Source organism: Patiria miniata, unplaced genomic scaffold, assembly GCF_015706575.1.
Source record: "Patiria miniata isolate m_02_andy unplaced genomic scaffold, ASM1570657v1 HiC_scaffold_13, whole genome shotgun sequence".
NCBI lineage: Eukaryota > Metazoa > Echinodermata > Asteroidea > Valvatida > Asterinidae > Patiria > Patiria miniata.
Window position 1 is genome coordinate 4,285,255 of NW_024037051.1, and position 71,835 is coordinate 4,357,089.

At 40.6% G+C, this 71,835-nt stretch overlaps 6 protein-coding genes across 9 annotated transcripts in view; 4 read left to right on the forward strand and 2 right to left on the reverse strand.

Annotated features, from left to right (window-relative positions):
• Nucleotides 1-1,542: 1,542 nt before the first annotated feature.
• On the reverse strand, nucleotides 1,543-25,589 carry LOC119720381 (5'-3' exonuclease PLD3-like). Of its 2 annotated transcripts, none has more exons than XM_038190044.1 (9): nucleotides 25,449-25,589; nucleotides 19,744-19,954; nucleotides 16,444-16,624; nucleotides 14,750-15,007; nucleotides 12,054-12,254; nucleotides 10,151-10,290; nucleotides 8,127-8,289; nucleotides 6,655-6,754; nucleotides 1,543-2,627 (listed from the first exon to the last, which is right to left on the reverse strand). In XM_038190044.1, exons 2-9 carry the CDS (start codon nucleotides 19,935-19,937, stop codon nucleotides 2,449-2,451), a joined length of 1,416 nt encoding a protein of 471 aa, XP_038045972.1. In that variant the 5' UTR covers nucleotides 19,938-19,954; nucleotides 25,449-25,589; the 3' UTR covers nucleotides 1,543-2,448. The 2 variants fall into 2 exon arrangements, with proteins under 2 accessions (XP_038045972.1, XP_038045980.1); XM_038190052.1 differs by lacking the exon at nucleotides 1,543-2,627 and adding an exon at nucleotides 3,801-5,629.
• A 299-nt stretch (nucleotides 25,590-25,888) lies between these two features.
• On the forward strand, nucleotides 25,889-48,789 carry LOC119720396 (cathepsin L-like). Its single transcript, XM_038190064.1, has 11 exons — nucleotides 25,889-26,165; nucleotides 30,346-30,456; nucleotides 31,529-31,618; nucleotides 38,375-38,456; nucleotides 39,462-39,575; nucleotides 41,083-41,331; nucleotides 41,699-41,779; nucleotides 43,024-43,143; nucleotides 44,247-44,402; nucleotides 46,209-46,282; nucleotides 47,199-48,789. Exons 1-11 carry the CDS (start codon nucleotides 25,956-25,958, stop codon nucleotides 47,271-47,273), a joined length of 1,362 nt encoding a protein of 453 aa, XP_038045992.1. The 5' UTR covers nucleotides 25,889-25,955; the 3' UTR covers nucleotides 47,274-48,789.
• Nucleotides 48,790-52,104: 3,315 nt separating this feature from the next.
• Nucleotides 52,105-52,681, forward strand: LOC119720406 (snaclec 3-like). Its single transcript, XM_038190073.1, has one exon. It carries the CDS (start codon nucleotides 52,148-52,150, stop codon nucleotides 52,667-52,669), a length of 522 nt encoding a protein of 173 aa, XP_038046001.1. The 5' UTR covers nucleotides 52,105-52,147; the 3' UTR covers nucleotides 52,670-52,681.
• Nucleotides 52,682-53,277: 596 nt separating this feature from the next.
• On the forward strand, nucleotides 53,278-54,224 carry LOC119720416 (lectin-like). Its single transcript, XM_038190085.1, has one exon. It carries the CDS (start codon nucleotides 53,296-53,298, stop codon nucleotides 53,791-53,793), a length of 498 nt encoding a protein of 165 aa, XP_038046013.1. The 5' UTR covers nucleotides 53,278-53,295; the 3' UTR covers nucleotides 53,794-54,224.
• An 8,478-nt stretch (nucleotides 54,225-62,702) lies between these two features.
• LOC119720427 (ladderlectin-like) lies at nucleotides 62,703-64,260 on the forward strand. Its single transcript, XM_038190094.1, has one exon. The coding sequence runs from the start codon at nucleotides 62,891-62,893 to the stop codon at nucleotides 63,392-63,394; it is 504 nt and encodes a 167-aa protein (XP_038046022.1). The 5' UTR covers nucleotides 62,703-62,890; the 3' UTR covers nucleotides 63,395-64,260.
• Nucleotides 64,261-68,325: 4,065 nt separating this feature from the next.
• The window catches only part of LOC119720437, a 15,101-nt gene continuing 11,591 nt past the window's right edge, over nucleotides 68,326-71,835 (reverse strand). For all 3 annotated transcript variants that reach the window (XM_038190118.1, XM_038190110.1, XM_038190103.1), the window contains exons 9-11: nucleotides 71,261-71,391; nucleotides 70,782-70,944; nucleotides 68,326-69,753 (exon numbers count right to left, since the gene is read on the reverse strand). In XM_038190118.1, coding sequence (XP_038046046.1) covers nucleotides 69,370-69,753; nucleotides 70,782-70,944; nucleotides 71,261-71,391 — 678 coding nt within the window. In that variant the 3' untranslated portion in view covers nucleotides 68,326-69,369. The remainder of the gene's footprint in view (nucleotides 69,754-70,781; nucleotides 70,945-71,260; nucleotides 71,392-71,835) is intronic.

Here is a 71,835-nt window from a genome sequence, read left to right on the forward strand (position 1 = left end):
AAATTCACATTGTTAACTTTTTTAGGGCAACCAGGATCCCAGAAAATGCAAACAAATCCCCTATATCTATTTGTACTGCTTAAATCAATTACAATGAAGTTGAAGCCTTTTCAATCCATGCGCCATTTCTTGAGACCAATTATAGAGTTTGAATTGACCTTATAACCATGTGTGTGGAGTTATGGCTTTTCGTGTAGATACATGTATTGAAAACAGTCGCTACTGTATACACTACAATGTATAATCCTGCTTCTTTCTTAAAGGGAATGTACATCATTGGCTTTTGCTGTAATTTTCAGAGATTAACTATTTGAGGGGTTAGTATAGTAGATCAAATATTGTTTAACTGACATATTTGAAGTTATGTTTTCGAAAATGCTTGAAAAACCAAGAAAAACAAAACTGTTTAAGTAGTCTGGTTCCCTGACTCCACTAAAGATAAAATGGATCAATTTATAGATGTCTGAAAATTGTAAGAAAAGGGAACCAGTCTAGCTGGCCTGCACCCGTTCATGAACATGTAAACCAATAGCAAACAAAATTTGGACTGAAAAAATTGTAAATTTGGAGCAGTAGTTGAAAAATAGTTAGGTTTTTCCAACGGTGGTCGGCCGACCACCGTTGGAAATGTATACAAAAATACCATTTTCTTGAAAATGACTCGACACCAGGTGCCATAATTTTACAGGACGCTTTAGACTGTCATTGACCAACATCCTAGTAAGGTATTTAGTAAAAACTTGGTAGTTTTATTTTTCGATGTTTGCAAATGTTGTATATTCCCTTTAAGGCACCTTATGAAATAAACGCACCTTATGGAGGCCAATGCAATTTGTTATTTTTGTAATATATATACTAAACAGACAAATAGTACACGGAATATTACAAACTACAGTAATTGCATGCTATTATGCAATCTTCTGTGTCCTACATGTATTTCAGGACAAAAAAAAAATTGTAAATTATAAAGTTTTAAAGTAACTCACTTTTTACACAGACTTGGCAAACAGAAAACGATATTTTAAATTGGCAAAGACGTTTAAACAACATAAAAACTACTCTATGTGGCGTTAGCTTCTATACTTGGCAAACATGTGCATGGCACTTTCGTACAAATTCATGTGTAATGTAAACATAAAATAATGTGAATTTCTCGTTACACGCTTTTTGCACTTGGAAGACAAGTAATAATGTTAGTTTGTACATAATCAAACATGAAATATGTGATAGATTAAAAATAAAGTCATGGAGTTTAGCAGTGACACGATAAATTTCTTGGACTCCAGTAACTCATATAATATAGTCCCATTAGCCTTATATTCACAGTAATAAAATAAATCTCTAAAAATTCCCTCCAAATCCTCCAAATTTCTCAGATAAGGCCAACCCCCCAACCCCCGGCAGTAACCTCTCTGGATCCCCCTTGGTCTCTTCCCTCATACTCCTGGGTGGAGAGAGGCAGTTGTCTTGCCCAAGGACATAAGCACCATGTTCCCCGGGCTTGAACCCATGTACCATGGCACATGAGTCAAACACGCCAATAAAATAAAATTAACTTTTATCAGTTTCCTAAATCTAATCTCGGGTTTCGGTTTACCTCTTACAGTTAAGATCATCAATGTAACTGTGACCATACACATTGGAATAATTTTAAAATTGTATATAAAAACAGGTTTTACACTTCACTAAAAGTACTTTATCAATCAGCTCATAACTCAAGAAATTACTCAACAACTTGATTGAACTACTGATCAAATATTATTCAGTACAAACAAATGTTATTACAAAGCCCTGTATAAAACCCCAAGGAAGTTTATATTCAAATTTCATTTTATTCAAAAGTACCCTATGGAAACCTATTTGTCTAAAATGATTGCATTGTGGCATATTAGTTTAATACCCTGAAGATTCAACTTTCATATTGCATAAATGTGACATGTTCTGTCAAAAAGAGACTGGTTAGAAACTGGTTGCAAACAGTTGTTTTTTATACATTGTTAAAAACTACGGATGTTCCTTTTACAATGAAAATTCAAATTTTTAAAAACAAACTTTCCTTGGCAATATTATAGGCCCTACTCATTTGGTTAAGACAGAGGAGATGCCTTTCAAAGTTTCAGGCTACGCATTTCCTGACCTGATACACCTCTACAAATCATCCAAAAAATAACATGCAGGGGCAAACTTACTGACTGAACTTTAAAAGTATATTTGAAACATTGCAAAAAAACTGTGAACAAAAAAATACCTGCAGTCAACATAACTTGGGTTTTTTGGGGGGTGGGGTGGGTGTTTCGTTTTCGGGGTTTTTTTTCGGTGGGGGGGGGGGGGGGGGTTATCTTCATTTCAATCTCTGCCCAGAAGTTTCCAATTTTGACAAAACATCACATATACCCTACGTACTTCCTCCTGCAACCCTGTGTTATTGAGTCCACCTTTCATCTGTGGTCAAACGACAAATGAAGCATAGTCTGAGTTCCAGTCCCTCTCAAACACGTCAGCCAGTTGCTGCCTGAAAGCACTCTGGTTATTCCGTCCCATGCCCTCTGATGATGGCGATGTCTGATTGATAATAGCACCCACTCCTCCAGTATCCGTGAAGTAATCTTCACTCCAGTTTGACGTACCTGAATTCAGAACGGACACCAACACTCACTGGATGAATGTCACACACAAATAAAGTCTGTTGCGCGCCAATACAGCCGGCGTTCATTTGCCGTGTCAGTGGCATGAAACAACTGAGAATATTTCTATCCTCCCTGTATGGGATGCCAGTCCATCGCAGGTTATTCCCCAGCGAATGCCAGTCACCATTTATACTCCAGGGTGGCGAAAGGCAAGCAGGTGTGAATTGGCTTGCCCATGGACACAACATATACACATGGCCAGCAGCTGGATTCAAACCCCTGACCCTTTGATCACAAGCCACCAACCTAAACCACTACGCCAAACATGGAATCCGCAGCACGATCAACTACAGAACCCTACCGGATAAAGTTATACAATCATGGCAAACTTAAAATCTTTATGTGTCTACAGTCTGTTCCAAAGTTATTGAAATGGAAGCCTGTTGCACAATTGTTATAGATTTGATATATGTATATGATAATCATATTAATAACTTTATCAAAAACTAACTCAGCAATGGTGGGTCCTTGAGGTGGTTTTCAAAAGTAAGAAAATCATGCAGAAAAAATAGCACATGCCTGCAGCTACCCCCCCCCCCCAGCTAAATACCCCCCCCCCCCACCCCACCCATTAAGCCAAACCTGGATCTGTCCCGGAACATAATTTCAGGAAAGGGCTAGTATTGTTCACTTTTCTTTCTCCTCTCTTACAAGGAAGAGCACATGACATATGTCCAGTGGCGTAAATCTGTGCCGGCGAGTGGGGGGATGGGGGATGACCAAAATAAAAAAAATTGCCTTGGAATTTGAAATGGGGGGGGGGGGACACACCACATGACACTAGGGGGCGCTCTTCAGGATATAGATGCATATCAATCTGTATACTTGCACTTACATCAAAACTGCGCATTTAAAAGCTTTTGAGTTTGAGTCCAGGATCCCCAGGATCGTCCAGTACACTGATACGGGGGAGGAACGCCTAGGACCTCCATACAGTGAAGAAGGCCTGGAACAAGCCAGGGCAGGAATAGTCACCAAAGTTAACGAGACCTCATGCTGTATCAGAATGACCAGTGAAGATCATGAAAGACAAGACCACACACGTGTATGACGTCGCCTTCATTGCTGGAATGACCATGGACAAATAAAGCACTCTAGGAAGGACACTTAAGCTCCAGCTTATTACACCTTCTCATGAACCCTTAGAGGTTTTATTGTTTATACTGCATAATTTATATAAGTTATTCAAGTGTTTGCACCTTAGAAGTTTCTAAAGTTTTGTAGAAGTATAAAGTTTTAAAAGTTATATGTTATGAGAGTTTTCCAGCTTCAAATTTTTTTGTTTATACCTTTTAAAAGTTTAATATTGTTAAGGACAAATATTGTGCACCTTATAAGACGCAAACTGTATTGCTTTTAGAGTTTTGTAAGTTTAATCGGTCAAGGGACTGACCGAAACTTAAGGCTCGGCTGTGTAGCGCAATAGCAGTTTGATCAGTGGTAGCCAGGGGCTAGCATAGTTGTTAAATAGACAAGAACCTATAGATGTCAGCCAGGGCTGATGCACATAATGCGCCTTAGCGCACTCAGCGATGCAGTTCCTCATTAGACACAGTTCTTCAAGAGTCACGGTTCAGTTCCGTTACAAATAGTGCATCGTGTTTACTGACAGTCCCTTGCCCGTGCAGTTTAGTTGTGGTAGGTAGCTGTGCACGTAAGTGAAGCGACTAACCGGGAGAAGTTATCAGGGTACCGGTGTTACTTCAGTCAGTTGATGAGGGGAATATGTAGTGAGGCCTTAGTGGTGAGTAAACATTAAGGTAGTGGGAAAGATTAAGAACCTGTAGCGGGAACTGGCACCTGTTTAGGAAACTCGCACCTGTGAAGAGGGAGGCACCTGGGAAGGTGACAAACACCTGTTAAGGCCTAGATGATTTACAGTCCGCCTGAGTAGATAATAACAAATGAATGTCAACCTACAGAGACGAGTCCCTTGTGTGATTTAAAAGTGCCCCATTGTCCTCCCCTACCCTGTTCCCGCGTGTGCTTGCACGAGTGCTGCAGACAGAGCCACCCGCAAATACAATTGTTCCCGTGCTGTGCCTGGCGGTAGAATGCCACAAAACAGGGGGAAGTCCCAACGCCTTCTCAGGATGACTCAGGGTTGCTGTCGGTACAACCGCCACAATATTATTACTCAACCTCGGAAATTAAAGTTCAGTTTGTTTGCAAATACAGTAGCCGCTCCTTAGAGTTTATACCGTATTGTGGGGAAAAAAATTAGTACAGGAGACATCTTTATTGTCCACAATATTCTCCAATTGCGGAAAATGCTACGTGTGACGCTATGCCGTCATATTTTCATGTGTAGCTAGTTCGGGCGATGCTCATGCATGCGTATTACACCCGTGCGACAGTTCCATGATTGCTTCGTAAAGCGCATGCGTAGTATAAAACCCATGCGAAAGTGTACTACGCATGCGTATTTACCCTGTGTATGAATACGTGCGCACTAGCTTTGTTTACAGCAAAAATGGCATCTGGCACGTGACGGTGAATGGACCAATCGGCTTTCAATCATGAATATGTATGAGGTATAGTAATACATCTTGATACCCTGGGCATGATTGAGTGATTTTTGCAAAAGGTACATCCAGTGGCTATTGAAAATAACTAATTAATATTTATTTATCTAGTACTATGGTATAACAATAAACATGTATCATTTGCATACCAGATACAACTTGATGTGGGCTGAATGATTTCGAAACTTATGGCACATTACCTAAACCACCTGTTATTGGGCACTATTCAGTTTTATATAATTTATATAACATATGTGGCATAGTCCGAGTTCCAATCCCGCTCAAACACGTCAGCCACTTGCTGCCTGAAGTTATTCTGGGCACTCTCCATCCCTGCAGCAGAGGACGACGTTTGATTTATGATGGCACCTACTCCACCATCAGCTACAAAGTAATCCTCACTCCAGTTTGATGTACCTGGAATTGAGAATCAAGTACATTTCGAATTGCAGGCCATCCAGTGGAGCCAAGTTCATACAGTGGAAATTCCCTTGAAGAACTACATGTACATGTATCCACTGATAACCAGATACTGTACAAAATGTTTTTCCTGTGATTATTTTGTTTTTACTCTGTAAAAATGGCAAATACTTCCCCGTAACTTATATTGAATCAGAATACAATTGTTGAAAAAAAAACCTGAGGGTAACACGCATTACCATTTACATTTCCTATTGGTCGAGAACCTGTCACATGAGTGGCTTAAAACGGTTGATAAAATACCAACTGGTTTCAAATACTTTTTAAATGAAATTTTGACTCCTATGAAATCTTACTATTTTAAATCCTATTACTCTTTTATTGGTTGAACTCCCACACGTGACCAGATGCTCTCCTAATTATCTTCTATTAAGCATGTGCAATACTACCAATGAGTCCGTATTTCTTAGTCCTAAATTCACACTACACCCACACCGCTGTGTTCTGTGCCACTCGAGCACTATGCACCAGGCGCGCACCGATCTCCATATAAGGAGATTTTCAGTACTACTCGTGCGAGGCATATACCATAAACATAGCTAGGGGTGTTTCACAAAATAGGAAGTAAACTGCTGAACAAAATCGTGGGAAATTTATAAATGTTGATTTGTGTTTTGACTGTTTGACCAAAAGGTATTTATGAATGGGAATAAATATGTGCTTGGCCGGTATTAAACAAATGTTTAAAGCTAGCTCAGGGCCTAGACGTGGATAATGACCCTCACCGCCCAGGCCCTGAGCTGGTTTTAAACCTACTTGTTTGAACTGGCCAAGCACATATTTATTCCCTTAGTATATGCTGCATCAAACTGAGCTCCACTGGTTCATTTCAAATAGAAGAGAGCTGCACCAAACATGTACAATTTATATTTTAAGGTAAAAATATGTTATTGGGTCTATTAAAGAAAACTAGACTAAAGCACCTGATTTTCTTCAACCCATATATTGCCTGTTTGACCTACCTATATAGGCTTGCTTGTCCGTGACCATGTACTTGTTGTGGTTCACTCTTGCATAGGGGATTTTGGCCTGGGCTGGGGTTGCCGGTACTACAAAGACTTTCTGTAAAAAGAAAAGTGCATGTATAATAGTTTTGACTGCTGTGATGTGGTCCATGGTGTTTTGTATACCTGAGGGGGCAAATGGAACCCGAGGTGAAGCCGAGTGTAACATTCACCCCGATGGTGTACAAAAGCTGTGGAATACACAAAAACTGACAACTGTTTTGAAATACCATGGTTTCATTGTAATTGAGTTTATAAAAGGTCATCAATATAAGATACTTTTTTTTATTTTCGGTTTTGACACCCCGCTTGACTATTAACACTGAATTTTATTTGTAGATGTTTTTTTGATGTGCAGTCAATTACATAGGCTTTAAAATGCTGTGCCACTGCCTTGCCAGACTCACCTGAATTGAGCTCTGCAGTAGCTCGGCTATAGGGTGGCAGTTGCTCTATAAGATGAGCTTAATTACTCAAACTAAATGCATCGAGAGTAGCATGCCATTGTTAAAATATTTTCAAGCAGTTCAACGCACTTTCCATGCCATCCAATATCTGCACCACATTCGCTCCTCATGATGCAGATGTGAGGTTACTTTGAGCATGAGTGCATTCCTAAAATGTTTGCCCAAATTTGAATTGAATTGAGTTTGGCACAGCAATGGCACAGTGTTTAGAACAGTGCTGTGCCACTGCCGTTTGGAATTACGATAGCACGGCAGACCTTGTTGAGCCAAAGGATATAGTGCTGAGCTAAATGGTTCTAAATGCCGTGCTGTTTCCGTGCCGCATTTCAAAAAGTCAAATTAATTGAGTTTGGCACAGCAGTAGCACGGCATTTAGAAAATGGCCTTAGTTGAGTCCATCGCAAGTCCTCACAAGTCCCCACATGTCCTCCACTCTTAATTCAAGTCACGAGCTATTTCAACGCATTCATAATGTTTCTGTTCACCCCATTACTTGTGACTGGACTTGTGAGAGGACTTTTGATTTACATGTACTATGTGACGGACCTGTGGTGGTCTCGACTACAGCTGTTGATGTATGCATGCCTGTGTTGTCACAAATCTTTCATGCCATCAATACAAATCATAAGCATAATGTAAAGGTAAAGTAAAGTCCGTCACGAGACAACGTGGCCCATCAGGCCGGCGTTTATCTCCAGTTTCAGTAGCATGAAACGACTGAGAATATTTCTACTCCCCCTGGATGGGATGCTAGTCCATCGCAGGTTACTCCCCAGGTAATCGTGGGACCCATTTATACTCCTGGGTTGAGAGAGGCAAGTGGGAATGAAGTGGCTTGTCCAACGACAGTAACTGGATTCGAACCCCTGACCCTCTGATCTTGACTCAGGAACCCTAACCACTATAGGGCACACTCCCCACATAAGCATTATGCAGCAAGATACAACTTTGTCAGGCTCTTACCACTTCAATATCCATCTTGCCAGTGTTGTTGAGCACAGCCAGCGATTGTAGAAATCCAAACATCTCCTTGTTGGTGTGCTCCCATGAGCTTGCAAGAAGCCGCACTGATATACCACGATCCCATGCTGCGCTGCGAAGCTTATCATCTATAAGCGGCCAAAATCTGTATCACAAATACAAAACACAGCAGTTTTGAGATATAAAAGTAAAAACATGTAACAAATGTAAGCATCACAATTTATTTCATGAAATCCAAAAAAAATTAATTGACAGTAAGGGTATGATGTTTAAATGTTTAAACAAAGAAAAAAACAGAATCCATTCACAAATTTTTATATGGTAAAGTTTAAAAATTGGATCTTATAGTCTCAAGATCTGCCTTCCAGTTTCATTTAACACAGAATTGTTTACAAAGCATGTTGGTACTTGCATGTAAATAACGTCCCAATTTCAAACATTTTACATGAAAGGAATTTTCAATAGTGAAGATTTCAGTTTGTTATAGTACCATAGAGCTATATTAAATTACTAGAGCACTAACTCATCATTCTTGCGCGCGGAGAAGCTTTGAAGCCGCTCTGGACGCAGACATTTTGAATTTATGTGCGTGTTTGTAGAACAAAATCAAAATAGATGGATTGAATTTTAAAAGTGTAGTCTAAATGCAACGCGCAAGTAGAAGATACGCAAACAACTTAAGCGCGTCATGACGGTTTAAAAAACTCACGGCGAAAAGCATCTGCAGCAGAGGGAGGCGCACACATTGCGCTGTTTGCGTAGAGCAAAATGAAACGCTCATTTGCTGATCGTGCGTTTCGGTTTTGGGCGTATCGGCTTCGATGACGCACCGGTATGGAATACAAGCGCAAAATGGCCAGTTTTCCATAGGTTTGTGCACAAACATGGATGCGCCCATCAGGCATTACTTTGTACATCGAGTTAGCGCTCTAGTAATTTAATATAGCTCTATGAATAGTACATACACAATGGAATTAATTTCTTCTTCTGTGGTGACGAGAGGAGTTTTTGGCATTTCAGACAATTGAGTTCTGTCTGTCCAAGAATGAAAAATGCCATGGAGAGCATGCAGGTTGACCCTAGCTGACAGAAATTATACTTGAATACAGTAAATCCCAACACCATGTATAGGATACATGTAGATCTACAATGTCATGACTAGGCTTATCCAGTTAAGGGCAATAATTGGGTTCTATGAAAGAAAATATAGCATTATGATATACATGTTGAAAATACTGCAAATTGGCGACTACAATCAAATGAAACATTTTGACCTCAACTGCCATTCAATCGAACATGCAGATAACAATGGGTAAATTCTCCACACAGGAGTCTGTGACTAGACTAGTCAGTGTTTGGTACCAAGACATTCACACGAAAACTGAAAGACTTGCATGCTCTATTGCCCAAGACTGATTCCAACATGACACTAACCACTATACCGGTCCAAATTTTACAACCTCCTCTTAATTAACTTGTGCCTCCTCACTTGTATTCTACAACAAAATCCACAGTTTTTGCCCTGCTCATAACCATCAAGTTTATCAATGCTGAATGGCCAACAGAATAATGCCATGACAGCAATTATTATCAGAGTTCAATTCAAAATGGAGTGATCTTTGCACCCCTCTTTATTCTGGGTCATTCAACAAATGTCATTAACACCTAACCCTGTCAGAAGCAAGTGCACTACAGGTGTACAAGTCTGTGAGATTGAGCCATCAACATCAGTGCATTAACAGCCAGTTCAAAGACAATGAGAGCTAGTCCCATTGAACAGTAAATTTCCCAGCTATATCATGCTGCAGTTGGTGGCCATAAACTCTGAGGCTTGTGATAAGTTTTTGTATGATGGATCTTGCTTCACTGGACACAATAAGCAGACTTGTCATTTTGACAAGCATTGAATAAAGTTGCTTTTAGCAGGGTACGCGTAGGGTTAATACTGTAATAGTGAAATATTCAGTTCAAAAAATAGGATTTAAAAAGTTCAACTCTAAACTCACTGCGGATGGTCACCGAAGGCTAAGAAAGGGTAGTACTCCATGACTGCAATGTGGATAAATTGCTCGGCTTTGTCCATCACGTCAAGAATTGCATCGATGTCGTTTGTCCGTCCATCAGGACAAAACTGAGGTGGTGAACTCTGCAAATAACAGCACGTGAAATGAGAGATCATTATGGAATCAATGCATAAATATGCCCCAAATGGTAAAAATGCAAAGTAATTACTGTACTTGATGGACACGTCACCAGAATATTAGTCACATGCCCATACTCATGTGCATTTCTCTCATGTGAAAATACTACAGTGGACATGTAATGCAAGTCAAGTCCTTTTGCAATTCCCCCAAAAACACTGAAATATATTAGGGTGTGTAGCAAGTATCAAGCCTAAGCACCTACACTGTGCTGAAAAAAAAACCAATTTGAGATATTTATAGAATAAAATAGTTCGAAATTAGGGGAGTGTATAGGGGCAGATTTCATGAAGCTTGTCTTATCTTAAGACGCATCTTACAATTTAAGACAAGTCCCCTCTCTATAAGATCAATAGAGCATGTAAGATGCACCCTCAGACCGATTTCACGAAGACCCCTCTCACACCAATACGTGAAGCCATTTCGTGGCCACTTCGAGGTGTCTGTGGGCACAAAAGTTTAAAAATTGAAGTAACCACGAAATGGAATCGGATCTCACGGGTTGCCACGAACTAACCACGAATTAAGGACGTGTCGATTCCTTCTGTGGGCCGATTCTCACGGATGCTCCACGGATCACCCAAAAAGTTTTTGGATATGTTGAAAACTGAAACGTGTGCACTTCGGAAATTTATTGCCGAATTGAAAACATGTTCAATATGGCTTATTCGAAGTACTCTTGTAGTGTTCTTGAGGTTAGGCTGAAGTTACATCAGACTTTACGGGATGGCCCCAGATTGATTGTTGGCCTGTTTTACGGCCGTTTTCATTACGCGGTACTGGATGGTACTACGGAGTCCACGAAGTGTCCACGAGTTGGCCACGAAGTGCTCACAGACTACACATAGTACTCTCGAGCTGGCGCCGTAGTCACCACTGACACCACATAGTAGTCTCGAGCTGGCGCCAAAGTCATCACGGGATGCAAGCGGGATGGCAACAAGATGTCGCCGGCGTGCAGTCCGTGAATTCCAGGAAACGGACATGAGCACGGGTTGGTCCCGTGGTGTTTCTGAGATGGCCACGGATTACTCACGAAGTAAAAATGGGTACCACGAAATCAAAATGTGCTGGCATAAAAAAACGGACAAAAAAAGGGAGACCACGGATACTGTTGAAAAAATTGCATTTCCGAAGTGACCTCGCGCTGGTCTTGGATTGGTGTGAGAGGGGCATAAACAAATCTTAACCACTCGCTGCAGGGATTTTTTTTGGGCTGAAAAACACAACAAATACTGATTCTTGATAGTCATTTGCACAATATTTGTACGATACTTCTCACCGTCACTTTATATTTTGCCAGACTCCAAGGTCCTGCCACGGAACGATATTTGCTACAACGGCCAAGTTCAAGTTCGAAACATGTTGTTTACAAAACCAATGAGAACCACGGACATGTATGCACGTCCGCCGACAGAGGCTTGGGGAAAGCTTCACGATTTAACCCGTCACCCGCCCTAGTAAATATACATTGCCAGATCATAATCACGTCCTCCAACATTAACTGGCTAAAGCAAGATGCATTAGATTTACAGTTGAGGGAATTGTTCTTTACTGGGCATGGGAAAAAAATCACTTATGTTTGTTTTTACCACTTGAAGACTACGAACACGCCATTTACTGTTCCTCTACGGAGTGCACGAAAGCATGTTTGGAGACTTCAAACTGTAATGGAGATGTTTGGTCACAATTAGAGAAATTCACTAACCGAGAAATACACGTCAGTGGCCGACTCATTGGCCTTTATCTGCATAGGAGTCATCATGTTGTATGGTGTGCTGTAGTTGCTGGGCCAGTTGCTGGGTACCTTGGCTCCCGGTTCACCCAGTGTCCAGTACACCTCAAAAAGCTTGGCAGCATCCTCACCGACGCAGCTGCAGTTGAAAAATGCTACACTTAACTCCTTGACCTAAGAAGAAGAAAACAAATTAAATGATATAAATTTGTGGTTTCAAAAAGAGCAGATCTTTTCAAAAAGCACAAAGCAACAGTCAATGCAATTTGATTACATTCAAGTCCTTGACAACAGGCATGGTCAAATTTGAAATACGAGTAATAGCATTATAGTGCCTTGGGTGTGTTCTACTTAATATGCTAACACTGCTGACGTTTGCCAACCTGGGCAACATTTGCACAATTGGAACCGAATGTTAGCAATCCGGCAGAGGTGGCGGTCATCCTGAGTTGTTCGCTTTGTTATCCAAAATGGCCGACACACACAATGAACATAAAGATGGTGCCTTATTCTCGACAATGCTACTAGGCGGACACTACTTTATTTATGCGTTATTTTGGGAAACCTAAGCTAAGTATAAAATAAAGCAACCTCCATTGGAAAAAAAGTAGTGTACACTTACTTGCCACATCATTTCTTGCCTACGTTTTGTTGTAGGCACTGGTAAATCAGCACCTTGTAAATCCTTATAAAGGTGCTACATAATGGGTCTCATAGTTCTCATTAACTTGAGGGCCTCCATGGAAAGCAGTGCCTTGCACTGATCGAAGTTTACCCTTATTAAAGATGACGTAAAAAAAAAAAAAGGCCTTGTCACAGCATTATCTATTTCCCCAGTAAGTTCATCTAATGGCAACATTCACTTTAAGTCACAATTAATTTTTTGAGGATTTTGAAACTGCTATCCAAACAGTGAGACTTGTAGGATTGCAATACAAGGCACCACCGTTTTGATAACAGTTCTCTGTTGACATTATTGCCCGATTTAGAGTTGGCACATTCGTAGGGCCATGCTCACAAATGAAACTATGAGATGAAGGACGTAGCCTGACCTCTAGCTATCATTCTGTCTTTTTAGGAAATCTCAGTGTATGGGCTCCGTGCACAAGTACCCCATCAACGGCCAGAAGTTGAATTTGAATGTATTCGCGCGCCGACGACGCCTGACGCTGTGGCTAGCTTTTGCACATTCAGGAAGTCGTGTGTACTTCACGCGCGAACCAGTACAGTACAGCACGAGCACGCTGTGTGTCCTGTCCACGGAGTTTTCAAAAGAGATACAAATGCGCCTCTTTTGTTGGCGCACGGAGCCCATATAGTTTACCTTGTGTGTGTACATGTTGTTTAGACCCAGATGTGTTTTCTTTTTAATTCCCAGTGTACAGTGCCAAGAATTTGAGCATATCACCCCTGTACTTATGAAACTGCATTGGCTTCCGGTGAATTATAGAATCATGTATAAAATTTGTCTCTTAGTTCATAAATGTTTAAATGGTCTAGCCCCTGACTATCTCAGTGAATTACTGCATACTACTTGTTCCATTTCACGTAGAAACACACGATTGTCATGTGATAAAACCAGACTACAGCACTGTAACACCAGATTATGCACATTTGGGGATAGAGCTTTTTCCGCCATTGCCCCTAAATTATGGAACCAGCTGAACTCGTGCCTCAGGGAAACAGAAAGTATCAATGTTTTTAAATCCGGGCTGAAAACTTATTTCTTTCGAAAGGCATTTTTATGATCTTATAGACACATGTATTTGTAGTTGTTGTGGTTTTTACTATCCCCTGAAGGTTTATTTTAGCACTTATTTCCCATTCTTAATTTTCTTTAGGAATTAAGTTTTGGTGTATGTCTCTTTTAACAAACATTTTATTGTATATGCGGTCACAGCTGGTCTGTTTTACATTTACTTACCTTTGTAATTTAAAATATTGTATATTTCTATATTTACTTGTCATTTTTGTTTGTAATTTCATGCTGATTTTAAACTGATTTTTACATTTTTCTTGTTAATTCTAATAATTACTTTGTGTTTAAAGGGATTTTCTATATGTTACTCTGTAAGCGCCCTGGAGCATTGTTTTTTCGATGGATTGGGCGCTATATAAATCTTTGCTTATTATTATTATTATTATTAATGATCTAACACAGAAAACCCTACATGCCCTTACTTTCTTCCCCATACTGCTCTGATTACAAAGTCTTAAATTGAAAGGTTGTGCCAATATTCTCAACACCAGGTTATAGTTTTGAATGATTTTGGTGGGGGCATTGAAGTAAAATCCTAAAATGTTAAAATTCATATTGGTGACACTTATCTTTAGTTTCCCATGGTTTCCCAAAATATTGCGTAAATAAAGTAGTGTCCGCCTAGTATTAGCATTGTCGAGAATAACGCACCATTGACTATAGCGAGCGTCTGGTCGAGTCCGAGTCACGAAAAATGTGACTCGAGTCGGACTGGAGTCCGAGTCCTGGACTCGAGTCCCACAACACTGCTAAAGTCTTTTGAAGAGTCCATGCTTAGAAATGAATTGTAAGGTGCAATGAATAATTGTTACAACCTGCAGACTTCTGCAAGATCAGCATACCATGACCAGGGAGAAGTACTAGTGTTTCGGTGATAAATGACCAAACCTCTCCGTGTCTTTCAACTCACCTGTGTCAATGACCGCCAGTCCATGTTCGGACTGCCCACGAAGACGTGCTTTTGGTCCACAATCCATAGCTTGGTGTGGAGTATGCCGCTACCAATCAGCTGATTGAAGTCCAGGCTGCGTACCTGTGCAGCGCCGGCCTCCTGCAGACTCCGTGTGTCATTGTCATCGGTGTATTTATTAGGTTCGTTCTGTGCTATCCTGATGGTTATTCCCCGTTTCGTCCCAGCATTCAGCAGTGCAGCGTACACCTCCTCTCCCTGAAAGACAAACAAAAACAAATTGAGCTGCTTATCGCATAGGTATCCAAAATATTTACCAGGCCAGGTTAAAATGGCAAGGTTTGTTGATGATGTTTAATTTCGTGGAAGAAAACACAGAGTGGAGCATGATTATTTACGAGGGGTGATTCTTTAAATCGTTCCAAAAATATAACCTTGCTTTATTATGAAGGGAACTTTTGTTGCCCAAACTGTACAATCTGCAGAAATGTGTTCCTCCAATGTACAGTGAAATCTCAACAAGTCAAACCTCAAGGAAATGGATAAAAAAAAATTGAGATATCTGAAGTTCGAGTTACGCAAAGTTCCCAATTTTTCTACAATCACGTACATAATTATGCAGGTACAATGTACATGCTTTCACCGTAACTCGCTATGAGTTATTTGGCTCAGTTTCCTCCTTTTTATTCATTTTAATGATGTATTTTTTTGAATTACAAATCATCATTTTGCTCAGATTTTATATTTTTCTTACCTAAAAGTGTCTGCTCTATGGATAAAATATAAACCACTCAAAATGTGTAACTTCAAGTCGCAAATCTTTATTTCGTGTCGTTTGTCAATGCCTAGTCCCTAGCGTATCGCGCAATATTGCGAGCACCACGCTGAGGGTTTTCCGATGTGCGGTCGCGTGACCGGTTCTATTTGATCGATAGAGGGCATGCTATTGTGCGAGCTGCAGCTAGGCCAGTAGTAGCGATCAGAGTAATTCGAAAGCCAGGCGTGCGTTTCTAATGCGATCAGCGATCGGACCGCTGGCGTGATGGCTGCAATTGGGCCAGTGGTAGCGATCAGGCCAACTGGAAAGCCAGGATTTGAAGTGGTTACGGGCTGGAGTCCGATCACAATGGCATGGTGCACGCTGCATCCCCACGTGAACAAACGAAGTGCGTTCAGCAATAATGACTCATGAAAAAAGTTTGCGATCTTTTTACGCAGTACTGGGCGCGCTTCTTCAAAGCATTGCGGCGACCATTGTTCGGCCTTCCTGTGTGATTGGTCACGGTTCGCTTGGATTGTTGTCAGTTGCACTGCAGTGAATTGGCTGCCTCGATGATAATACGGCCTCATTGTTGATAATAATGCCTCACTGTTGCTTTTCTACACGCGAGTTTGGGTTTGTTGCTTGGGTTCTTGGGAAATTTCTTAACTGAACAAAAAGATTCCAGCTTCTTCTGTGGCCTAATTATGCAAGTTTATTTCTGCACCTGGTGATTTTGAGTTAGATTTTGTAACCAAATTTTTGGTCCGAAATTTTGAGTTAGCGTAGGCATGTTTTTGCATAATTTGCTATTCTTTTGACGGGAATGAGTTCTTACTTCGAGGTAGCCGGGTTTTCCAGTTAACCGGTTTTGATTTATCGAGATTTCACTGTGTATTATAAAATAAATGTCTGTATACATGTATTAACTGACCTGTTTGTCTGTTGGGTCTACGTAGATATCCTTCCCATTAAGAGTCCAATAATATGAAGCGATATCAATGGATTTAGTGGCGATGTTGATGAGCTTCATCCAGGTATCAAACGTTGACACATGGGATGGGGAGCCAGGTGGAAAGGTCAAATTAGCAGGAATGCTCTCCACCAGAATGATGCTACGAAAGAAGTGATAAACAGAATTCACACGGTTGAAGAGCCAGGATTTTGCAGAGGGGTTGGCTTACGCCATGAGAATGAAGTTTGAGTCATTTTTTCATTATTTCTTACTTCTATTTTAAAGCTCTGGCAGGATCTTCTACTTGTCACTTGGTGGTCGGTCGGTGGGGCGGTCGTTTGGTCGGTCGGTTTGTCGGTCAGTTGGTTGGTCTGTCTGCCGCTGAAAATTGACCAAATATAATTGACCAAAAATAATTGACTTATTGACCAAATGCCAAGCGGTAAGTTGTCATAAAATACACTCTTGCAGGTTTTTTTTTACTATCCAGCCGGACCAGTTGGCTAGAATTTTGACTGGTTCGCCAGGTTTTTGACCGGTCCGTCTAATACAGCGTGTGCCCACCAGTTAATCAGTTTCACATAATTAGACTTACAGATTATTAAAAATGAAAAGCTTACTTTTTGTGGTATTGTATTGTTCGAATTTGTAAGTCATTGACACGACAAAGTCCTCTAAAAAATAATGCAGATCGTCGACCGATGCCTGAGGCCTGGGCTAGGCCGACCACGCGACAATCCTAGCGAATGTATGCTTTTCAGTTGGTATCCATTGTGAGCGATTCAATATTAAAAGCTCATGCAATTTATGCTGGCCACCAGCGACTCCTTCGTGCTTCGCCGGTGTCATGTGAAACTCGGACTCCTATAAAAATAATCGCACTCCTCACGTAATTGGTCATTCTAATAATCATCACATGTTAGACATGCGCAATTGTGGAGGCTGTAGTATGAAGTTGTCGGTGCCGCGACCTTCATAACGAACGGACCAATCATACTAAAACATGAATGGGAAATGTTTTGAGCGCCGTTTTAGATGGCCAATCAGCTTGATCCATGCAGTGCGTGGGAAAGAGCACGTCTCACGACGTGTGCTTGTGGACCCAGCAGGACGGGCGTAGGGGGCTTTTGTAACGTGATCGTACAGGGGTTTTCCCACGATGAGAAATCATGGCTTGATATTACGCTTTCTTTTGGAGTATTTTCTTTTCTCGATTTTTATCTGGACGGCTCATCGTATGATTCATGCGAGTCCCTTCCCTTTGCACGTCGGTACCGATGAATAATCAACGGACCAATCGTACAAAAACATAAATGAAACAAATGTTCCGAGCGCGGTTTTAAATGGCCGTTCAGATTCATTGTGGGGAAAAGCACGTGTTTCAACCCAACTCTGTGCGGAACCAGTGTGGAACCGCGGGTATGCGTATCATGCACGCAATGTACAGCCACGCACATGACGCAGGTGTATTCGGGGGCTTTCGTAAACAAAGTTAAGTGTACGCTTTACGGTAGATCGGACAAGAGTTTTCCCCACGATGAGAAATCATAGCTTTTTTTATTGCGCTTTCTTTGAAATATTTTTCTCTCTCAATTTCCCTGCATCGGACGGCTCAGCATCACATGTGAATCCAGGCGAGTCCCTTCCCTTTGCACGTGCACCTCGCACGCATATAGCACAGAATCTTGCTCCATGACTAAAGCCTGTAAGTTTTGGCGGTCATAGATATGATTGACACGTTTTTTCTTGTTGCTGATATTCTTGAGAACTATGTTTTGGCAAAAATTAGGCATGATGCTGTAGATTTCAAATCTCTCAAACAATCACGGAGAAACAATTATCAGACCAGTTTTTTTGTCACGACTGTCAAAACATTCCCATGTGTAAAACATTGTTTGAACTTTCCGTGGACACACTTTACACACAAAGAAAACCGCAAACACGGCGGCGTTAGCAGAACTACAAAGGCCTTTGTGGTATTGCAGCTGCTGAAGTATCAGGTTTTCTAGTCGAGCTTAATAATTGCGTCTTATCTGTCAATGGTAATTGACAATGTAATGAAAGTGGATGCCTGAAACCACAAAGAATGGAATCAAACACGTCAAAGAGGTTGTTTGTCTTTCTGTTGGAATTAAAGGCTTTTGCGAAGATTCTGAACACTAAGGATGAATACCGCGGTATTGAAATTCCATACCGAGTTCACGGTTGCATAGAGCATTTTTGATCTGTGATGCCCTTGCCGATTTTTTCGGCTGGCCAGCTGGACCACTTGGCAAGGTGTTTCAGCTGGTCCGCTGGCAATTCAACTGGCATTTGGCCAGCGGACCACCGCTAAGGTGGAACCCTGTCTTGCCGATGGTTTTCGGAACACCGATTTTGTTTTGATCGATGCGCATGCGCTACTAATTGACTAAATGCCATGCCGTCGTCATAAAATACACTCTTGCTGACGGTTTTTGGAACACCGATTTTGTTTCAATCAACTATTGATCATTTTTTAAGTTACTTTGATGTTGAGGTGAACTTTTGTAAAATAATTAATTTAAAATAAATTTGTAGGTGGTACATAGTACATACTATGTACAAATGTACATGTAGGTTCAAGGGGGTGCGCACGTACTGAGAGGCAAATCAAAAAATTCCATTCTCATGATCTTAGGTGTTGAATTCCAGGATTTCACAAAGGGGATGCAGAAGAGTCAAGTTAAATTACACACGCCCTGGTGCAAACATGGCAAATGGTACCCTTTGGTCATTGGTTGCGCGTTTTCGTGACTTCGGTTGGCTGGAGTGACGTCAATGTTCCAACCGAAACTAAACAAAGGAGGGCGCTAGCGTGTGCGCTTTCGTACGCACGTACATGACGTACGACTCGGTGATAAACTGATGAAAAGAGACTACAAAAACGTACAAGTTTAACGTTGCTTTAGAGTTTATTTTTCTGATTAACGTCGGTCAGCATCACATATGGAATTTCTGAATCCCCCGGATCAATAGATAAGGACACATAGAGTATGTAGGCGTGAAATAAGCTTCTATAACGAGGTAAAACGTAACAAAAATCTGGTCAAAATTTAGGGTGGTATTACGTAGAGAATTCTCATCCTGGACGTCAGTCGTAATGCAATGAAGACTTCGTCCAACCTGGGCTAGGCGTACGCCCTACAATACGCCACACACCTCATCACAGTGGACAATGAACAAATATAGCAATGGTTGATTATTGCCCCATTCAAGAACACACATTTCCTGTGATTGAGAAAAACCCTTATCACTCACCTGCAGTTATCGCTACATTTTTCCCAGTGGTCTGGTTTCGGCCTGCTTCCTGCAATTCCTAGGAATGTCAGTGCAGCCGTCAACGCAGCCAGAATACATAATATGACCAAAAATATTAAGACTTTCCGCCATGTGTCGGTCTTATTTCCCTCCGAAGAAAATTGTTGGTAGTCCTCCCTCCCGTCAGACTTCATTGTTAGTGGTTCCCGTTCTACATAAGAGACACAAATTTGTTTGAATATAAAAATAAAACTCTTGCATGTGTTTCCAACATACCTGTATATAACTGGTCCTGCATTTTTGAAAATATGGTAATGGTATGTGCTTATCATAATTACAAGCCATTTTTCAATGACATATGCTCAAATTTATCAGAAATTAATTTTACTTGAAAAAGAGATCTTGTGTTGGAATAAATGTAATACTTTAATTGTATCTTTGTAAAGGCAACTTCCAAGTGCTGCGGTGAAATGGAATATTTTAAACTCATTGGGTTTCATCCAAAAAAATATATTCCTTTTGTAAATTGCTATTTTTCTAGCAATACAAAAGCTATTTACTTTTGGACATTGACCGAAAAAAAATCAGCACATGATTAGTTACTGAATAATTATTTTACAAATTACAGTTTTGAATTATGCTGCCAGAGAATAATTCTGTTCTCAAGGGGTAGTCGGGTTCCCGCCCCACAATCAGTATTGATAATGTACCGACCAGAAGCTACATTGTAGCTTCCTAAGCGGATCCATTCATAAATATGCCCAAAACAAAAGCCCTTTTTTTCAGAGGGTTGCAGACTTCCAAAAAAACGAAAAAAGGAGTTTTTGGGGTTGGAATAAACATACAAAATTTGAAAACTTATTGATAAAAATTTTTTATTTGTTGCAGAGCACGGGGAACACATCTTTAATGTCCAATGTAAATGCCCCAAAGTAGACTGTTCTTCTCTCTACAGAAGCCAGATCTATATCTTCTGTGCCATTTGATCTGGGAAATCTGGGAAATATCTCTTAACCACTGCCATTTAATGGTCTTTATAATATTTCACGAAGGCGATTTTTAGACTTCTATGGGAGGGTCAACCATAGGTGCACCTAGATGTTCTTACTTGGGTCAGTACCGGGAACAAAGGGTAACAATAGGGACAATGGGGCCCAGGTCTGTTTTCAGAAATCTCAGTACACCACAGGCGAAAAATCTATGGAGTTTGAAATTTCAATAGAAACAGGGAACAAAAGTCAATATGTTTGGCCAAAAAAAAAATATTCTGCTTCCGATTACATGGTAACGGTATTCAAAAATAGGGTAGGTAGTGATTTTTTTTGGCCAATTTTTTTGTGTACAATCATATGGAGGAGTACACATGTAGTCAAGAGTAAAAGGTATAAATTGATGGTTTTGGGTGTTTCTTCTCATTTCCCAATAAAAAAAATTAGGGTAGGGGCTGTCAGAATATGGTAGGTAGGGAAACTGGAAGCAGAACTATTTTATTTTGGCCTTACTAGTAGGGCAGTAAATTAGTTGGACAAAAGTGGTACCATAACTAATATAATAGGGCCTATGTCAAGATGTGTGAACAAGAAGTAGATGGAAACGACAATCCACACTCCTTTTATATAGTATAGATCGGGACAGAGTGACGTCATCCAATGAAAACATCTATGCACAACAGTTTTCATTGGTTGCTATAGGCCTATCACATCCGAATGTTGAAAAAAGGCGATTAGTAGTGTCAAAGTTACTTGGACTAGCTCACAATATTTTAAAAGGAACTGCGTCCTGGAAACCCCCCATTGGGCTACGAAACACGATTTGAATGAAATGATGTTAATCCGAAAGAACATTCAAAAATAAGATATACACATCTGAACAACCATCCATTTTTGTGTTATTTTGTGCGAGAACAAATTGCGGGGTCCACTTTTGCGACTCAAATCAGGCTGTGTGTGCTAGTTGTGATTTCAGCCGTAAAGTGTTCGCCTTTTGAAACCACATTGTGCATTGGTGCTGTGTGTAATATTTATGTGGCACACACAAGTGTATACAAACATTGAATGAAAATGACAGAAAAAACGTATGCGTACTCCATCGTATCCGATCTTTTGTCGGGAACGGCACAACATTAGGTTGGTTTCATTTTAACCAGGTGTTTGAAATAGGATAAGTACACAATCCAAAGCATGACATTTTCGGGCATTTCAAGACGCAGTGCCCTTTAGTACGGAGGAAGTCCAGTAATACGTCTTCAGGAAAATGCAACAAATTCAATGTTGACCATGTAGGTATGTGCCAATCCCTGGATGCATTGCCACTAATCTCTTCGGCCTAAACTTTTGCCAGTTAAACTTTTGCCAGAGCGAGAGGGCTTTTTTTGTCCACCTAGGCTCGAGCTCTTTCTTTGATAATGTAGCTCATGTATTCTTCCACTTCGTTTTCGAATTTTTTAAATTTTGGTCTCGAATTTGGGTTTGTTCTTGCTCATTAAAACCATCGACAATTTACAAAGGTGATTAAATACTTTTATCAAATCACAACAATAATTGAGCGGCCATTGGGCGGAGTGGTTGTGGGCAAAGTGGGAAATGGGCCAAGTGACCGACACCCATTTTGTCACATTTAGACCATGATGACACTTGATAGTTAGCTTGAGAAACTCCACTCCAGCTCCTTGAAGCTTACTGGAGTTAAGTTAGATTTGAGGCTTTGCATGGTGCAGATACTAAATAATGAACTTGGTTTGCGGAAACACCATATAATGCGAATAATTTCTCAACTAAGAGAATGGTTTTGAAAAAAAACAGAGGTATAAATTCGACATTACGGTCAGTATGCTCTGACTGTCTTCAGGAGAGTGCACTTTGATTGGTCACCTGACCAATCAAAGTGCCCTGTGATTGGTCTGTCTGGTGCTTGCCAGGAAAAAGTGTAGCCAGAGTCATGCACCAGTCTACTTTTCCTGAATTCAAAATGGCAGCCAAAAAAACAAGGCGTTTGTGACAAGGATGTTTCCCAAATTGAAGGTGAAATTTCTCTTTTCTTCCCAAAGGTATGTAAACCTAACCACCACCATTTGTATTTTCACTTCCCACTGGAGCCTACAGGGGCGCATAAGGCAGTTTGAAGACCGTTTTGGGGGTGAAATCTGACGATTTTGATTGTGGGTATGAGTGAAAATGGTCAAAAAATATTTATTAGTAACCGCAATAGGGCCATCGATCTCGGACTCTACTTTTGCCCGACCATGTCCAAATGCTACAAAAGCGATCAGAGTGCTAGATACTCGGACTAGCCATTTCCATACTGCACTCTCTCAAGTAGGTAGGATCCTAGAGCAAGCTTGGTGTGCTCAATGAAGTGGAACAGTTGGGTTGCAGTCTCAGTAGGGGAAGGACCTAGGGTATAGGAGACCCATCAGTCTACTGAGGACCTAGGGTAACAAGCCCCATAGTCATGATACTTACCACTGCCAGTAGTATCCTCGAGTCACCATAATTGACGCAGGTAACGCTTGCAACGCGCGCGCGTTGTCCAACGCAAATTGAATGCGAGTGCGTCAAAACATATCCTCGTCATTTTAGGGGGTCTGACGATACTAGCTCGGGTCATGAGGGTAATGATGTTGTGCCCTTTCTTGTGATTTGCGCAATCATAAGAATACGCATGCACATTCTTGTGATTGCGCAACCGGATCCTTGGGCAATCTTCGCAAAAAAAACCTCTTCCAGATTGAGCGCACATTTTAAGAATGTGCGACAACATAACGGTCTTGTTGCTGCCGAGCACCGGCTGCGCTTGGCAAGTCTAGCTGCATCCTCGTTCGTGACATGCATATGATACATACAGGGACTTGTAACTTGTCTAGCCTAAACAAAGCACTTCCCAGACTAGTTCCCAGTCCTCCGTTATTACAAAACTTCCCCTAGTGGGCAGAAAAAAAGCAATAATAACAGGTTTAATTTGATTCAAATTATCATATTTATACGAGTACAGAAGCACAGAATATTTTCTTTCCTCGTTATATGAATTATTTCCCCTTTGACTGCTATACATTTCATTTAACATAATTATGCCGTGCAATGTTTTTTAAGAATATAAGATTGCGCAAAATTCATAAATTGCGCACGTGATATTCCCACGCAGTCTTAAGAATGCGTGCTCATTCTTAACTTAAGATTGCGTGATTTGCAAGAACGAAGTGGCTATCGTTACGGCAGCCGTTGTTTAGCGCCCTCTACGATACTTTTTTGATACGCACGTACGCAGGTATATAATTATTTGTTTCCCCACGTTTTAGCGAGCAGTGCGACAGCTTAGTCGATAGAGGGTAGGATTTTGCACCGCAAGGTTGTGAGTTCGAATCTCGGTTTTGCACTCAAATTTTTTTCCTTTTCTAACCTGAGGCTTTGGTAGCTGGAGTTACCCAGCCCTGAGTTTTATCATTGGGTTGTCTATAAGGGCTGGAGCGCATTTTTCTCAAAACTTGTAGTATTTGCAAAAAAAAATTGAAAAATGTTCAATTTTGTCCCCATTACACACTAATTGCAACTGCAACTCACCCCAAACTTGCCTGGAATAACCATTACACAGGTCCTTGAAGTAAAAAACGATCCACGATGAAGATTCAGCCTCCAATTGCAGTGAAAACAGGAGGAATAACCGCTAACTTGACAACCTTGCTGGATTGGCCAGGACCGCTATTGGTTTGTGCACAAAAAAAATTGTGTACAATGAATGGCGGTCGATTACCATGCACGTACAGCTCGCTGGTACTAGGCGTTTTTGCGGTCGGTGCATGACGTGACGCGGAAGCGTAATACCCGATGACTGTTTCATGCATTAATAAGAGGTTCACTCGCATCACAGTGCGGTACTGGAACGGCAACCGTCGAGTTGGCCGGCTATCGTGCATTCATAGTGCAGTGTTACTGCCGTTCCAGTACCGCACAGTGATGCGAGTGAACCTCTTATTAATGCATGAAACAGTCATCGGGTATTACGCTTCCGCGTCACGTCATGCACCGACCGCAAAAACGCCTAGTACCAGCGAGCTGTACGTGCATGGTAATCGACCGCCATTCATTGTACACAATTTTTTTTGTGCACAAACCAATAGCGGTCCTGGCCAATCCAGCAAGGTTGTCAAGTTAGCGGTTATTCCTCCTGTTTTCACTGCAATTGTAGGCTGAATCTTCATCGTGGATCGTTTTTTACTTCAAGGACCTGTGTAATGGTTATTCCAGGCAAGTTTGGGGTGAGTTGCAGTTGCAATTAGTGTGTAACGGGGACAAAATTGAACATTTTCCAAATTTTTTTTGCAAATACTACAAGTTACGAGAAAAATGCGCTCCAGCCCTAATAGACAACCCAATGATAAAACTCAGGGCTGGGTAACTCCAGCTAAGGCTTTGGAGGATTTTTTTTAAAAGGGAAATAATCCAACTTTCATAACGTTCAAATTCACTTTTTTCCTTCTAATTTTATATTTTCTTCTCATGTTTTTATAAAAGTTGCAGTACTACCGTAACGATAGAAAATGGGAAATGCGTTACGGCTGCCGTAACGATAGCCACTGCGTTGCACGAAAGCGAGCGCACAACAAGTCAATGACACTGAAAAAAAGTGGCGTCAAAACACGTGCAATATTCTTCTCAGACAAAAATGAAAGCAAAAAAAAATGATAAATGATTAATGGGTATATGTCTTACTCTGCTACACTAGGCTATAAGTTTTACTTCGGCACTTCATCTATGAACTAGCTCGTCTCGATCGGTTTCCACAACTTCGCCAGACACAAAACCGTCACTATCACTCAGCTATAGTATCAGTATCATTGAAATAATGCCGATGCGGACGATCACGTGCCTACCAGTAGTCACATGCCAACGAATGTCATGTGATTTTTTTCTGTATAATAAGCACCCCTCTTCTAAAATCAACGCATCCGAAATTTGTTTCTATTTTCAACAGTTTCACTTTCATTGAAAGTAAAACTACGTAATGAAAATTGTATGTGTTATTTTTAATGTTCTAGATGAAATGTCGATATATTTAAGCTAAAGATTGATGACTGAGAATAATAATGGAATGATGCATTACATATAAAGGGAGGGAGCTTCATTTTTGTTTTCACTTTTTGCGCAGGTGGTAGCCATTGTCGCTGACGCACTTTAAGCTTTGTAGTTGAACGGAAGTGTTGGCCTGCTTAAGTAAAAATGGGCTACGTTTTGCAAATTGTTCTGGCAGTTTTTCTGTTTGTCTGTTCTACCGAAGCATTTGGCAGGCGGGTTGGAGGATTGCAGTACATCGACCAAGAAGATGATGACATTCAAAATCTCGCAAGATTCGCTGTTGACGAAATCAACAAAAAAAGTAATGACTATTTCAGAGCCAAGCTAGTGGAAGTTCGGCAAGCTCAGAGTCAGGTAAACAATCCTCCATACGTAAACACACACAACAAAGAGTGTACATGATCAATGCAGACAGCGTGCCGCACGGTCACTGTAGTGCTACTGTCTGCTGTATAGTTACTTAGTAATAGCTGGAGTTACCCAGCCCTAAATTTATCATTGAGTTGTCATTTAGGGCTGGAGGACATTTTTCACGCGAACCAGCAGAGTTGGCAGGTCAAAAAAAAAAATCGAAAATGTGCAATTTTGTCCCTGTTACACACTAATTTCAACTGGAACTCACCCAAACCTAGCCCGAGTAACTTGGACCCAACTTATCGCCTTTTTTAACATTTGGACATGGTCTGGCGAATCGCCAGACCATGTCCAAATGTTAAAAAAGGCGATAAGTTGGGTTCAAGTTACTCGGACTAACCCAAACCTTGCCTGGAATAACCATTACACAGGTCCTTGAAGTAAAAAACGGAAAAATCAGATACCCGATCACCACTTTTTTCAATCAATTTTCAAGCGGCAAAAGTTGCATCTTTTATGGTTATTCCCTCCACTTTCCTAGTCCGAGTAACTTGGACCAAACTTATCGCCTTTTTAACATTCGGACATGGTCTGGCGATAGTAAGGTCCAAGCTAGTAATAGTGCGAGCTGGACAACATCATCCTGTCACTGTCCCCAAAACCAACATTTTCCAACAAAAAACATCAGATTTCACCCTCAAAACGGCCTCCAAAATACTAGATATGCCACTAGCCCAGGTGGACTCCCTTTCCTCCCTACGTAACGGAGGGAGTCCAGGGTATGAAGTGCTCAAAACCGGGCGAAAAAATTATGACCAATATTTTCAATATTTTTACCTTGTTGGAGAAGCCAATTTTTACGTCGTAGTATTCTATGTGTCCTTATCTATTGGGCCGCTGGGTTCAGGAATTCCATATGCGATGCTGACCGACCTTAATCAGGAAAATAAACTCTAAAGCAACGTTAAACTAGTACGTGTTTGTAGACTCTTTTCATCAGTTTCTCACCGCCGAGTCTATTCTAGTACGTCCGTGCAGCGTGTAGTCTGGTTCCCTAGACCTGACATTTATTCTCGGCGCTCATATCACGTCTGGTCTGGGAGCCAGACTATGCAGCGTGAATATGCAGGGCGCGGTTGCTAATCCAATGACCGAGCGTGTTTTCGCGCCAGTTACCAGAAACATGTTTCGGCTTTGATCATTGGTTGAGCGTTTTCGTGACGTCGGTTGGCTGGAGTGACGTCACTGTTCCAACCAAAACTAAACAAATGAGGGCGCTAGCGTGCGTGCGCGCTTTCGTGCGCACGTACATGACGTACGACTCTGAAATAAAACTGATGAAAAAAGACTAGAATTGAACGGGAAATTTTACTTTTCTTCCGGATCTTAAGTAAACTTCAGTACAACCATCTTAATCATCGATGTCTACTTGTACCTCAGGTGGCATATCTAGTAATTTGGAGGCCGTTTTGAGGGTGAACGTCAACGTCATGCGCCATCAGCCAGCGCAGCCGGCAAGAACGAACTGGTAAACGCGCTGTGCACAAATCCAATTGCGGTCCTCGCCATGACCGCACGGTTGTCGGTTTATGCCTCCTTTTTTCACTGCAATTGTAGGCTGAATCTTCATCGTGGATCGTTTTTTACTTCAAGGACCTGTGTAATGGTTATTCCAGGCAAGGATTTTTTTTTGGACCTGCCAACTCTGCTGGTTCGCGTGAAAAATGTCCTCCAGCCCTAAATGACAACCCAATGATAAATTTAGGGCTGGGTAACTCCAGCTATAATACTAGTACTAAATTACTAGTGTTAGCCCCATGTGGCCAATTTACTGGACTACCTCCGTAAATAAAGGCCACACTTGGAACACAGGCGCGGATCCAGAGGGGGGGTTTGGGGGTAAAAAAAAAAACTGGTTTCCGTCCATAAGATCTGCCCTTTTTCCCGAAATGCACTTGTGTTTACAAACATGATCCAGTCTACTCATTATCATAATCGATGCATCGTGCGCGCTCGGTGACAGAATCGCACTCGGGATACGGGGACCATCGAATGAACACTGGGCATGAAGACCACATTGCAATTCAAACATGAGTCAGAAATTTAACGTGTTCACGATCGCGAGGGGAGCCCTCTGAATCGAACGGGAAATTTCACTTTTCATCCGGATCGTAAGTAAACTTCAGTACAACCATCTTAATTATCGATGTCTACTTGCACCTCATGTGGCATATCTAGTAATTTGGAGGCCATTGTGAGGGTGAAATCTGATGTTTTTGTTGGGCAGTGTTGGGTTTTGGGGTCAATGACAGAATTGTGTTGCTCGGCATATAAGGATTAGCTTGAACCCTACTATCGCCAGACCATGTCCGAATGTTAAAAAGGCGATAAGTTGGGTCCAAGTTACTCGGACTAGAACTTTGTCAAGTTTTTATTTTCACATTTACTAAGACTTGTTTGTACTTTATTTGCGATTTACAACTTTATAGAACTTGGAAGCCCACTCATATACTCATACTCTTTAAACTTCAGCGATAGTAGTCCCCCCTTTTTCAGACTTTTTTTTGGGAATAAATTCCACACTAGTACGTCAGTTATCTGCTAGTTAATTAGGGGCCATTAAATATTTTCGATGTTTTTAAATTTCGAAATGTGCTGATTTTTACCTCGTTAGCACTCTCGATTTAGTACATTTAGGCGCACTCACAGCACAACGTTGTTTGTTGAAGTAGTCTTAAAAACAGTCTTTGTTGTTGCCGAGCCTGCATGCGATACAGGCGGCCAACATACTTGCACGCAGTATACAACGGCGCCTTGCGCGTGCTTCACCGCGTGCGGGCGTGTTGTGCGCTATGATTAGCACACGTAGCATTCAGCCTAAAAATCAAGTCTATCATTTCAGTTATCGGTGGTTTCCGATCGCAGTGATATATGTGAATACAAAAAATGCCGGGTACCAACCATGTTTCCATCGAACGCATCGCGTATAGTGCAAAGGTCATGTACACCGACAGCAGTGACAGTGTTGTGGAATCGTGCATGTTTCATGTTGAATATTACGTTGGAAATTCGGGAAGGCAGAATAAATATTAGGAATATGGAAAAAGTCAAAGTGATTGAACGAACCGACAGCTTAAAGGCCATAAAAGCACAATTTAAAAATAAGCGGAACTCGGCTTAGCTACAAGATAAAGATGACAACCGGGACTTTGTGTCCGACTCGGACTCCGAGTCGGAGTGGCTTTTTCACACACACAAAAATTCCGTTTTTTACAAGCAGCCGTTCCGGTTTTTTCAAGCAGACCCAGTTCCGTTTTTTTTTTTCAAGCAGACCATGTGGCATCATTGTACTGAGGTGTATCTCCAAAAATTACGCAAATTTTCTTATATATATATAAGAAAGTCATCATAGAATACAACCATATATGGTTGTATTCTATGATGACTCTGCTGTTCTCCTCTGGGATGCTTAGGTGTCCTAATATCCAATTTTTGGAGAAACTGTGGCATCTTTCTGGAGCCCACATTCAAAATGGCTGCCATCAACAGACGATTTTCGTATGCATATGGGCTCCAGACAGATGCAAAAATTCCTCGAAAAATTGGATATTAGGACGCCTAAGCATTCCAGAGGAGAACAGCTGAGACATCATAGAATACAACTATATGTAAGAAAATGTGCCTATTTTTTTTGACGAACTCCTCAGCAGTAGGGAGAACCTGGCATTTGGCCAGATTTTCAGAGCAGCAATACCGCAGCCATACTAGTGGGGCTAGGCGCACTACTGCTGTAAGCGTATTAAATGCACTTGCAAGTTGCAGTATGTGAAAACTGAAGAATAAAACATGTCCTACTTGTCACTCAAAATAGCGCCGATGTGGCCTTGTTTATTGAGGTAGTCCAGTAAACTGTCCACATTTATGGGGCTGTATCATGCAGCATATTTAAGTCTTTAGATCTACATAATAAACTGGTGTCTTGTGTTCCTTCTTCCATTCTTTAATTTATTAAATGGTGCTCAGATGGTCAGTCTTTCCATGATGGCCGTGCCAGTGTCGGTGAATTGTCTTGAACTTTAGGCAACAAGTTGAAGTTGTATTGTTAAGGCAATTGTATCTAGCAATAGAAAAAAAACATGTACAAAAAAGAAAAATTGGTTGTCTTTTTTCTTATGCTCAGGTTGTATCAGGAATCCTGTATCACATGAACATCACCATCTGGGACACGGTCTGCTCAAAGATTGAATTTGTGACTGATCTGAAAGACTGCAAGTTCAACAACCAGGAAAAGGTACTGTGTTATTCATCAAATGCTCTTCCAAAATAGCTATTGATTGGAAGAAATTCTGTCTGTGAAATTGTTTTGACAAGTTTCTTGTATAGACCAATCCAGAAATAGACCAATATTATCCCCTTCATTAGTGGCGAAAGCATTGTGGCATAAGATATGGTACATTTGTATCTTGCCCTGGATGCTTTCATCACTGAATAAAGTGGGTCTCGTTTGAGCACAGTAATCCTTGCCCATATTCGACTATACATGTATGTTGCAGCCGTGCAGGTCAACAGTAACGTACGTGTAGATAGTTAAGGAGGTAAAAACAATCATTTTAAAATGCATAGCAAACTGCCATGCTTTTTTTATTAGTTTTTCACAGCAAACAAAAAATTGTTTTATAGTAATTCTCTGAAATTCTGCATAGCTAAAATAAAACACAGCCTCACATTTAGCAATACAAATCAATAGAAATTTGTCACTTCTTATTTGAAGAAACAAAATAATTCTCTGGTAGAGTCATTTCTGCATCAACTTTAAAGGAATTAATTGGCACCCCACTAAATTGAGAAACTTAAAAAGAGTTGAAAAGAGACTTTGAAAGGTTAGTTTAGCTTTCAATTTTTTTTATGCAATAAGTCCAACCAAGGCCATCCACCTTTAATTAGTGTACATTTCTGACAGTGTTTGTGACTGAGTTTGAGTGCGCCACTGTGGTCACCTAACCAAAAGTCATGAGTGCCCATTTGACTGAAATAATGGAAAGGTCGACAATCATTCACCAACATCTACAACAAAACAAATACATTCTTGAAAAGACTTGCAATATGGGTATGCTTCAATCGCAATAGTTGGTGCTTGAAAAATCCACAATAATTAATGTAAAATTGTTTGCACAATTCCCACTTTGCTGATCAATGTTTCTGTAATGGCATACAGTACACAGGAACAATATTCATTGAAACACAACGGTTTATCATGCTGAAAGGCAAGTGAAAACCTTTTTGGCAGTGCTAACCTGTGGTACTTTCCCTCTTTTATATCAATTTGTTTGTACGTAGAACATTTTTCATTTTGCTTTTAACAGAAACAGCGTTGCTCAGTGAATCTCTGGGTGGTGCCATGGGACAACGTGAAGAGTCTGGAGGATTACCACTGCACACCAGAATCTGACAAGGTAGAGATAGAATGGTTGATGGACTGGCAACCCCTGAGGCCAAAAAAAAAAATAGTTCTGCTTCCGATTACCGTAATTTTCGGAATATAAACCGCGCGACGTATAAGCCGCAGCACGCAAATATCTGCAAATTAAGATTTGAAGTCGGCGTATAAGCCGCACCGGCGTATAAGCCGCACCGACAGCAGCGGTTTCAATTTTGTAAGGCCTCCAAATTCTTACCAAAATGCTCTGAACCAGTTCCATTTACACTACAGAAGCTATAAAAAGGGCCACAAAAGTTGTATCAAATCATTTACAATCAATACTCTCACAAACAAATGTGGAAATTGATGATGAGAAATAAACACCGGGAATTGCTGCCGGCTGCCCCGTCCGGTCCCCGGCCGTAAAAATTAATACATCGCCCGGCGCGGCAGCCTGCGCCGCGCCGGCCTATGACAACATTTTCCTGCAGCACGTGAGAGAGTATGCAACCCGCCGTGATTTTCCCCCATTGCGTGTGTTGTCTGACTGGAGCGCTACGTACAAATCTTGCTTTGTGGCAACAGATCCTGATTTGTTTTGTCCTAAAAATAAACAGGTCCGTTTTTATCTCAAAACTTATCAAATTTTTGTGATTACTAACGAGCAGTATTCAAATTTCGATCGTAACTTTCTTCAAAAGAAGTCAAAACGATGCTGCCATTTTCATGGGCGAATCCATTAATTTTGTAAGGGGTGATGTAGTCCCTGTTTTGAGGTATACATCGTTTCTTGAATACATTTCAAGTACAAAAATTATATTGTGACGTTGGACAACTGATTATCGAATAAAGAAATGTTTCGGACACCATAAAAAGTATTAGTCGTCTTTTTCTTTTTTTTAAACAGCGGAAATGTTGGTAATTATTGTTTCCAAGATAGTACACCCCTATATTACTTCAAATGGTGTGGTCCGATGGGGGAAAGCATGCTGCCTGCAGCATAGCAGCACTAATCACGTACGGCTTGTTGCAAGCGTCGATCGAAGACAGCTTTCACCGTACTTTTACCGCTCGGCACCTTTACGTGGCACGTGGTTTCGGTTCGTTTGAATGACTTTCTTAATTGATAATTCATTTCAGCGACATATCTCTTCTTATACCAGTACATTAACTACACATGTGAATTTCATTTTTATTCTTCAAGGCTCGGCGTATAAGCCGCCCTGTGTATAAGCCGCAGTAAACATATTCATGGGCAAAATCAACGTATAAGCCGCGGCTTATATTCCGAAAATTACGGTACATGCCTTTCAAAAATAGGGTCGGTCAGTTGGAATTTTTTTTGTTTTGCCAATTTTTTTTATGCAGACTGAATGGGGTATTCAATTATATGCGAAGTTTTAGCCTGAACTATTTCCATTGCACTACGAAAGCTATAAACGAAATGGCAACAGAAGGTGAATAAAACCCACCTTTAATTGTTTTCAATATATTTACATTCGATAATTTCACAAAATAATGGAAAATTCAGGTCGTTCGCACCATATGCACAACGCTAGTCAAGACGTGGGGAGCTGGCCAAAACTCCGAGGTGTGTGATGCGTGCATGTGTGGCGAGCGGCCCACCATGTGCCGACAGACCTGTTTTTACGGTCAAAAATTTCGGGAAACACGCGGCATGTATCACTCAAAATACGAGTAGTGCAATCTCAAAATGAAATCTTAAACACAGAAAATACATACACAGACAAGCTAGATCAATTCTGTAAATTAACTTGCAAAAATGTTCTTTCTCCATCGGTGTTTTCTTGGCATTTTTACGATGTCGAATCCGACCAGTTGACAGTGGCCTGCACTGCCAGCGCGCTTTCGGTCGCATAGCTAGCTGTGGACTGGTTACCGCATTTTCATCATGTCTTCTAAGTTGGCTCCTGCGCGGCGCAGCGGGAACCAGTCGTCGCCACGTGATTATAGTCACCGTGACATCGAATTGCGAAGTAGTTATATCGCGAAGCAAATTTGTAAAAATAACGGAGGTTTCTTTTGAAAAAAGCGAATGTAAGGCCAAAAAAGAAAAGTCTCTGGTTTCTGGTATGCACACGCGTCGCCGTAGCCATGCGCGTCGGCAAAATGAAAAAGTTTTTTTTTCAATGAAAGATAATGTCTCAAAACCGCCAAACTCACTGGTTTGACTGGAATTCTGCTGCTGCGCAATTTCAACGTGTTTTTAGATGGGGTTATGATCGAGAATAAGCTTTATGTGGCCTCTCTGGACTCCCATATATTTGCACTAAGTTTAGTCGGGCACCATTTGCAGTCATCAGCCGACATTTGAAGCAAAAAAGTAGGGTAAAAAAAATAATAAAAAGCCGCGTCGCCGCACCACTTTTTGGACAAGCTCCATACCAGAAACCGGAGACTTTGTTTTTTTGGCCTAAGTAAGAAAACAAATAAATACAAGCATTTTTTGATGCAAAAGGGTTGTTGAGAGGTATTTTGTGAAGACAGAAAGACACCAAGATTTTATTTTTATTTATTCAATATTTTTTTTTTTCATTTTTTTTTTTTTTGGAATTGCCGATAAAATGTTTAGGGTCGCAGCCTAAAAATAGGGTCGGTCGGGTAACCGGAAGCAGAACTATTCTTTTTTTTGGCCTAAGGCTGCAAAGCCTATTCAGTTACTTGATTAATCAATACATTTATCAATTATTAGTTTACCTTGTTTTCATTTGATTAACCCTAACCCCCTTGAGTGATTTACTAGGGACCTTCCTCACTCCTGCAAATTCCAACACCATAGGGTAAACTCTACACCCAATCTGTTGGACTTTGATTATGGTGGTATACCTAACCCCATGTAAAGCATTTATAATCAGTTTACTGGTGCAGTACTCACTCCAACATATTTCAACAAACCCGGTTGTTGGAGTTTGACTGGATGGGGATTGTTAGGATTTGTCAAAAGCCACTTTTGTGAAAATGAAGGCTTCCTTTCTGAAGGCACAGCAGTAAGCACCAAAAACTATAGAACAAACACCAAAAAACTCAAACATTCCATGAATGAAACTCTTTCAAAAGAAGAGAAAACAAGCACAAACATAATATTATGCACATGTGCTTGCTGAAAATGGCAACAAGGCAAATTATTTTCAAAGGTACTTTAAACCTCCATTGTTGCTATATTGTATTCTTGACCGTATTCACATTTATTGACTATCAGTAGCTATATTATCACACAACATATGGACTTCTTATTCATATTGCCTGGAAATGACCTCTTTTTTGGGGGGTGGGTTAAAAACAAGCCCATTCGTGCTGCCTCTAAAAAAAAAGGTGTGACCACTGGCCAGGTAATTTGTGAAAACTATAGGATGCATGAAAATTCAGCTTCGATCCATAACGATCCTGACTCCTTCAATTTTAATATGATTTTCACACGGCCTTGGGAGGATTAAGCAAATCAAAACCTGAAAAGGATCTATTAATCGATCCAAAAATAATAATGGCTCCCACATCCCTCCCTCTCTCCCCCTTCTCCCCCCCCCCCCAAAAAAAGATCCAAAATCATCTCGTACGTGGGTATTTTTATCCGATTTTCAAACGGATAGCTACATGTAACTTGTGCGCGCGCACTCACTCATGGCGTCACCGAATCAAAATGATAGCATGCCACGAAGAATAATTTGACATGGAGTTTAGTGCCATCGCTATCTTTAAACCAAGTACGCTTTTGAACAATAGTCTCGTCTGTTACTTTTTGGATAGCTGCAAATGATATACTCTACCTTTAATAGATAAGGCGATTGAAACAGAAACAGAAATAAAAGTGGAGAGAAATTATGTAGTATTTAACTTTATTTCCTTCTTGTAAATTCAGGCCATAGCCTTGCAGTTATTGTGAAACTTTGCACAGATGGAAGAATTGCACAATGTTGTGTACTAAGGAAACAGAAAGAAAACTTCTTTAATATTAATGTACCACCATGATCATTACGAATCTTACAACTTATTTTTCACTTACTTGTCTTTCTCAGCATGACCAGATATTGCAAAATGTCCTCTCTTATCCATGTTTTCAGTTTTGACTGACACACACTGTATGCATGTACATCCCATATTTCAGCACTTAAGATATTTCTTACTTTAACCACTTGTCGCCAGGATAATTTATGGCCGAAAAACACCACTTTTAAGCTTTGATAGGAGTTTCTACATGCCACTTGGTGGTTGGTTGGTCGGTCAGTCATTCTGTCTGTCATTCAGTCGGTAGGTCTGTCCCCGGAAAGTTGACAAAAAATGGGCCCCCTGTTTCCCATAAAATATAACTACCAATTGACCAAAAAGTGGCCAATTGCAATGCCGTCGTCAGTGAATGCACTCTTGGCAAAAGTTTTCGGAACACGCCCCTTTGTCCCGATCCATGCAAGGGCGGATCCAGGGGGGGGGGCCCAAAGGGGGCCATGCCCCCCCCCCCAAAAAAAAACGAAACCAATTTGTTTATTTTTTTTTATGTGACATCGCAATAAAGGCAGGCAATGAGTACACCACCATCTTTTCCTAAAAAAAAACATTGGTTAAAGTGGTCAGAAATTGCCTCAGATCGCACCACAGAGCATCTAGAATCCAACAATTTTTCGGGGCCCTTAAGCGGGCCCGAACCCCACGCTGTAATTTTTTTGACCCACTTTTTGGGGGACCAAAATTGTTTGGCCCCCCCCCCCCCCCCCCCAAATTGTGTTCTGGATCCGCCCTTGGATCCATGCGCATGCGCATCTATTTTGCATCTGAAGTAAGACATTCCGGAACCGGGCCAGAGCTTATTGTACACTCTCGCTTGTTGAATAAGACAGGGTATGTTGGCCAAACTTTAGAAATTTTAGTCAAACACCACCAATATTGATTCTTTGAGAGTCATTATTGATTCTTTGAGAGTCATACAATATTTGTACTGTCCTACTTTTCACCGTAACTTCGTATTTTGCAACACTGTGAGGCCCTGCCATGTAGCAATATTTGCTACAATGACAGGCCGTGTACAGTTGCCAAGTTCAAGTTCAAAACACGGTGTGTACAAAACCACGGGGAGCCACTGACGGGTCAGTGTATACACGTCTACCGCCGGAAACTTGGGAAAAGCTTGCGTCACATACATGTACCACCCCTGCGAATATGCATTGCGAGATCGTGATACACGTCCTCCGCCATTAACTGGTTAAGAGTTATAGCAGTACATGTACATATGTAGCAGTACATGTTCATGGATGAGTGGGCATTCAACTCAGCCGAGTTGTGAAACTGAAAGCCTACAGTGGGATAAAGGATAAAGTTTTGATGACGTTTACGAAACTTTTAGAATTGCATGTGGTAATGCACCTTTTATAGAATGTATGTTTTACATATAGGTATGTTCACCAGATGATGCAATCAAGTTACTTACTGAATAAGGGTGTCGCTCAGTTGCTGTCTAGGCCCGCCCACTCGTCTGAGGATACTCACGATTGGCATTGCTCAACTAATCTAAAACTTAGCATTGTAATGTTTTCCCCATCATTCCCATGCTAGAGCTTTCCATGTGTTTATTAATTGTGTCACATATCGTAAACATCTCCTCATATGGAGATGTGGTGCAGAACGCAGCGGTGCCAATTTAGTGTGAATTTAGGAATCTCATTGTAAGTATTGCACATGCCTAAGTGAAGATAGTGAACGTTCAACCAATAATAGGGACCAGATTTTATAGGAGTCAAAATTTCACGTGACCAGAAAAGTATTTAAAACCAGCCAGCCGGTGCTTTATCAACCATTTAAAACCACCCACATAACGAGAATTGAAATGGGCTACGTGAAGCGCGGTATCAAAACACGAGAGAACGATTTCTGCATCCTCAGCCCCTTATTGCATGTACGTCACTTCCAATTACTGACTTGAATAATCTTCAACCCTGTTTGTTCACAAGTCATGGGAAATGCTACCAGAATTGGACGAAGCACTTTGATTGGCTAAGAATGAGGAGGATAAGAATATGTATATTACACCTGACATAGAATGTACGCGTCTCAGCTATCTTGGCGCGATGCATGCAGTGTGACGTTCCCACGGGCGTCATATTTCACTGACGGTGAATGCCAGCTCACCGGCCATGCAACACAGCCTGGAGCGAATCAATTGCTCGTGGGGTCGAAAGCTAATTCCTGGGTCATTTGGAATCCATGCATCATTGTATTCTTATGCAGAAAACAAGATTTGGACATTATATTTTCTATTTAAACACTGAGTGAAATATGTTAACAAACATTTTTCAAAAAAGAGAGAAAAAAAGAAGAAGCGTGCATTGATCAAACATGCTGCGAACTGGTTCCCCACTCTTATAATGGATGCTTCCCCAGTGATACAGCCAGGTTATCATTGGCCCTCTCTATCATGTCTATGGAAACGTAATGCATATGCATTTCGCTGGGTGCATAAATAAATAACCGTCCGAATTCATAGTAGTCAAGTCGTTAGATCTGTCGAATATGCATGCCTAAACATGATACACAGCGCTAGCAAGTGCTGTGCTAGTAAATATACGCGGCCTCGTCGGGCAAAACACAACAGTGTCTAACAAATTGTCCTTCAAGTCTACCATGTGACAGGCTCTCGACCAATAAGATGGGGGAAACTGTCTGAGGTATATCTTCATTGAAGGTAGATTTAATGCATCCAATGTCAAAGTCTCCCAGCCAATAAAAATGCCAAAACTGTCTGGATGAAGAATACTGAAACACTTTTATGTTGTTTTCATACTAGGTTTCAGAGACATTCCCATTCTACCAGGAATTTGAAGACTTTAGAAAGAAGTACGAGCGCCCCTATGAAAAGAACAGCGATGGTATGTTTTCAAGTTTTGGATTTACACTAGACATAACCATGCAGAATATGGCCATCTTTCTCGTGCTCTTTGTGGTACTGAAATTAGCTTTTTTATCGTGTCACAAGAGATTTGCGAATGGTGAGACAACTAAAGCTGAGGGAATGTCCTGGTGAGCTGATGTCTTATTTAAAAACAAAATGACAAGAGCAAATTGCAAACCTAGTTTAATCTATTTCTGCCAAAATTCTCAAAACATGTTTCTAATACATTGAAGTATGAAAGATTGTTCCCTTATTTGCATTCATAGTTAGGATCACTTTAATCTGATTGTTTTTACTGAATGATGATGAATACAAACCTTTGGTTTTTAGGATAAATCTATGCCATAAGGGTGATTACAATTAAATTAAGGTAATGATTTTCACACAATAGTTATCTGAATTTATTAAGGTAATTTTTATACAGAATGTTACAAGGAACTGTGCCATAAATTTGTTAGGAATGTCACAAGAAGAACACTTTGTATTCAACTTTATTTTCAAAAGTTTCCTGATGCACTTTGATGGTAGTATATTGTTAATTTGTCTTGCCAAAATTTGGAATTTTTGATTGTTTGCTACATGTAGCTATACTTCGAAGGTCCGAGTCACAGGAAAGCCTAATAATGTCTTACGCTTACAGAGAAAATATTGAAAAAAAATCCATAATATTTTCTCTTGCCTGTACATATATCCAGTTGGATAAGACGTCATTTTACTGTGGGAAGTCAGGCCCCACAGTGGTGGTAGCACCTTTATTTGAAGCACCGTTTGCAAAAAGAAATATGTACGACCTGAAATCAAGATAAAGTCCTCCAACGGCTCGATTTTTAGGGACCAAAATTTCGTACCCTGAAATTTCTTGTGATTTTTTTCAAGTTACAGTTGTGTACACTTATTTATTCTACTTTTTATTTCTAGGGAAACATGTAGAGCCCAAAAGTGGTTTTTTTATTTATAACTGTCTTGACTTGTGAATTTGCAGAGTATGTCAAGAGATATTACCTCTTCAGTGACAATATGGAGCGGGTGCGTGTCCTCAATGAGAATGAGCGGGGAACAGCGACCTATGGTGCCACCAAGTTTGCTGATCTGCATCGTAAGTTGCCATGTCTTGAAATACACATTACTTTATAAGGAAAAGTACATCCAATTGTGTATTTGTGAATCACCAACCAAAACCACGCTGATCCCCAGAATGCTTGTAAGGGGCTTTGAAATCTTGGCTTTGTCTTCGGCTTGGCTTCAAGAAATTTTGGTCCCCCACTTGAGGGACCCGGTTCAATATTTGTCCATGTTCTTCTTCGGGAATATCATGTCCTAGCATATAATGCCAAGTGTTAAAATGTTTTAATATTGTTTAGTCATAATTATTGTCCTTAGGCCAAAAAAAAAAAGTCTCCGGTTTCTGGTATGGAGCTTGCCCAAAAAGTGGTACGGCGACGCGGCTTCTTTTTTTTTTTAACCTGATTTTTTTGCTTCAAATGTCGGCTGATGACTGCAAATGGTGCCCGACTAAACTTAGTGCAAATATATGGGAAGCTTATTCTCGATCATAACCCCCTCTAAAAACACGTTAAAATTGTGCAGCACCAGGATTCCAGTCAAACCAGTGAGTTTGGCGGTTTTGAGACATCATCTTTCATTGAAAAAAAAACGTTTTCATTTTGCCGACGCGCATGGCTACGGCGACGCGCACGCATACCAGAAACCGGAGACTTTTTTTTTTGGCCTTATTAACCTGTAGCCAGAGATGTAATAGAAGCTGGAGTTGAAGCCACATTTTCAAAAAACCTTTTCGTATGAAATTGTTGCATGCAAGCATATATACAAGCAATGCAGTTTGCTCAGAGGGTTGTCCATAAAGGCCGGCGCACACCTTCCCGATTTTACTGGTTTTCCGGATCATCGGGTCATCGCACAGAGGTCTGCGCTGAAACATCGGACCGATCAGACCATGTACCGGGCGATCGGGTGAAATCAAACATGCTTGATTTTTTTCACATCCGATTTCGCCAGATCCAATTTCGCCAGATCCGATTTCACCGGACGCAGAAGTTACGTTAACTAATCAGATTCACGAAAGAAGTCACATGGTTGTCATCATGTGACTATTCATCATGTGACTGATCATTATGTGACCGATTAAAAGACGAAATCAGACATGTGTGTAGGTAAGGCAGTGTTCTAAGCCCAACAGTGAAAAAAACGAACCAGTGATGGGATGATCCGGGAAACTGGTAAAATCGGGAAGGTGTGCGTCGGGCTTAACTAACAAATCTTCAGGTATACAATCTTTTGATCAGTTTGAAGTACTAAAACAGAGGCTGTCTGTACCTACAAAAAAGCAAAATTTCAGCACATCCTGATTTGTCTACCTCCCTCTGCTTCATGTACTTTTATAATATCAGACTTCAGCTTTTTATCAAAAAATAGGACTATTACGCAAATTCTGAAATCCCATCATGTACATGATCAATTTCCCTGGCACTCAACAATTTTTTGCCATTTGAGATATTTTTACATTGTGCATGTGTGACACACAAATAGCTACTTTAACAAACTCTCACTTCGACTTTTTTTTAAATTTCTTCGCTTCTCCCCAGCTGATGAATTCAAGAAGATGTACACCGGTCTGAAGGTACCAGCTAAGTCCTCATCCCACAGTGACATGAAACAGGCCAAGATCCCCGACGGCCCTACCCCGGCCAGCTTTGACTGGCGGACCTTAGGCGCTGTGACCAAGGTCAAGAACCAGGAACAGTGCGGATCTTGCTGGGCCTTCTCTACCACAGGAAACATTGAAGGACAGTGGAAGATAAAGAAAGGAAAACTGGTGTCCCTCTCTGAGCAACGTGAGTTGATTGCAACTACAAGTAGCAATTTTACTTTTGAGGCATGCGCTCATATATTAAGAATGTGACTTTGCGCTTAATTTTGTAAACATTTGGCAAACATTTAAAAAAGCGTTTGAACGTTTTGAACATTAAGCCCCTTTCACAAGAGCTGAGGTACGCCTGCCCATCGTAGGCTTTTCCGTGCACAAAGTCAATGGAGGCCATGCATTACAAAATCCAGGTTAATGATATTCACGAGCTCATGAATACGTAAAGAGGTCATTCAAGACAGCGGTTTAACGTGGTCGCGAAGTGGTGTCGCGAAACGGCACATTTTTTCCATGAAGGAAAGGATCTCTAGTTTTGTTCTTTCCTCCCACATTAGAACTGGTGGACTGTGATAAGATAGATGAGGGATGTGACGGCGGCTTGCCAAGTGATGCGTATAAGGAGACTATTAGGATGGGTGAGTCAGAAAAGAGAAGAAGAGTATTCATCTGCAAATGATAAAAATGTAATAATCATTTAGCCTGATCTGGTCACAGAGTGGCTATAATAATAATAATAATAATAATAATAATAACAGGCATTTACATAGCGCTTTTAAACCGGGTATCCAAGCCCTTTACAATTATTATTACCCTGCTCAACGGGCAAACACTCCTGAAACCTTCTCAACTCCCTGGGGAGCATACATGGCCGTTAGGCAGCCATTTGGGCGCTCTTGGCCATTATCAACCTCTCACAGTAACCAACTCTGCCCTCACGGGTACCCATCTACTCCTGTGTGGAGAGAAGCAATGAGTGACAAAGTGCCTTGCTCAAGGGCACACGCACCATAGCCCCGGGCAGGACTCGAACCCACAGCCTGCAGAATTACCCACAGAGCACAACTTCAATGCTCCAGACCACTAGGCCATGGCACTGGTGGTCAGCTGTTGTGCAAAACATCTGCTCTGTGACAGTTAGGCCGCATCTGAATTACTTGCCTACGGCTTGAAAATACACACTAGTCAATGTGAAGTGGCTGCAGCCGCTACCATAGATATGTGTGTACTTTCAAGCCGTAGCCAGGTAATTCGGGACGCAGCCTTACTCTGAACAAATAAGCTAGCAGAGTGCTTCTATCATTACTGCGACCTCCCCTAAAGTTCAGTGACTTTGTTCCTGGATTGGTCAAAAGAAAAAATAATCAAATACCCTGTCCTTAGTTTCCTTCCTACTTGCCTGAAATATTTTTTTAGTTCAAAGTATGCCCACTAACTATTTCAGAAACATCTGTGCAAATGCTAATTTCATAATCATAGGTTGACAAAGATTTTGGCTTGTGGCAATGTCGGTGAATGTCAGCATAAAGTTAGAAGGTTGTGAGTACGCCATAGAATAAATCAGGTCTGTGAAGATGTATGCATCTAAAAAAAAAAAAAAGTGGCAAGAATCGTCTTTTACATTTTGGATCGTAAAGTTTGTCCATCTTCCGGAAAGTGCATACAGGCATAGCCCCTGTATTAAGATTCAGTGCTTAGAAGGTTAGGACAAAATGGTGACTGTTAAGTGCAAAAGTCTTTGGGAGGCTGAGCCATACAATTCGGCACTGGTCTCTTCTTCTTTTTTTTCCTTTTTTTTGTGTATTGTTGTTTTAGTTTTTTGGGTTTTTTCCCCCTGAGGAGAAGTTAGTTACCATCTTTAATATTTTGTCCACTCACGTAGGCGGTCTGGAGACAGAGGGAGAGTATCCCTACAAGGCTGAAGATGAGAAGTGTGAGCTAAACAAGAAAGACATCAGAGTGTACATCAACGGCTCAGTCAACATCACCTCTGACGAAACCAGTAAGTGAGAAGGGAAACTTAGGATCTCTTTTTGCCTTTAAAGCCAGAGTCCATCATTTGCAGCTATCCAAAAAGTAACTGGCGTAGTTATTGATGAAAAACATACTTGGTTGAAAGATAGTAGGGGGACTAAACTGCCTGTGAAATTATTCTTTCTGGCAAGCTGTCATTTTGAAGAAATCAACGAAAGAAGGCCGTTGGAAAATTCCATTAGTTGTTTGTTTCTTTATTCGGCAAAGCACGCGCAAGCGTTGACACGACGTAGTTGCAATCGGCTAGTGAGAACGTGTCTCGGACGCTGAATTCAGGCCCAATTCAAAACATGATTCAGCAACTTTTGATTTGATATCGAGATCCTAGAATGTTGTTTTTCTCGAAATATACAGCTGAAGCTGAGCTGAAAGTTCATCAGGTTAGTTGCTCAGCACCCGTCTTTAGATTTTTAACACGTTTGTTGCTTCAAACGAACAAAATGCACAAATTACAAATGATGGACTATACCTTTAAGGCTTGAACAAATTTCAGTGGATCTGTGTACTACACTGTGCATGCAAACACTGTGAGATAGAGTGATAAAATACTGATTTTAGAAACTTGCTGTGCAAAACTTAAATAATGCATGATCTGCATTCTGACCAATCAAGGTGGTGGTTGTGACGTGGGTAGCTGTGATGGCGACCAGCAAACATTTCATTACTTGCATAAATGAACATAATAATGGTTTTCTACCTACACGTAACTATGTAAAATTAATGTTAACTACCTTTCAGTGTCACTTTAGGATTCCATTTTCCGTAAAGCCCATGTGAAAAAAAATGGCACTTGTGCAAACAAGGCAATCACTACAAAATGCTGCGTTGCAAAATAGATTTTTCATCCTGTTACCCATTTTCACGTTTGCTTTTAAAATCTCCTTCCCATTGCATCTGCCACTCTGCACTCCCCCTGGTTACACTACTGAACTTTATACAGTCTTGTGCCCCCAATATGATCTATGGGAAACCAGGCATCTTTATGTAAGGGGAAAGTAATGCTGTAGTTGGCCCAAGTGTTTTGCAAAGGCTACATTCACCTGTCAATTGTTTTCTCTCCTATCTTGACAGAGATGACCACCTGGCTGGCTAACAATGGGCCCATATCCATCGGAATCAATGCTGCCATGATGCAGTTTTATTTCGGCGGCGTGGCGCACCCTTTCAAACTCTTCTGCAATCCCCAGTCTCTGGACCACGGGGTGCTGATCGTTGGCTACGGCACCAGTGAGTATATGGGAGTTGTTACTTGAATCGGGGACATACAGGATTTTATACTATGGTGTTGGAAAGAATAATTTAATTTGGTAACAGGTGGAATGTTCCATTCCACTCGGCTTTGCCGCGTGGAATGAAACATTCCATCTGTTACCACATGAAATTATTGTTACCATTGTACTTATAAACATTCATCATTTGTGTATTATATAACACCAAGTAAATAGAGGTGAAAGACAAGGAAAATACCACCGCGCCTACAATTTAGTAGGTACTAATGGGTTAAGTAGTTCTGGGGACAATGTATTAGTATTTTTAGTGTTGAATTGTTTTAACTATGTGCACAACAGCAAGCATGTAGACACATTGCAGTTTTGCCATTGTAGACGGTGAGCAGATACATACAATTGGACTTTAAATGTGAAATTTTATTCAATTGCTGAATTTTGCAAATCTGTCTCATTAAGGCACTGAATTGCTTAGTCAAAGAGTCAGAGCCCAGAACACTTTTGACTTTACCAATAGTGTCATTCGGATTACAATTTAAAACTACTTTTTACATGCACATGTAGTTATCAGGGGTGTGATTTTTCCGGATTTCCGGATTTTTAATCTAACGTCTGCGGATTTTTTTTGCGGATTCCGGATTTTTAACGTTTTCTGTTTCCGTAATAATATCGCCCAAAAACTTCTGGCGAAATATAGGCCCTTATTTACGATAATGGATGGACTGGTGACAAGTCTAATGCAGTGCGGTCAAGAACCTAATAGACATTAATGCAGTATGCGCAGTGGAGTACTTGAGGACCAGACTAAAAATAATTTTCAATGGGTTTGCAGCACCTCGTGTTTGTATATCGCGTGTGGATGTGTGTATTGTGCATGTACTGTGCAGTGACGATCGTGTGCTAGCAATTCGCAAACACATTGGTGTCAATATTGCCGTGATTTTGTCAAGGAATTCAAGAGTATGGCTGGAAGAACTGGTAATAAAGTGTCACTGTGGATGGAAATCAGTTTGAGCTGCAGTAGTGCTTTGAAAAATAGCCACCACCAACACAAAATTTCAAAAATGTTTTGGAAGCCTGGGACTGGAGTTTAAATTAAAGTAAGATTAAACTTTTTCAGCACCGTTCATATTGTTTTGTGTGAATCGTTTCTCTCTGCAACATGCAAAAGTAATAACATCACACACAGAAATGAATCAATCACATGGATTATATTATTTAATGACTAGACGTTTTTTCTTAATTTTTCCCCCATTTGTTTTCTTTACTGAAGCGACAAAATTTGCTAACATTACAGAAATTACAGTACATGTACATGCCCTAGGCCTATATATGGACATACGTGCATGTATATGTATACATGTACATCTATACAAGTACATGTACAATAATACATGTACATGTACATGTATATTACATGTCAACCGAAGTTCGTGGATTTTTCATTTTTGTCCAATCACACCCCTGAGTTATTCACTGTAGGGCCATCAAATTGTTTTCAACTATTTCTGCATACTGCTGCCTATTTGAGCTTACATGGTATAATTAGGCCAAACGCCATAGGATTATTTTATGCTGTTTTACACTCATAGAATTGACAGCATTTAACAGCCCTAATCTTAATGAACATTGTCGTGTTACTAGATAACATCAAATTATGACACAAGTAAATGTAATAAATGAATCTGAACCAGTTTCTTTTTATGTCTTGAAGGATTATGCACTGGATCTTGCAAGCAAGCAGTCACAAAGAAAACAAGAAAAAGTGATGAAATTTTAATCCAATATTTTGATTTTTGTGGTATAGAGCCTGGAATCCTGTGGGGTGAGAACCCATACTGGATTGTCAAGAACAGCTGGGGGCCAGACTGGGGTGTGCAGGTAAGTTCTAGGGATGTTGAGACTGGCTTGAGAATATTGAGAAAATAGCTGTAACATTGAGGTTTCTGCCCCGAATGACAGTTTTTGTCATGAATATTGAAATTTACCCTTGAAAATGGCAAAATGAGGTTAAATGGGACACAAAGGTGCATTTTTAAGGATAGCCTTAAGATCAGGTGAGCACATCTCATGTCTTAATGTTAGATTGCAGAGTGCACATGCGTGTAGGAGTGGGGTAGTGTGGCCTAGTGGTTAGGGTTCGTGACTCATGATAAGAGGGTCATGGGTTCCAATCCAGCCACTGGCCATATGTTGTGGTCTTGGTTAAGCCACTTCATCCCACTTGCCTCTCTCCACCCAGGAGTATTTAATGGATACCAGCATCAGCTGGGGAGTAGCCTGCGATGGACTGGCATCCCATCCAGGGGGAATAGAAATATTTTCAGTGGTTTCATGCTACTGAAACTGGAGTTTGGAAAAGGGATGGCACTATCCCATTCAGTGACACTTCTTCTCTGGTGACTTGTATGGCTTAGTATGGGTTGTAAGCATGACTGAGTCTTTGCCGGTTATGTCCGATTGAAATGTAGAGTGGGCGAACATAAGAGATTGAGTGACTATGATAGGTTGGGTAATCAAATGTGATTAAGGGTGTGAGTAGAGGATTATGTTCGCAAATCCTCTTTTTAGCAATAGCATGCTTTCATGCCTTGCTGTTGGGGCACTCTTCAGTTGCAGATTGAGATATGATAACTTGAATGAGATATGATAACTTGACATTTTGGTCATTAAGCTCTGAGTGGTGTCATGATAGTCACTTCATGTAGGGTATCCACCAACTTTACCCAAGACGGCACAATGGCGTGCTGTGATTTCCAGGCTTAATACAAGAGAATTGTTCTTCTGTTCAATGCAGGGCTACTACCTTGTGTACCGCGGTGATGGTGTATGCGGCTTGAACACCATGTGCACTTCATCTGTGGTGAACTAACCTTCAACAGTCAAGAGAACAAAACAGACATACAAATACTACAGAAATCCACGACTAAGAAGAGTTGGTAAAGTGCATGAACACTTAGCCACCGTTGAGCAGCAAAAATCTTTCTTAAAACCTACTTTGTGTTATTTACTTACAGACATTTAGATGTACATGTAGTGTTCATTTTTTGGTGGACAAAATGTAGGAGGGACATGTTACCCTGTCCCCACCCACCTTCCTGTAGAACAGTAAACTCAAGGAACTTGAACAAGGTGCATGTACACCCCTTGGTTCAATAATGCAGGTTGTTTTTTTTATAAAACCAAACTCTAAAATATAATTTTATCATATGTCCACTAAATATGGATTACCTTTTCTGTCAAGCCGGTTGTCTTTCACAGAATTTAACTCAAGGACTTCTTGTCGCGTCTGTGCTCTTGACATGGAAAATTAATGGCCCCACATGTTTAGACCTCAAGTTACTTATGTTTTGCTGTGTAACATAAAATACTTAAACTTAATCAAGGTGTTTTGCATTCGTATGCAAATGTGTTTTTAATGAAAGATAGTATGTTATCTCAGTACGTGTATAGGACTTTTCACTCCACCATCTTGCCTACCCGTGTTCAAATCAACAAGGGTCCAACATAAGCAGAACCAAGTACAATTGAACACAGGTAGGCAAAGCATACCGTTCACACTGACAATGCGTTTACATGGGTCAGCCATACATTTTGGATTTTCTATTCGAGTACAGCCGGAACCAGGGTTGGATTTTACCTGTGGAGTGCGTCTGCCCCGTGTAGAAGCCGTGTTGGATTCTTGCTAGTGTGAAATGGGTTCCTGAAATCTCTGTGTTGGACCCGGGTCAACACAGAGATTTTGGATACTGTGAAAGGCCCTTATAACTAAGACTTAAATGTGTAATCAAGTGTATGTTATTCTCTTGCAGTTACTCAGGATGTTAATAATTATTACATACAACTTTTAGATATAAGTATTTATGGGAAATATTTTTATTTAATATTTTTGTCAACATGCATTTTGTATTTTTCTACAACTTGGTTTGGTCATTGAATTGGTAACAAATATAATTCATGTACGTGTATGTGGATTATAAATGTAAAGATGGAACTATTTTCTGAAGCAATATACATGTACATGTAACAAGTTAATATGAATGGCTGAGTTTCATTCCGATTTGTCGCTTTAAGCACCGTGAACTGACTTTTATTGAACATTTGTGGTGGTGCATCAACAGGATAGAACAGTCAGGCTAAGCATAATTATGAAAACGGCAAAAAAAATCTTCAATTTAGTATGCGAGTAGTGGATATGTACAGTTTTTATCGGCGCTTTAAATGTTTCTACCCATGGTAACTAAAAGGTACGTAAGAACATATGCTTTTTGTGCATCATTTTCCTTGAAGTAACAAATTTGCTCGAAGTATTAAGTAGGGTGCATATAACAACTCACCTGTTGAAGTTACAGCTCAGTTGATTCTAAAGATTTTATGGGTGCACACCGTTAAATAGGCCTCATTCTGTCCGCCGAAGCTATACCCTCAAAATATTCTTTATTACCGAGTTCTGAGAGCCATAACATTGGTGAATTGAGGAGATATGGCAATGAACCTCTGGCCCGGACTCGGGGCTTCCAATTCTGAGCATTTTGGATACAGTCGGGCTCGAAAGTGGCGCTATTTTGCCATGTTGTGGAGGGATCGTTTTTCAAGATGGCTACCGTTCTGCTTTGGGGAAAATAGGGCTTGTCTTCTTTGGGCAAGAATTTCTCGAAAAGTCAATGGTCAACCTACCAAAAAAAGAAAAGGAAATGAAAGATGACATGTTGATCATCATTTTTCAGTGCAAATTGAATACCTGTGAGAGTTCTGAGTATTTTTAAAAGAATTTTGAAGTATGGGCATTTAGCACTAGTGTCTATGGGAATTTTAATGTAAGGGTGCACCCATATGAAAACAGAGACAAAGTGTGCACATTAGGGTCTGGTAACTTGGTCATTCTATAAATTGAGGGCCAAAATGTGACATTTTTCCTGTCCCTGTTACCATTCAAGTATCATTAAGAATGACTTCAAACTTTTTTTTATTAGCTGGGTAGGTAGTTTGCTATTCATATTCAGTCCTGGAGGACGACTGCATTAAGGGGTGCATCAGAATTATAAAATCATAAAACAGGGACAGAAAAAGATGCAGACTCAAAAGTATACCACCTTCAACGTTATTCCAAGCGATACCATTTCCAGCTGATTCATTTCTCAGGGTATTTGATAAAATTCCTATCTTAACTTTAAGCATGTTTTTTTTTCATTCAATCAGTAGGGGGGGGTTGGGGGGGTGTAAAGGATCCTGCGTGGCTGGCTTTATTTTTTACTTCATTTCTTTGCATACAGTAATTTTGTAGATTCACTGTTATTTGTTTGTCGTAGTGAAGACATTTTTTCATGTAACCTAAAAGAGCATTATTTTTCCATTGAAGTTTTGGTATGGAGTATCTACTTGTTAAAACAATTGTATTAAACGATAGTACGGTGATTTTTTAGTATTAATGTTGCAATCATGTTGTACCGGTATGTCTTGGTTTAAATTGCAGCTGTATCTTTCTGTATTGTGAATTGATTTCTTATAAATGGTTCATTCAAATTGGTGCAAAGGTAGTACATGTACAATAAATAGATATTTGGGTAAAGCAGTCATTTTGTTTGTCATTTTGTTCATGTCTGTTTTTTTTCTTCTTTCTTTTTTGTTGTTTTAATATGCCAATACGTTTACATACTCTGCCACGCCCAAGTGGAGTTTTCATTTGCGTTAAAATGATTCTGTTATTCTGAGTAGTTTCGCCATGTTCTTTTGTGTGAGTTAGTGTGGTAATGTGCATTACGGAAGACAGTTAACATAGGCCTAATCGCTATCATATGGGGATTTGTCCGTGCTATCTGATTCATCCAACTTGTTCTTAGTTTGTAATGAATTTTTCCAGGTCATCCAAGAACCGGTATCCAGCTTTAGAGTCCAGCAAGGCTAACTTTTCTGGAAAAAATGGCAAGGATTTTTTTTCCGGTACCGCTGCAAAATCAACTAGAGCAGAATGTTTGTGCTTCACGAAGCACAAACATCAGCTGGTGGTCAGTATGTTACCTTGGTGACCAGTAGGTGAACAATGCCTAACCTGCAAACAGTGCACACGAAACCCGCAGCCGCTAGAAACTCACTACTGGCTAAGTGAGGAAACAAAGCCATTTCGTCAATTTTTCATAAAATGACCACATGCTGACCACTAGGATATCTTTAACCCTAATCTGCAAAGAGCGCACACGAAACCTGCAAGAGGCTGAAATCGGTGAAATCGATTAAACAAGCAGAAGAATCCGCCTTTTAATTTTTCACCAAAACGACCGCTAGTGCCCTCTAGGCAGCTACAGTGGCGGTGCTACGGGGGCATTTGCCTGCCCCTACACTTAAACAGACCGACTGAATCCCACTGTTAGCGAGAGGCCCTTGCAATTAGTAGGCAATTAGCCATAACGTGCAAGACTATCTGCTGACTTAGTACATGTAGATGCAAAGTACCAATTTAGGGAAAAGGAACCCATTAGGCTTACCTTAAGAGTACAGAGTGGATATTAACGCTTAAGTTAACGACATGGAGCTAATACGTCTTACTGCAATAACAGTTAAAGTTCTGGTGTGCTCTTGCTCAAAAAAAGGAATTTGTAAAAAGGCGGGAAAAGTTGCAAAAAAAAGTACAAATGAACTGGGTCCAAAGTCACTAAGAAATTGTGCGCTTGTGATCCCATTCTGTGCTTTTTGCGCCAGTAAAGAAATGTGTCGTCACCCTGTAAGCACAAAAGCCTTAATCATGGAATATCCACATGAGGATAAACCATAGAGCAACTGAGGACCTTGCTCTGTGGATAATTAAACTATAGCATTCCTGGCTAACCCGCGAAATTCGCTACCGCCCCCACTCGCTAAGACAAAATCTGCTTTGTTAATGAAATTGTGCCCTCATATGGAGAACTAGGGAGCATTTGCTCACTCGCCACTAGTGCAGCTCTGTTTACGTGGGAAGACTGGCTCATATCTAGGCGCTCTCAGCAAACTTTCGTTAATACGTGGAAAGTATGTTGGTTAAATTACTTCCTCGCATCGCATCATAAAATATAGGTTTTCCTCTTTCAAATGAATATGATTTCTTCATGGTTAAAGGCGAATAATTATGTGCACTTTTTCATTGAAAAACGGGTAACTCAGTGAAAATTTCGCGTTTCCTATGGAGGTCACGGCACATTTCCCCGATTTTTGAGGGTGCGGGTTTACTTCTTCGAACAGCACACGTGTGAACCCGGTCGCATACAATTACCTTGCACGGTTTCTTACAGATAACAGAATAAGCTTTCCATTCATGTAACAACCGTTTTGATTGGTTGAGAAGAACAAGGGGCACTTTTCTTGTCAAATCAGACATCGCTTTTGTTCTGAGGATCGACCTGCTGTTTATGTATAGTCCGGTCAACCCAGTGGGGCTGTGCAGGTCGCCGGGTCAATGCACCGTTGTGTGTGACCGCAGAGCATGCAGGGCTTTGATTTTCTGCACATTATGGGTGGCAAAGTTCTCCATATGTGGAGACCTTTGGCGTCACCACGCAAAATTGAATAGAACGGTTTTACTATAAGCCTACCTAGGTGGTCTGTGCAAAGGCGTGATAACACTGGGACGTAGTTTTTAGCAGGCTAGCGTTTTCCAAAGCCAACTATAACATTTGGTGCATCACGTAAAACGCCCGCGTGATTTTGGTTTATTCCAAATTTGATATTTTCGTATAAGACTTGGATCTACAAGAGTAACCAAAGGGGTGTGACAAGATGGCAACTTTTAAAACTTCTTCTGTTTTATTCATTATCTGTTTTGTATTAAGTGGAACCACGGATCACGGGTCCATGGTCTTGGGCTGCGCTCCATGCAACACAGGCTGGATAGAGTTTGGGAATCGCTGCCATCTCATCGTCAACAAGCAGAAATCTTTCCAGGATGCCGAGGCGTACTGCCAGGGCCTGTCCCGCCCTGGAAGGCCGGCTCATCTCATGTCGATCAACAGCGAAAAGGAGAATGACTTCCTCATGGAGTACGCCAAGACCATTAATGGTCTTGTTGAGATGAGCTGGTTGTGGATCGGCTACCTCAAAAGTGCCACCCCAAAATGGCTGGATGGAAGCCAGGATAGCTACGTATACTGGGCTCCGGGATATCCACTCAGTTGGCCTATCGAGACCATTGACTTAGTTTGCGTCGGCGTTTATATTCCTGTGGGTACTTGGGTGGATCTTTATTGCATCACAGAAACAGCATTCGTCTGTGAGATGCCGTACAGATTTACCACAAAGTAACTCAAAAAAAGAGAATAAAGACACTGACAATCTTCGATATCTTTATGGCGACACTCATTATTTTGTTTCTACGACGCCTACATGCACGAGGCGTCGGTGAACAGAAATGCCATCCCTTTTAGAAATATAAAGGTCACCCATTCGGAACACTCTCTCACGATGTGCTGAGTCCCAGCGGCCAAATTCATGGCACTGCTGACTGTGAACTTCTCCAATTTAGGAATGCTGTTAAGTCAACCAAAATGAATTAACTTCAAACGGAGTTATGTTTTTCAGCAGTTGTAATGGTGAATAATCTGCCTAATGCACTTAAAAAAATCGCTTTGTATAATGACGGTAGGCATCGCAATTGCTCAATTACAAGTCATTTGGCTTGAACGCGTAATTATGTACTAGAAGAACAATGAACCCGTGCGATGCGACTTCAAAACGAGCGCCCGACAGGCTGTATACGCAATTCGCAAAGCTGGCTTGGAAAAATGGCATGTGAACGTACGAGGGAAATCTTCTGGCTCACCAAAGACTGAGGAAGCATCTGTGGCAAGTATTTGCCTGACATCGTGGTTGACAAAACATTTCAAACATTTGAATTTATATAAAACGTAACTAGCAACGGGATTTTACAGATGGCAACCTTTCAGACTTGCTCTGTTTTATTCACTATCTGCTTAGTGATAAGTAGAACCATGGATCACGGATCCATGGTTTTGGGCTGCGCTCCATGCAATACAGGCTGGATAGAGTTTGGGAATCGCTGCCATCTCTTCGTCAAGAAGCAGAAATCTTTCCAGGATGCTGAGGCGTACTGCCAGGGCCTGTCCCGCCCTGGGAGGCCGGCTCATCTCATGTCGATCAACAGCGAGGAGGAGAACAACTTCCTCATGAAGTACACCAGTGTTATTGGTCAACGTCGGCTGTGGATCGGCTACTTCAAAAGCGCCACTCCAAAATGGTTGGATGGAAGCCAGGACAGCTACGTCAACTGGTTTCCGGGAGAATCAAACGTTGCGTCATCAACCCCTTGCGTCAACATGGCTCCCAGTGGTAGATGGAGGGACGTTCAATCATGCGACACAATATTCCCGTTCGTCTGTGAGATGCCGTACAGATTTACCTCAAAGTGACCACGCACAATAACACATTGTTTACATCACTTGGATGGAATGGTTTCATAGCTCTAATTATTTTGCATTCGAATCGTTGAGACACTCATAAATGAATCGGATTTTGTGTGACACTCTGTCGGTGACGGCAGCAAACCTCGTGGACTGAGTTTTCCTGCGAAGCCACTTAAATCTACAAATTTATAAGGCATCGGCTGTGGCTGTTAAGCGTTGGTCAAGCCAAGGGTCACTGTGCGCGGGAACAAAACTGGCGCCCATACATTCCCACTCACAGTGCACATACCTATTTACTCTCGGTTCACTCGTTAATGTCTATTATTTGTTAAAATGAAATGACTCTTAAAAGTTAACATTCAAACAATATCTTGTCTAAACAAACTGATTACGCAATGTTAAATAGGCCATATTATGGGTGAATGAGGGCGCTATAACGATGCCATTTTGGGGGTACAATAATAATAATAATAATAATAATAATACCGGCGTCTTATATAGCGCACGTATCTACTAACAGTTAGGTACTCAAGACTGGTAATTATGTCTATTTTAAAGACAGGCAAATTATGTTTATGAGAAATATGAGACCCATTTTATGTAGCACCTTTATAAGGGTTTACAAGGTGCTGCGGCGCATATTGCGGCCACTGCCAGAAACACCGGGGCAAACCCCTTCTCTTAGCGATAAGTGTTACTGGGTCCTTTAATGTGCATTACGCAACACACGCTGGACCTACGGCTTTTACGTCCCATCCAAAGGACGAAGCAATAATGGTAAAGTGCCTTGCTCAAGAGCACAAGCACCGTGTTCCCCATCAGGATTCGAACCCACGTACCACGGCACGCGAGTCGAACACTGCAACCATGGGATCACAGTGATGTATGTGAAAATGATATGTGAATTGTTTTCATTTAGCTGAGCTTTTTGGTGATCCGTGGACAGAATTTTAAAACGGTGTTTGTGTTTAAAATCCCGTAATATGCATATTAGTGATTTGAATGATCCTTTTACTAAAAGAAAGCTTGTTAATTGGGCTTTCATACCCTAGATTTTCTATATTGTAGAACTTCGCTAACAAAATGGTCCTGACATTTGGGTTTCCTTTTTTTGACTCGCCCTGTATACAGTTTGTATCGGTGTTCTTAATTGTTCTACCCATGGTAACTTAAAGGTATGTAGGAACATATGCTTTTTGTGCATTGTTTTCCTTGAAGTAACAACTTTGCTCAAAGTGTTAAGTAGAGATGCATATAACAGCTCACCTTTTGAAGTTACAGCTCAGTGGATACTATAGATTTTATGAAAACAGATCTAGAGAAAAAAGTATGCACATTTTTCGAGGGGTCTCGTAATTTGGTCATTCTATAAAATTTAGGGTTCAAAGTGTGACATTATTAATGTCCCTGTTACCTTGATTTGCAATTTAGCATTCAATTATCGTTAAGAATGACTTCAAACAATTTGTATTAGTTGGGTAGGTAGTTTGCTGTTCATGTTCACTCTTGGAGGACGACTGCATTAAGGAGTGCATCAGAATTATAAAATCATAGATGTCAGATGTAACAGGGACAGGCAAAAATGTGGACCCCAAATGTATAGAACTAATTATGACCCACCTGAATTCCATTACTACAGTATTTAACCCAAAAAAGTGTCCGTCTGACAATTTTTGAAAAAACAACATGCAGCTTTTAAATACCACAGCATTGAAATTCATTGAAAAGGAACTTGGTCACAGTGTCCAAAATGTTGTTGTGATCAATTGACCATTGTGCAGTGAGGCGTGTGGGCAATTCAAAACACACTTGGTTTCTAGCTACTTTCTGTATTTTGAATGGATTTCTTATTAGTCAGTCATTTTAATTGGTGCAAAGTCAGTATAATAAATATATATTCGGCTAAAACAGTCATTTCATTTTAATTTTTTTTTCCTTTTTTAATCTTTTTTTTTTTCATTCCCTCTTTTTTTCTGTTTTTCTCTTTAGAATATACTTATACATGTACATACTCTACCACGCTCATGGGCAGGTTTCATTTGCAGACAAGTGTTATCCTGAGTATAGTTCTCCATATTCTTTTGTGTGAGTTAGCATGGTAATGTGCACTATGAGAGAGAGAACATAATCGCTGTCATTATGGGTATTTTGTCCATGCTAACTGACTCATCCAGCTTGTTCTTAGTTTCTCCTGAAAACGGTCAGATCATACTGACCGGAACGTCGAGTTTATACCTCTGGTTCTTTTCAGAACCATTCTCTTAGTTGAGAAATTATTCGCACATGGTGTTTCCGCAAACCTTTCATTATTTAGATTCTTAGTTTGTAATTAAGTTTTCCAGTTGCAAGAACTCGTAGCGTATCCAACTTTGGGTCCAGGGAGGCAACATGACTTACTTTTCTGGGGGGAAAAATAACAAGGATTTTTCTCAGCCACAAAAAAGTGTGTGTGGGGGGGAGGGGGTGAGGGGGGGGGGACACAATCTGACTATTGGGGCAACTGCACACGGCAGATGGTTTGGACACGATGCCACCGTAAGTGGCGCTATTCGAGCGATGCTCGTGGGAGAGAGTAATACTACTACTACTACTAATAATAATAATAATTACACACCCGGGCACTGTACTGCAATTCTGAGAGTGATGGGCACCACACCTTTTCATTATTTCATTGTTTCATGACTTTGCCTCTCCCTTGAACTGTACTCTTTGATGTGATGTCAAAATGAAGGCCAGATATGAAAATAGATCATGTGGGTTTTTTTTAATCAGGTCCTATTTTTGAAACTACATGCCGTTTCACCACTTAACCGAATGATACGCCATATACCTCAATGCACGGATACTTCTGAAGCAGTGTTTTCTCAACATGTTTGTATAATTGTGACACTACAACACACTATACAATTATTAGAACGATCTGGAAATGTTCCTTCAGCTGGTATATGGTAGATGGATGGTCGGCAAAACAGTACAAATACAAGCTTGTTGAAAAGCAGTGAATGTAACTGTTGTGGGGGTACGTGTGTGGGGTTTCCTAGACGACTAAAAGTTGCTTATAGTAAAGGAGCAGGGATGGTTTCTTATCGACTCAAGTCGCCTATGGAAGGAAAGGGTTAATGAAGTACTTGTATGTATTGAACAATATGTTTGCAACCTTTATCTGAAGCTCCTACACTTAAACAGACTGAATCCCTCCTGATATTAGGGAGAGACCCTCGCAATTAGTATATCATGCAAACAGCCATAAATGTTGAACGCTATCCGCTGACTTAATGGGAGGAAAGTACCAATTAAGGGGAAAGGAACCCATTAGGCCTACCTTAAATGCATGACTGCCTGTCATTTAGAGTACAAAGTGGATATTAACGCTTAAGTTAACGACATGGAGCTAATACGACTTACTGCAATAACAGTTAAAGTTCTGGTGTGCTCATCAAACGAAAAGGGAAAAGTTGCAAAAAAGTACAAATGAACTGGGCCCAAAGTCACGGCTTGGCTTACTATAGTTGTGCGCTTATGATCCTATTCTGTGCTTAAAGCGCCAGTAAAGAAACTCTGTCGTCACCCTGTAAGCACAAAATCCTTAATCATGGAATATATGAGGATAAGCCATAGAGCAATTACTGAGGACCTTGTCCCATGGAATCTGCTTAGTTGATTTAGAAGAGTATAATGAAATTGTGCCCTGGAGACACTTGGCGTCACAACGCAACATTGAATATTATACGTTATAAACAGGTCTATAGGTCAGTGCAAAGTGGTGATGACACTGGGACGTAGTTTTTAGCAGGCTATAGCGTTTTCCAAAGCCAACTATAACATTTGGTGCATCACGTAAAACGCCCGCGTGATTTTGGTTTATTCCAAATTTGATATTTTCGTATAAGACTTTCCAAACTATTGGATCAGGCTACGAATTGGATCTACAAGAGTTAATTACCAAAGGGGTGTGACAAGATGGCTACTTTTCAAACAGTTTTATTCATCATATCTGTTTTGTATTAAATGGAACCACGGATCACTGGTCCATGGTTTTTGGGTGCGCTCCATGCAATACGGGCTGAATAGAGTTTGGGAATCGCTGCCATCTCAGCTAATGATTATGGAAACAAGCATTAAAACAACGCACAAAATGCCTGAAACGTCATTACGCATTATGGCTATTAAATAAACTCTTAAAGAAAAATAATAACGTTTACGATGGGACACATAATGGAACGTCCATTACATTAGCACTAAGAAAACAACAGGCATCAAATGCTTCAAGTTCACTGTAAAAGCAGTTTGTCAAATTGTGTTATGTATATACACAGTCCCCTAATGCACTTTAAAGAATCGCTTTGTATAATGACGGTAGGCATCGCAAATGCGTACTTAATTACAAGTCATTTGGCTTGAACGCGTAATCATGTAGTAGAAGAACAATAAACCCGCGTGATGTGACTTCAAAGCGAGCGCCCGACAAGTCTGTATTCGTAAAGCTGGCTGCGAAAAGCTGCGATAGCTCAGGAATTTTTGCTTGTCTTTAAAACAAATAATATTATTAAGTATTGCATATGCTGTGATAATAACGCGTGAACGATATCCATACTGACAAGATGTCAACTTCATTCCGAGTACAAGAGGGCCATTTCATCGCTCCAATTTCATTCGAATCTTTGAGACACTCAGAAATGATCCGGACTTCTTGTGACTCTGTCGGTGATTACGTGCGAAGGCTGCAGCAAACTTCGTGGACCGAATGTTCTTGCGAAGCCACTTAAATCTACAAATTTGTAATTCATAGGCTGTTGTAACTAGTGGTCGTTTAGTGCTTTTGTGTGACGTTTATTGAAATAAAAGAGAATGTGTCGCCCGTACAAAATGGCGCCGCGCTGACCACTCCCAGCTAGTAAAAGGATAACTGTATGTTGAAAGTGATTTTGCGATTGGTCACCTGACAGTCAAGATCTGTCCATATTCATAGCTTAGCTGTACCGGCTGGCCGTCAGCAATTACCTTTTGTGCAAACAAGAATAGTCACTGACCATAATGCGCATGCGTCAGTTGGTAACGGCGTAGCGTGAATATCCGACTCCATGTGGACTCATTGGTAGTACTGCGCACGCGTGAGTACGATACTATGCTATTTTTAGGATCGTTTCGGGAGAGTGACCTGTCACGTGCGAGGGATCAACCAATAATAGGGAAATAGGGGTCCGATTTTCATAGGAGTCGGATTTTCATGTGACAACGGAACGGTTCTCAGACTTAACTTCCCTTAAACGCCTTTACTGCATGCATCCAGGCACAGTACGTCTATACTGTACAATGGACGGAATGATTTTTATTTCATGCATAATAGACCACGTCACAAACCTAGGCCATATTTGATTTTGGTATAGTTGTAAGGAGTTTCCCTATACATGTACTTTTTAACCCCGTATTGACTTAAACTTTGGACGCTCATCAAACAGCCGTCGTTTGTCACGAGGCGATATTGTTTGCTTTGAAAATGATGAGGAGATGCTTTTACAGCGATATTTCATTAAATTAAATTATTATAGCTGCGCAATTGCCCCCCCCCCCCCCAACCAAGTTACTCATTGGCGTGATTTCATTGGCTGGTTAATATTTTTAGCTCAGCACGTAGCCCCCCCCCCCCCCCTTGACCGCACACGGTGAGTTTTCCGCCTCGAGAGGCGAAGGAAATTAAGCAAGGGGGAGAAATTTTCCTCCCGACCTCGCGAGGCAGAAAACTCAGCAAAAATTCACCACACACAGGGGATATTTTGTGAACTACGTGCTGAGCAAACGGCCTCCAACGTAGCTCTCGTGTGCGGCGGGCTTTAGGTACCTTCAAGATGACATCATCACCCTGGGTTATATCATTATGTTAGCCAGGGAGTCCAAAATATTCTTCACGTCCTCTATCGTCGTAGATGGCTTGATGCGGCCAAATGAAGCTCTGCATAATATAAAACAAAAATCGATTCAATTCAACTGGCTAATTTGTGGTTTGTTTTTACATTTTAAACATTCGCAAGTAGAATCCAAATAACGGATAAACATATAGATACAGTATATCTGTAGATAGAAACAATCATGTATTTTGTTTGCTCTTCATCGTTTTGAAAAATACAGCACGTCATGCATCAGTCACGTCAATATACCACAAAAGAGGGAATAAAGTAATTGTGCATTTATAAGTCACCACCATTAGGCTTCTACAAAAGTAGCCCGTAAATGAACCGTGGTATAAGCCATCATCACTGTAACGAAACTAATCGTTGCCATTTTCCTGATACCTCCATTTTCATAATCTATGCTCCATTGTGTTACGGCTTCTAAAACACCTGTGAACACATCTTGAGACGGTTTTCCGTGCCAGTAGACGTTGATGTGGCATCTGGAAAAGTTGTAGGTTCTCAAGTATTGCACTTTGTAGTAACAGTAACATGTTATACTTAATATGGTTTATTCGTATATTGTGTATAAGTGCTATCCGTTGGTTGCTATGTCTTTAGTACTTTTTTCAGATTGACGCTGTCTTTATATTTTTGGCCGTGCACGGTAAAATACAGGGTGAGTCAAAAAAAGCGGAACCCAAACCCCAAAATTTATATTTCATGTTATAAAATATGTAGCACCAAACATAATTATGACTGGAAAGCCAATTTCATATGCCAATTTTAGATGAAAAAAATACTGAAATTGGTCGATCCGTTCAAAGAATATCACCATTTAAACACAATGGCCCTAAAACCTGTCTCGTCCAAAAAAATGCGATTTCAAGAATCGTCGTCACAATTGTCTTTAAACATCACCAGCGATAAAATCTCAGTTTAAACGTTTAAATATTCAACAAAGTCTTTTTGAAGGCCCGTCTTTTAAAAAAAGTAGATTTTATAAATAATATTGTTTGCCTAACCGGGGTTGTTAATAAAGATATTGTGCACTACAGGTGGTGACAGTTGTTGAAACAAGTATTCTGTGTCATTTTCTTTGTTGTTCCAAACAATCAAAACACACAATAAATTGCTTTTTTGGACGAGAAAGGTTTTAGGGTCGTTGCGTTTAAATGGTGATATTCTTTGAACGGATTAAGCAATTTCAGTATTTTTTTCATCTAAAAGTAGCTTATGAAATTGGCTTTCCAGTCATTATTATTTTTGGTGCTACATATTTTTTAGATATGAAATATATTTTGGGGGGTTTGGGTTCCGCTTTTTTGACTCACCCTGTAGTACAAATGTAATGTGATGCGCTCTTGGCCAATCAAGAGACAAAAACTGTGGGTGAGGTTTGTAAATAAAATATCATAATGCGCCCTTTTGGGCTCTAGTGCAAAACGCGCTTTACACGAAATGATAAAGATCCTTAAAAAGTAAAACTATTTACCTCGAAAACTAACGGTTTCCGTGTAATTATTACGATAATGAATTTCGGGATACAAAATTTGACTAGTGACATATTCGTTCAGCTCCCCATCGGTTACGGAAAAAGTATTATTTATCAGCTTTTTGGGGTCTGCATGTCGGCGACGGTGCGTCATGTTTTCATCAATTACGTCATCGGTTAGTCGAAGACACGATAAAAGACGCCCGCTGAATGGTCAAAATCTGCAGGTCAAGAGGTAGCTGTCTTGAATAATCACCGAATCTGCAAGCACATGCAGATGGGTGAGTTCTGTTCCAAAGACAAGTCTAATGCATGCACATCGGCTCAAACTTTGATGGCTTTATGGTTTTATTCACTGGAAATACGTTTAGGCAAGGCCGAAAATAGCTGCTTCTTTTCTCCGTATAGGCCTATTACATGTATTTAAAACGTTATATGTGGATTTTCAGTGACCAAGACCTTTGAAATATTGGTAGTAAACAATACATTTTTTAACCCTTGGTGGAGCCACACAGTGATAAAATTCTCCACATTTACCAAATATGGTCATAACTTTTTTCAATGGGCCAATAAGGCCAAGATTCCATGTAATTCTCACCCCTGGTATACACCACAAGCCTATAGACTCCCATTGGCCAGACCTAACCACTGCAGAGTAAGGAGTGTTGAAAGACAACAGCCCCAAGAGGCGCCTGATGCCTTTGTGCAGTAAATGGATATCTTAGTGGCCAACCCCTTTGTGCCACCGATCTCTCTGTGTCAACTTCCCTCGTGCCGCCCAGAGCTCAGACAGGTCGTAAACAATCCTGGCCCACACAAAGGCCATGTGGCTGCCCTATCTTGTGCATAAGGGGGTTATTGACCTAGAAACACGTGTGGTGATAAAATTCTCCATGTGGTTCCACTGCGTAAATTTTTTGGTCTCCTTCGTGCAAGGGTTCAATAGATTTTGGCATTCTCTTGACGAAAGTGTACCTTTAATAACTACAACCTGCAAGCTCTTTCTTAATGCCTAAGGGCAAATTCTTCTCATTTTACTTTAGGCACATTGAAATTGGGAATCGCGAATTATGAATCTAAAATGCGGCTTATTTTGTGCATTGGGTTACTTTAACTTGTTGACTGACAGTTGTGTGTTTAAATAAGTCAACCAAAAATTAACTAAATTGAACATGGATTACTTTCTCTTCAACCGTTGTAACAGTAAATATTCTTCATTAGACGACCTTGTTTTTGTTTTTTTGCTAATGATTATGGAAACAAGCATTCAAAGAACGCATACTAAAAAAAATAACGTTTACGACGAGACACCGAATGAAACTTCCATCGCTTTAGCCCCAAGAAAACAACCGGCTGCTTCACTGTAAAAGCACTTTGTTCAAGTTGTTATACACACGGTCCACTAATACACTTTAAATTATTGTTAAATGACGGTAGACATCACAATTACCATCCATTAATCTTGAAAGCGTAATTTACCTTAATAGAAGCACAGTCCATCCGCGCGGGTGCGACTTCAGAGCTAGCGCGCAGCAAGACCTATAGTCTGTCATTCACAAGGCTGGCTGACCAACGTGGTGTGTGAACGTATGACGAGTAGCTTCTGACTAACCAGAGACTGAGGAGACATCCATATAGCCGGCAATTGCCTCACGTGCGGCTGATAAAACTTTCCAAACATTCGAATTTACTCCCTTGGACTTAACTAGCAATAATACAGATGGCAAAGTTTCAAACTTCGTTTGTTCTATTTATTATCTGTTTTGTATTAAATGGAATCATGGATCACGGGTCCATGGTTTTGGGCTGCGCTCCATGCAACACAGGCTGGATAGAGTTTGGGAATCGCTGCCATCTCATCGTCAACAAGCAGAAATCTTTCCAGGATGCCGAGGCGTACTGCCAGGGCCTGTCCCGCCCTGGAAGGCCGGCTCATCTCATGTCGATCAACAGCAAGAAGGAGAACGACTTCCTCGAAGAATACGCCAAGACCATAACTGGTCTAGGGACCAAGCTCTGGATCGGCTTCAAACAAAGCGCCAGTCCAAAATGGTTGGATGGAAGCCGGGACAGCTACCGCAACTGGGCTCCGGGTCAACCAAACAGTGGCTCATCCGTTCCTTGCGTCAGAGTGGCTAATCCTGGTGGTGGATGGGCGGATACTGTATGCAACAATGAATATCCGTTCATCTGTGAGATGCCGTACAGATTTACCACAAAGTGACCACACACAATAACAAGTTGCTTATACACGACGCTCATGGCGAAGAAAAACCAGTTTGTAACAATAATCAAGCTAATCAAGGCAAGTGGTTTATATAATGGTAAGGCGTGAATGCGCTTATCCCACTGACGAGATGTGAAGTCCATTCCAACTTCAACTTGGAGGGCACTTTCATCCACTTGTCATTCGAATTGTTCAGATCGTTGTACCCCGAATGAACAATGAATGGCGCTTCTTGGAGTCATGCATCACCAGCCTGATCGCTTGGCCATGGTGAGACTTTCTTTTATAATGGAATTACAGCACTAAACTTAATGTTCACTATTGTCTTGATAGACACCTTTATCATCATATTTTCATCATCTTACCACCTATTATAGCCTCAGTGCACATCCTGAGAGCAACTCGTGCCATGAGACGTTTCAAGTTGTCAGACATGGCATCATCAGGAAAATTCCTTGTATTTTCTCGTAAGCACATTTGTGCTTACTTTTTAGATCAGTTGTAAATATCTAATTTTTGTTAAAAACAACCATTCACTTGAAATTACTCATTACAAAATAACTATTTTTAAAACACAGTTTTGTTCTGTAAAAAAAATATACGTATAACGGCGCGAGATCTGCTGCAATCATTATAATAGATCGATTGCATTCAGTGGCCATCTTGGAGGTGTGTTTTGTTTGGTTAATTCATTGACAAAGAAAACACCAGAGGTCTGCTCATGCATGTCCCTGTTGAACAAAAACACACACCTCAAGATTGCTACAGTGCAAAACAAATTTCGAGCGAATCATGCGCTGTAAACCACTCAATTTTTGGGATTAACATAAACGAAACGCGTGTCCCGAATATATGTTATTTATTACAAAATGTTAATTTTTTTATATAAATTGTCATTAGTTTGATTTGAAGCTGCTGAAAATATTATTTCTACTGTTTAAACCGTATAATAGAGGTCTATTATGGTTTGTACCAACTGATCGCTAATTAGTAGACTAGCTAACATACTGACTAGTGACTGATAGCACATCAGACACAAGCTGAAGTTATTTGAACGCCATATTGAGAGGCCTTTGGTGTTCTTTAAATGGATAGCTGCCGCAGCTGCAGGTTTCCAAGTCGGTTGCCGCGCCGCGGAGTGCGTACACATACACGTAACACTGATTTTATTTTAGAAGTGGTGGTACATGTACATATATCTATCGTTGTTTTTAGAGGAATGTATTTACTGGTTTGAAGGGAGATGTCTAAATCGACATTTGCTTTAAAAAAACATATTAAGACACATATCCCTTCAGATTGTTTGCGCATGCAGACGGTTTTAGAGGTGAAGGCGTCCAACGTATGTGGTTTACCCGCACAAAACTGTCAATCCAGAGGTCGCAAGTTCAAACCCTGCTCCAGCCAATTTCTTGTTCAACCTTTAAATAATTATAATGCACCTAGTCAGTTTCTCTGTGTGTGTGTGTTTTTTTAAATAAAATTAAATTTCGAAGTCCTTTCGAGGAAACGCAAGAAAGTCTGACATCTAAAAATTGGCATATCGTAATTGAGCCTTTGTATTATTGTAGGTTTGTAGACTGAATGTTTGAATGATGTGGTTTGAGTGACAAAGTTGTACTTTATCACCAACTGTACTTTGATATTCGATGGGGGCGTCAACTTCTGAAGGAGGAAGGGAGGCATAGTCACAACAATCACCTGACCTCCAAAACGTCTAATTGATTGGATCAGTCGTTGCTCCAGTACTTTTGCATGCAACGTCAAATTAATGTTCTAGATTATTCAATTCGCAAAAAAAAAAAAAAATTAATTTAAAACAAGCCCCATTTATTCGCATTCCATACGGTTCATTATGCCTTTAATTAAAAATGCACCACATTTTGTCTAAGACATGGAAATATTAAGAATAAAGATTCACTGGTGGAGGTGGTTGTAACGATTTTGTTGTAACTATTGGTCATTTAGTGCTTTTCCGGACGTTTATTAATACAAAATGGCGCCGTGCTGACCACTCCCAACTAGTATTCACCGACACCACGAAGTAACACTCTACCGTGTTAAAGCATATTTTTTTCGATTTTCAGTTTTTTTGATTTTCAAACATTATTCATCAAGGCCTACCATTGCACGAAGTTTCAAAGCTTCAAGAGCTTTACTTTAATAATTACGCTAAGTATCCATGGCAACTTTTGCGCAAAAGTGACAATTTTCGTTTTCACGAAGTAACACTCAAGTTCCATTTTCCATTGCAATGCATGGCGCGCACTCTGCTCATAAGTGAGCAAAAACATTTTCACGAAGTAACACTCTTCTTGTAACAAGTTGTATGAGCGCGCGCTGACCTGAAGTTGCACTTTCCTCGTGTTAAATACATTGAAGAGTGTTACTTCGTGAAAACGAAAATTTACAGTTTCGCAGCTTTTTCGGTTTCACGAACTAACACTCATCTTTTTTCTCTTATTTCTTGCTTATTTAATACACAAACGAGTGAAAAACAGCAGATTTAATAAATTCAATTCATCAAGTGTCCACAACGAGAAACCCAACTGAAAATACTCTGTCGTTTTGACGCAAAGTGTTGTTTTAGACAAGTTCAACTTTAGTTGCCGTTTTCTCCGATTGCTAGTTTTTACTGGTATGTAGATGGGTGTTACTTCGTGGTGTCGGTGACGGTATGTTGAAAGTGATTTTGCGATTGGTCACGTGACAATCACGATCTTTCAATATTCATAGCTTAACTGTCCCGGCTGGCCGTCAGCAATTACCTTTTTCTGCAAACAAGAATAGTCAATGACCATAATGCGCATGCGTCAGTTGGTAACGGAACGGTTCTCGGACTTGACTTCCCTTAAACGCCTTTACTACATCCGGGTACAGTACGTCTACACTGTACAGTGGACGTAATTATTTTTTATTTCTTGCATAAAAGACCACGTCACAAACCTAGGCCATATTTGATTTTGGTATAGCTTTTAGGAGTTTCCCAGTACTAAGTAGTCTTTAACCCCATATAAGGACTCAAACATTGGACGCTATTCAAACAGCCGTCGTTTGTCACAAGGCAATTATTGGCTTTGAAAATATGAGATACTTTTACAGCGATATGTCTTTAAATAAAATGATTATAGCTTTGCCCCTATCAACCAAGTAATTTACTCATTGGCGTGATTTCATTGGCTGGTTAATATTTTTAGCTCAGCACGTAGCTCCCCTTGACCGCACACGGTGAGTTTTTTGCCTGGCGAGGCGAAGGAAATCAAACAAGGGGAATTTGCCTCCCGGCATCGCGAGGCAGAAAACTCAGCAAAAATTCACCGCACACATATATTTTGTGAGCTATACGTGCTGCGCAATCGGCCTCCAATAACTTTTTGCTCAGCACGTAAAAGCTCTCGTCGTGTGCGGCGGGCTTTAGGTACCTTCAAGATGACATCATCATCCTGGCCTGGGAGTCAAAAATATTGCCCTCTGTCGTCGTAGGTGGCTTGATGCGGCTAAGGTCGGCTCTGTATAATAACGAACAAAAATCGATTCAACTCAACTGGGTAATTTATGGTTCGCTTTTACATTTTAAGCATTCGCAAGTAGAATCCAAATAACGGATAAAAAAGAGACACATTATATCTCTAGGTATAGTAACAACCATGTATTTTGTTTAGTCTTCATCTTTTTTTCAAAATTAAAGCACGCCTAACATTCATTTGAAATTGCATTTTGTTATGGAACCGTTTAAATGATTCTTTTAAAACTCTGCATCTTTTTTTCAAAATTATAGCACGCCTAACATTCATTTAAAATTGCACTTTTTCTGGAACCGTTTAAATACGGAAGATGGATAGTGCCACTTACGGAAGACGAATTGTGCCACTCAATAAGTCTGAATATATATTTTTTTGTACGAGTGAAAATATTCTTTTTGTACAGCGCCGCCACTTATTATGTGGCGGCCGCCACTTATTATGTGGCGGCCGCCACTTAATAAGTGGCGGCGCTGTACAAAAAAAATATTTTCACTCGAACAAAAAAAAATATTGAGTGACACTATCCGTCTTCCGTAATTGTGGGCATACTGATAGCTCAATTTAATTTTCTAGCTGTACGATAGCTCGCCTCTGTAACTAAAAGGACCCGCGCCAAGCATGTACAGTAGATTTTACATTTTAGGGAGGGAGGATACGCCGAAAAGCTGATGCCTTTTCCTTCGAATTTTCCGAAAACTTACCCTACTGAACTTAAGGTTTCTGCATTATTGAAAAGAAACTAGTTCGATTCACTTGTTAAAGAAAACACTGAGATACTCATCTTGTGTCCACTCTATCTACGTCTAGGTCCGTGTTGCTCGTAATTAGCACTGTAATGCAACGCTAGTCCCATCCTGTTGAATACCTCATGGATTTTTTCGAGAACCGTTTCCACACGAGCTTCTTGTTTTTTGCATGATGAGAGTATTTGCCTAGGCTATAATTCTATTTTTCAAAAATATCTGGTTTTGTGCAATGCTGCTATATACGTTTAATCTCAACGTCCAGAAAATGGGTCGCCAAGCGTAGCGTGTACATGTGCCTACATTGGGGATTTTACATTGTTGGTAGGTTTTCGTGATCGTATCTCGGTCCCAAACTTGGCCCGATTCATCAATAAACTGTCGCGCTGAATGAGACGGGATACAAAACTGTTGAAAAGGTCCTGCGCCATTTTGCATGCCCGAAACAACAAACATCACCCAATATTAGAGGGTCCCGCGTGCACACAATCCAGCCCGGAACAAAAAAAATCACAGCACAGTTTGCCATCTGCCCAATTCAACTCGCACGTGCCCCTTTTTTGTGAAATTGTGGTTTACGTTTTATGGTAATGACGCCCAATCTAGGCTATGCGCGCCAATCTAATTTAGGTAAAAAAATAAATATTCTTTTTACACAAGCAAGTTTTCCAAATAAATAATTTATGTCTTTATGTGAACAAATACACAAAGTAAGAAAAAAATACATACCAAAATAACTTTTAAATAGTCAATTCAACAAAACTCGACAAAGTATGTGTGCATCATGAATATTTCTTCTAATAAATTCGATGACAAATTGGTTTGTTTATGTTATTTTGAACAAAATACAGTCAAAATTAATTTCACAATCGATTCTTTATATTCTCCAGAGTTTGTTTGCTTTACCATTTTCTCAGTGCATTTGTTTAAGACACACTCTCGAGCTCCATTGAAAACCAAAGGACATGCCCAACAACATCAGGGTATATTTAAGAGCCAATGTGTTTTGTAAGAGTTCGGTACTTTAACATGATTCTGTCACTCGTCAAAAGGTCATTCAGTTGACATCATTTGTTTCATCCCATTGCTTAGATCCATGCTGTTATCACTTTCCAAGCAGTGTATGATTAATTTCTCATACAGGAAACATGGTTTTACACCTGGTTTTTATAATCCCGTATTACTTGATAGGACAGTCAACAAAAAAAAAAAATATTGACACAAGTTTTATTCCAAGATGGCATAATCCTCGTATCTTATTGTTGGCCAAAGTGCTGCAAATGAAGGAAACAAGCTACGATATGCTTCATCTTGTTCGGGTGGATAATCTGGATCTACTATTTTTTGTCTGATAGAGTCAGTATTTCAGTGGTGGATAACTCTATGACTTACAAACATGTACACACTCAACTGTTCACACATTGCAAGTAAGATTGAAAAAGTCTGATATTATCAATACCAAAACTCCAGTCATGAACCAATCAGGTGACACTATCCAGGTCACATGTCTATCCACCAATCAGCAATTGAGTCACGCATTGAATCAATAATTACTGCCGCATTCACATTATGCTCACCACAATAAATGCAATCCATTCTAAGCATTTCACATGTCTGAGCAACCCTTGAGCTGATTGCACACTATTCCTGGGCCATTTCTTGGGGCTCAGCGCAGGCATTTTAGACGATCCATGAGTGTTTACTTCTAGAAGCTAAAAGGAATACCAAAGTCCATGGCACACCCATGATCCATGTCACTGTCTGAGTCATCAGTATCCCAGTATTCACTGTCTGAGCCCCAGCCACTCGAGTCATCATCATCGGCCGAGTCAAAAGAGTGCTCGTAATGGTCTTTGTTCATCACCACGGGAACAATCAAGATGTTGACGGCAGTCTCGGGTAGCTGCTTGGCCAGCATCTCGGTGAGTGCCAGGACCACCGGGCTCTTGACTGCCTTCTCCGTGGTCACGTTGTAAGGGTAGTCCATCCGAGGAGTGTCAAAGGTTATGATGGGCACTCCCCAGGTCAGATGGCGCAGGTGTCTCAGGTTGCCCAGGGCCTTGCACTTGTTTGAGTTGGTCTGAATCAACTGGTTGAATTAAGGATGGGGGATAATGGTCGAGAAATAATTCTAAAATAATATGAATTAAATATCAAGATAATTTTGTCATTCTATTTTGATCTGAACAATTCACACATCAACGGCAAAGGCAAACTGACTACCGGTACATGTGTGTTTGATTTTACTCAATAAAAGATTGAACAGAATATTTTGACCAGGGAGGGAATGAACTTGAGACCACTGAAACACTGCAATCTATCAACTGAGATATCCAGCCCTGTGTCAGGGTATTTCTTCAAGGTGCACTATAAACCAGATGCCATAGACTTGTGTATGCCATGTGACTTCAAAATCATATCAGCAACAGTAGCAAATGCTAGAGTTGGAAAACAGCACTTGATCATTCAGGAAATGGCTGCTACAGTGTTCCAGATGTACATGTAGGCAGTTCAAACCCCACTCCAGTCAACTTCTTTTTGGTTCCTATACCACCCATTGGTTCTTGTGCCACCCCAAGTTGCCCTGCCTGTTCCTCCCAAGCCCAAACTTCCCCACCACTGTACATAGTGAGTCAGAATGATCTAGACCCAAATTAAAGAAAAGAATTATTAGAAATATGTAGCAATTATCACAACATTGTACAATTTAAAAGAAATTGTGGTTCAAAAATTTACTGAAACCACGTACTGATGTGACTGCATTGTTTGAAATGTAGTCAGCACTTTTCTTGAAAATGGTACAATGGATATACATGAAACTTTCACCAAATATGTCCAAAATACCAGTCAATAACATATCTCGTTTGCACTTGTTTTGATAATTGCTACATATTTCTAATATTTTCTTTAATTTGACTCACCCTGTATGGTTTTATGGATTCTTCAAAGAGCAAATTCAAATTAAAACAAGTGTCAATTGGATTTAAAAAATTGGACTCAGTGGGGTTGTGGAAGTTTTTGGGGTTCTTTTCTTGTTTTCTTGAGGGGGAGGGGGGGGGGGGGGCAAACAGCCACTGGCTTTTAACAGATTTCTATGGACCGTTTACAAAAACTTACTGGAGCTTTAAATCCAAAAGCGCATGGTTCCATGGACCTCGGGCATAGACCTCGCAGGCAGACCATGGGCCAAAAGGTTAGCGACTGCAGCTTGGTCAGAAACTGTAAGGCAGGGTTGATGTCACTGGGCATGATGTACATGATCAGCTCAAGCTTCTCTAACCTGGGAAAGAAAGATACGAACAACAGAACAGATGTTAAGAAATGTATGCACATATCTATCCAAACTCCCCACACATTTTGCTTGGAATCTCAATTCTCCAAACTTCATCATAGTTCAAGGAAACCAATGGAGCATGATTTGTCATATGTGCAAATACCTAGTAACGGAACCCTTCCTTAACCTTGCCAAGCATCTTCTAAACAGGCACTGAACAGGCATAGAGCCTGAATCTCCTAACGAGCATGGTTGATTTTTGAGGATTAAGGAGGCTTCGGGTTTATTGACGAGTGAATGCAACTAAGATGAACAAACTCACTGTGTCAGTTTTCTGAGGGCATCGGAGATATTGCACGTACACTGAGGAGTGCTATCCTGATCACACCAACAACCTCCATTCTCAAGTCTTAAACTCCGCAGCTTGGTCAGTTTACCCAACATTTCGTAAGTCTGAATGGGGGAAGAAAACAAAAGCTTCTTTTTGAAATTAAAAGCTAAGGGAAGGCCAAGCTACAATTTTAGCACTTACATAAATAAACACGGAACATTAAGCTTGTGTTCTTACTTCAATACTAAACATAGGCAAGGACTTCATTGCCAGAAAAAATACAAATAGGCAATGACTTTGTTGCCAAAGATGTCTTGCAGATGGTCCCTCAATCACTACGAAGAAATTAAGTGAAGCACGTTTTAATATGGGAATAAATGTGTGCTTGGGAGGTATTAAACACTATGTTTAAGACTGGTTGGAGTCTGGATGCTGATAATTACCCAAGCCGATAGTGGGGGAATTATCAGCATCTAGACTCCAACCGGTAAACATCAGTGTTTAATACCGACCAACCACATTCATAAATACCTTTTCGGTCAAAAAATAAAAACTTTTCAGTCCAA

Bases quoted from the DNA above. Each gene is read 5' to 3' on its own strand.
- LOC119720381 (XM_038190044.1), bottom strand. From the start codon at position 19,937: ATGAAGTCTGACGGGAGGGAGGACTACCAACAATTTTCTTCGGAGGGA. The intron at 16,625-19,743 runs GTGAGTGATAAG...CTTCTTTCGTAG, and splicing joins AAATGTAGCGATAACTGCAG to CATCATTCTGGTGGAGAGCA. The intron at 12,255-14,749 runs GTGAGTTGAAAG...TCTTCTTCTTAG, and splicing joins ACTGGCGGTCATTGACACAG to GTCAAGGAGTTAAGTGTAGC.
- LOC119720396 (XM_038190064.1), top strand. From the start codon at position 25,956: ATGGGCTACGTTTTGCAAATTGTTCTGGCAGTTTTTCTGTTTGTCTGT. The intron at 43,144-44,246 runs GTAAGTGAGAAG...CTATCTTGACAG, and splicing joins CATCACCTCTGACGAAACCA to AGATGACCACCTGGCTGGCT. The intron at 44,403-46,208 runs GTGAGTATATGG...TTTGTGGTATAG, and splicing joins GATCGTTGGCTACGGCACCA to AGCCTGGAATCCTGTGGGGT.
- LOC119720406 (XM_038190073.1), top strand. From the start codon at position 52,148: ATGGCAACTTTTAAAACTTCTTCTGTTTTATTCATTATCTGTTTTGTA.
- LOC119720416 (XM_038190085.1), top strand. From the start codon at position 53,296: ATGGCAACCTTTCAGACTTGCTCTGTTTTATTCACTATCTGCTTAGTG.
- LOC119720427 (XM_038190094.1), top strand. From the start codon at position 62,891: ATGGCAAAGTTTCAAACTTCGTTTGTTCTATTTATTATCTGTTTTGTA.